This window comes from Rutidosis leptorrhynchoides, chromosome 5 (assembly GCF_046630445.1).
Source record: "Rutidosis leptorrhynchoides isolate AG116_Rl617_1_P2 chromosome 5, CSIRO_AGI_Rlap_v1, whole genome shotgun sequence".
Lineage (NCBI taxonomy): Eukaryota > Viridiplantae > Streptophyta > Magnoliopsida > Asterales > Asteraceae > Rutidosis > Rutidosis leptorrhynchoides.
This window is the reverse complement of record NC_092337.1, coordinates 376,049,023-376,121,111: the sequence shown is the minus strand read 5'-3', so window position 1 is coordinate 376,121,111 and position 72,089 is coordinate 376,049,023. Positions and strand designations below refer to the sequence as shown.

The 72,089-nt window shown below is 33.7% G+C and overlaps 1 protein-coding gene, 1 long non-coding RNA gene and 1 pseudogene across 3 annotated transcripts; 2 read left to right on the top strand and 1 right to left on the bottom strand.

Annotated features, from left to right (window-relative positions):
• Window positions 1-19,756: 19,756 nt before the first annotated feature.
• On the top strand, window positions 19,757-25,581 carry LOC139850460 (microtubule-associated protein 70-1-like). The gene is made up of 11 exons (XM_071840032.1): window positions 19,757-20,306; window positions 20,402-20,487; window positions 21,640-21,705; window positions 22,142-22,312; window positions 22,416-22,586; window positions 22,692-22,847; window positions 22,929-23,075; window positions 23,246-23,317; window positions 23,827-24,333; window positions 24,429-24,616; window positions 25,156-25,581. The coding sequence occupies exons 1-11, from the start codon at window positions 20,048-20,050 to the stop codon at window positions 25,193-25,195; spliced, it is 1,863 nt and encodes a 620-aa protein (XP_071696133.1). The 5' UTR covers window positions 19,757-20,047; the 3' UTR covers window positions 25,196-25,581.
• Window positions 25,582-28,237: 2,656 nt separating this feature from the next.
• Window positions 28,238-29,771, bottom strand: LOC139848237 (uncharacterized). Of its 2 annotated transcripts, XR_011759883.1 has the most exons (4): window positions 28,910-29,771; window positions 28,652-28,708; window positions 28,476-28,545; window positions 28,238-28,394 (listed from the first exon to the last, which is right to left on the bottom strand). It is a non-coding gene; the product is annotated as an uncharacterized lncRNA (long non-coding RNA). The 2 variants fall into 2 exon arrangements; XR_011759882.1 differs by having other exon boundaries at window positions 28,238-28,545.
• A 2,258-nt stretch (window positions 29,772-32,029) lies between these two features.
• Window positions 32,030-38,428, top strand: LOC139847663 (phragmoplastin DRP1C-like; annotated as a pseudogene).
• Window positions 38,429-72,089: the final 33,661 nt, after the last annotated feature.

The window sequence follows — 72,089 nt, the reverse complement described above, 5'->3', positions numbered from 1 at the left end:
CGATTTAATAGTGATTAAAGTTTGACACATTGCTTACAGATCTACGATTACACTTATGATTACAACGAATATAAATAAAAAAAAACCAGCTCTGTGTCAAAATACACTAAGAATGTGTTTGGCACATAAACTTATTGCAGCTTCATTTTTGTAATTTAACGTTGTACAAGTCATGTTTTAAAAAATTACAGTTACCATTGTGACTATATTTTTTTTATTTCATTTTCTTATTATATTATATTATATTATACCTATACTCTAAAAGGCAAAGGCTAAATGAATAGTGCTCGAGGGTATTTTCGACTTTTTACTCTTTTTTCCCCTATATTCTAAAAGGCAAAGGCCAAATGAATAGTACTCGAGGGTATTTTCGACTTTTTTCTCTTTTTTTTCCCTATATTCTAAAATGCAAAGGCCAAATGAATAGTACTCGAGGGTATTTTCGACTTTTTACTCTTTTTTCTCTCCCTATATTCTAAAAGGAAAGGCCAAATGAATAGCACTCGAGGGTATTTTCGACTTTTTACTTTTTTTTTTCTTTTTTTTTTCCAATTCAACCACAATCCACCCCACACTTTATCCAAAAAATCAAATCCACCCCTCAAACAGGGGGGTAAAGTGTCAATTAACCATTCTCATAAAAAATCTTAATCAAACTCCACCCAAATATTCAACGGGCCATATCTTCGCACTCGCAACGAGTTAAATTTTTCCGCCACCATCGTTAAACTCGAAATAATTTTAGGAACACAATGTCACTAGCTATAAGCAAAACGGGCGCTTTTTAAAAAACGCTAAATATTTGGGGTACTTTTCATTCACGTTAATTCCCCGTTAAATTTTTAAAAGTCGACAACTCCATAGCGAAACGCGGAGATACACATATATTGTTAATTTTAAATAACATTTAAATCTTTCACGGGTTATACCTTTTAGTTCGACTCGAGTTGCGTTTCAACAATATCATCGTTAGCCACAAAATTTTTTTTACAAACTAAACACAATAAAATACATTAAAACCGAACCCCCGGCGCGAAGCGAGGGTTCGAACACTAGTTATAACCATGAGGCTTTAGCTTATCTGTACGAAAAAAAATCCTTCAACCAAGAGGGGAGGTTGATAGTTCATGTCTCACTTGAAGATGCTAGGTACTAATATTTGTGGTGGTTGTACATAGTATGTTGTTGACTGTGGAGAGCTTTAAACAAAGAAAACGAAGTTGAGACCCTTGCCAAACGTGAGGGGTCTGCTGCCAAACGCGAGGTCGAAAATCAAGTTGTTCAAAACACAAGAATATGGTTCGAAAGATGGGTCCCGATACGCGATCCAAGGTCGCCAGGCGCTAGATCTTGGACAGAAAGTCGTTCGATTTGTTTCTTTATCTGTGTAACTCCATAAATTGTAACCATAGTCTCATGTAACATTGTGCATGTAATTTATAGTAGAAAATCTCTGGTTTGCGCTCATGGACTAAACCATCCTGCATGTTTAGAGTTGGGATGTAGCCACGTTGAATCTTTGTGTCGTGGATTATTTTTTTGTTTTTTTTTTTGTTTTTGGACAGCTGTTAGGATCACCCAGGGGAATTAATCACCCACGCGTTCATCTCTTACACAGTTATACCCGCCCCAAACCGCATGCCCAGGAGGAAAACGAAGAATCTAGGTTTTGTTTTGCAACACGTATCGAGATCTAGAGACTAGAGACTTAGTTGATCCTGAAAAACTTAGGGGTATGTTTAGGGTATCCGAGGGAGTTGATCACACTAGGATTGTCGTTGGTTCTGGCGGGTTGTTATGCAATCGAACGTGATAATTTTATGATGATGGTGCTTTTTAGCGAGGGTTACGGAGTCAAAAGGTTGAATCGATGGGTCTATTACAAGAGAGATTTTTGGGAGATCTGGGTGTCGGGTCTGAGTTCTTATACATCGCTATCCTGTGCGATGGAATTACCGAGCTATCAAATGAGGATAATATTCATAGTGGGTTCGTTAACAGTTTGATCACCTTGAATTTTGGACTGTAGGTAGCAGGTACATTGATGTGAAAGCTAAGGGGTATAAAATACTATTAAATTTTAGCAGAAAAACACTATTAAATACGATACAATTTTACACAAGATATTTATTTATTTATAGAATGGATATACTTAAACCTTGCTACAACACTTATAGGCAGTGTACCTAATCGTTCAGTAGTGTAGTTTTTAGTAAGTCCGGTTCGTTCCACAGGGAAATCTTTAAGCAAAGCTCAACGCTATATTAGTTTACTTTTATAAAAATACAAATATATATATAAGTAATATTATTATTATAAAGGGGGGTTTTTACCGTTTAATGACCGGTTTGTCGATTTTAAAACTTTAGTCGCAGTTAAAACCTAATGTAAAATATAAAATAAATACAAGACTTAAATTAAAGCGTAAAGTAAATAACGATAATGAAATTGCGAATAAAAATGCGATAAAATAAACTTGCGATAATTAAAAAGTACGATAATTAAAAGTGCGATAAAATAAAATAAATAAAAGTGCGATAATTAGAAGTGCAATTAAATATAAAATAAAGGAAATTAAATATGAAATAAAATAATTATGCTTATTTAAACTTCCGTAATCATGATGTTTGACGTGTTGATTTTAGTTTTATGCCCATGGGTTAATTGTCCTTTGTCCTGGATTATTCAATATGTCCGTCTGGTTTTTGTCCATAACAGTCCATCAGTCATAAATGTAAATTGCAAGTGTCCTTGACAAATTATTATTATACCCGAAGATAAATATTCCAACTAATTGGGGATTCGAATTGTAACAAGGTTTTAATACTTTGTTTAATGAATACACCAGGTTATCGACTGCGTGTAAACCAAGGTTTTACTACTTTGTTAACAATTACACCAATTACCCTTGAATGTAATTTCACCCCTGTTTTAATTATTCTAGTGGCTATTAATCCATTCCCGTGTCCGGTTAAATGAACGATCATTCGTACATATAAATACCCCGCCCATCGTGTCCGATTGAGTGTATATGGTAGTTTATAGGGACGCCCAATTGTAAATCTTTATATTAACATTAACAAACTTTCATTTAGTTAAACAAATATAAAGCCCATTAATAGCCCATAGTCTAGTTTCCACAAGTGTCGTTCTTTTGTCCAAACCCCAATTATGGTACAAAGCCCAATTACCCAATTTTAGTAATTAGCCCAACATCATGATTACTTCGTTTTAAATAAGCATAATAATAACTTAGCTACGAGACATTAATGTAAAAAGGTTGAACATAACTTACAATGATTAAAAATAGCGTAGCGTTACACGGACAGAATTTCGACTTACACCCTTACAACATTCGCTAACATACCCTTATTATTAGAATTATAATTAAAATTAAAATATAAATTATAAATATAAATATATTTACGTATGAAGAGGAAGGAAAAAGATGTGTTGAAATTTGATCAGAATTCGGTTGGCTTTATAGCCAGACTTGATTTTTGGGGCTCCGCGACTCGCGGCAAAATGGCCTTAAAACTCCGCGAGTCGCGGAGAGATATTTACAGCTCACACCCTTGGAGTTTCTTGCTGCCGACGGTTTTTATTATATATATATAATATATATATAATTAATATAATTAATTATATATTATATTATATTTATATACATAGTTAACTTGTAATTTTTAGTCCGTTGCGTCGAGCGTTAAGAGTTGACTCTGGTCCCGGTTCCGGATTTTCTAACGTCCTTGCGTACAATTTAATATCTTGTACTTTGCGTTTTGAATCTTGTACTCTTGTGATTTCGAGACGTTTCTTATCAATAATTGGAACCTTTTTGATTGTCTTTTGTACTTTTGAGCTTTTTGGTCGTTTGCGTCTTCAATTCGTCGAATCTGTCTTTTGTCTTCACCTTTTATTATTTAAACGAATATCACTTGTAAATAGAACAATTGCAACTAAAAGATTGTCTTTCTTGAGGAATAATGCTATGAAATATATGTTCGTTTTTAGCATTATCAAATATTCCCACACTTGAGCGTTGCTTGTCCTCAAGCAATATTGTCTTGAAATACTAGAATCACTTCTTTATTCTTCACACTTTGTACATCAGTGATTTCTATACGGCGGTATAAACAATGGTAGTAACGATATGGTTTACAGTCCCACATGACTATAAAAATTTAGATCCATTAAGGAAATTGGATCTTTATGAAAACATTTGATCTTTTTGAAAATTAAATCTAGTTTTTACCCTAGATAAGCTTTCCGGAATAACCCTTTACCGGTGTTTGCAAAATATTTTTGTGGGTTTGGTGGGTTTCAAATTTGAAAACTTTAGCTCAAAACTTGTGGTTTTGTGTCACCCACTTGCTAACCTTGTATTTGGAAAGCAACACGTCCAGTTTACTTGTCCCGTATATTACCTTTCGGCAAACTACCGTCCGGTTGTCAAGGAAAGCGTTGAACAAGCAACTGTTAAGGCAATGTCCCGTGACATGCTTTTGATTATGGTCTATAACGTGTCGGACGCAATTACTATCCTTGGTAGGAGCAATAGTAAAGCTCACCCTTATAATTTTTCGGTCTGGCACAAGGTCCTGTCTTTGACCATGCTATGCAACCACCGTTCTTACGGTTGACACCCGATTTAGTTCAGGTGACCTAATGAATTCCAGGTGAATTCCTAGGATTTTACGTTCAATGGTAATGAACGCATTGAAAATGGGTTTTCAGAAAACAAATCGGTTTGTATTTTTGATCAAAATATTTTCTCGTTCAAGCTCGAGTTTAGATATCATTGAATTCCATGAGTTTGAATTCTCAATCTTTAAGGTCAATCTCAAGGATTGAGTAATATCAGGCTTAAAAGCTGATTTTTAATCTTTAAGGAGATTATCCTTTCTGGGGATCTGATTCATTAGTCTTATCCAGCTAATTTGCACGGTGCCTCCCCATTGTACGAGATAAATCCTTCTCATGGTTAGGATAAATCTGACCACTTGGCGACCCTGTTTAATGCTGAGGTCCGTGGATTTCCTGCTGATTTTAGTGATGACTTTTCTAGATTTTTCGTCAACCTACAGCTGGTCTGGACGACAACTTCATGACCTAAATCAAGAAGCGCGTGTCTTTTTCGGAAGACTTTACTTCCTTTTAATGATGGAATTGATTCATCGTGTAGATCCATCTCTTCTTTTCTTTCATTGGGTAAAACAGATTAGTTTAGTTCAAAGCAAAAGTATTTTCAGTTATTTGTTACAAATATATGTGGCATATGTTTAAAATAACTTGGTAAATTTTCCCACACTTGGCTTTTTATTTTTTTCTTTTTATCGTCCTCTATTCCATTTTAAATGAATTTTAACATTTTAGTTTGTTTCTCAATTTATGTCCTTTCCGAGGTAACAATAATTTCTGTGTTAAAACCTAGTTTTATCGTTCATAAATATGTATAAACATGATTTTAATTCATTTAATTGAAAATTTTGAAAAATTTTACTAGAATTGGGTAGTCAGTATATAAGACTAGGGCTGTTCTTTTTTATCAGAGAGCACTAGATTCTAATACAACTACTGCTTTACTAGTATTTTTAATGGTAACCAAGTGTATAAAGTAAAAAAATTTTTTAAAATCCGAAAGAATTTAACCCCTTCCCACACTTAAGATCTTGCAATGCCCTCATTTGCAAGAAATCAGTAACAATTTAAATTATTGAGGGTGATTTGTGTGAAAATGATTAAATTTTTACCAAAGTTTCCAAATATATTGGCGTTTGTTTGCTGAATGATAAATGGTGCACATCATTTGTTCATCCCGTCTTGTTGTTATTTCACATATATTTTGCATCTTGTCGTCAAAATTAGTTGCTTTTGCTGAACTTAATGCCAGTCTTTGAAAATGCGTTGTTTTACCCTGTTGTGTACATAAGATAAACTGCAACATATATACATATTTTTTTTGAAGTTTGGTTTATTACCCCACATTCAAAAATTATTAAAATCTAAGAATAAAAGTTAGATAATTATAAAAATGATTACAATATTAACAAAAATATTAAATGTATCAATAATTACAAATTATAAAATAAAAAAAAATAATAATAAAACTAAGGATGATATTGGTACCAATAGGGGTTCCACGCATAACCACAAGTGCTATAGAATGCTTCGGCAGGGTCATACGTAGGATATGGTGGCTGCATCTCTATCGACCAAGGAGGGAAGACGGGTTTCGGTGTAGGAATATAGTTTCTACCTATATGTTGGCAATGCGCTATGATCTGGTTCTGATGAACTTGCCAATCTTCAAATGCTCTCTGTCTAGCATTTTCGTATTCCTGAGAAGCTATAAACCTATGCATTTCTTGCATCTCATTCCCCCCTCCTACATTACCTTGTTCCTGGTTTCTCTCTACCTGTGGATGTCTACCATTGTATCGTACTGCGGCGTTATTTCGCCGCTTCAAAACTTTCGCACCATGGTATACATTTAAACCTATAGTGTCGCGGGGTTCCGGCTCTTCTACTAATAATCCCCCCCGACTTATATCCACACCGAGATATTCACCAATCAAAGTAATAAAAATACCACCTCCTATTATGCTATGTGGACGCATCCCCCGAACCATAGCTGATAAATAATAACCCACACAATATGGTATACTTACAGCGCTGTGTGGGTCTCGAATACACATATGGTAAAACAAATCTTGTTCATTTACCTTTTCTTTGTTTTTACCCCTTTGTGTAATCGAATTAGCTAAAAACCTATGTATCACTCTTAATTCGGCTCTATCTATATCCAAATAAGAGTAGTTTCCCCCTTTGAAACGGTGATGGCTTGTCATTTGACTCCACACACCGTGTGTATCAAAATTCTCATCTATCTTTCTACCGTTTAGTATCAATCCTCTACAATCGGCAGACGCTAACTCCTCAGGCGTATATATACGTAAAGCCTGAGCCATGTCTAGTAAAGACATGTGGCGCATCGAACCGCCTAACAAAAATCTAATAAAAGAACGATCGGTTAAACTAGCTACCCGATCATTCAACTCTATACTACATAACAGCTCTTCACACCATACTTTATATACAGGTCTGCGTATGGTGAATAAACATATCCAGTCATTAAAAGAAGAATTACCATACCTCTGTACCAGTAATTCCCTAATTGGCCCGGCCAATTCTACAGCTTCCAAGGGTCCCCATTCTATGACCCTCGGTACCTCAACAACCTTGGAATGAAGAGTATGCAAACCCCGTTGATATTTTGGATAATCTATCCAAAGTCTGTCAAATCTCAGGTTCGGGTGCAACTGTTCCAAGTGCATATCTGAAAAGGTCATGACTGGATGAGGTACATCCTGCTTGTAGTAGTTATCTACCTCCTGTTGTTCCAAGTTCTCAACAGGAGCATGGCGGGCTTGGGATGAAGATTCACCCCTTTCATTCTGCAAAACATATCAAACACAAATTTTGTGCATCCAAATATGCATTAGTGTTAGCAAAATCATCAATCAAAATAATTACAATGACATTATCAATTTATATCAAACTTAAGCTCATTTTCACATTTTTATCAAATCTATACTTTTTCAAATAAGCATATACGAAAATTTTCGCCAAGTTCGTAAGCATTTAACTCAAATAACATGTCAAAATAATCATTACTAGCAAATAAACAAGTCTCAAATGGCATTATCTTTCAAAAATCAAGTTCATGAATTTTGGACTTGAAAAAGTCCACTTTAATTCTCAAAATCATGTTTAGGCTCAAAGTTTGGATCATTTAACTACCTAGACATGTTACACTACTCAATTTAGCAACAATTCATGACAAAAATCGGCCATAACCTGTTTATATCAAAAAGCCCCAAATTGCTCAAGAACACAAACCCTAGATTATTCAAAATTTGAAGTTTAAGGCTTCTAATCATGTTAAACAGCATCAATCTAGGTTATACAAGCATAATACATAAATAATTTAAGTCTAATTACACTAGAAAGCATCAAAATCAAATTGGGGAAAAATAGCTCAAGAACACTAAAATTCGAATTAAATGGTGTTTAGGTGTAGAAATTTACCGTTTTTCTTGAGTAGTTCTTAGATATCATCCTTCTCAACATGATTTTAGCAAAAAATTTGGTGATTAACGGTTAAAAATTGAGATTTTTGGGGGTGATTTTCGTGGGTTTTCGCAGTATTTTTCGGGTGTTTATGCAGTGTGTTTGTGTGTGGGAGCTGATCAGTTCGTGTGCAGCTCTTATTTTTTTTTCTGTAATCCGGTCTCTCCGCGACTCGCGGAGATTTACCCTCCAAACTCCGCGAGTCGCGGAGTTTGGTTTTTTTTTTTTTTTTTTTTTTTTTTTTTTTTTTTATATCATTAACTTATTAAAACAATTAAGTAATTAATTTTAAAATTTTGTTTCCCTTATTATTTAGGACGAGGTCGTTTCGGATCGATGTCCTAGTCCGTCCTTCGACAAAATTTTAAAATTTGTCTTTTTTGTAGCGATTGTTTTAAAAGCTAAGATTTTTGGGTTTTTTCAATGTTTTTGGCATACTTTAAATTAATAAGATTAAAAATAATGATAATAAAAGTTCTCGTCCCTCCCTCGGGTAAAGCAATTTCGGTTCAAAGACCTAGTCTTCAACTTACGACGAATTTTAAAAATCATATTTTTAACTTAATGAGATAAAGTAAATTTTTGTTTTTAAATTCACACAACTTAAATATAAAATTCAAAATTAAAAATTAAAAATTCACACCAAACTTAAAATTTGAAATGCATAAAATTAAAATTTCATATTTTAAAAATTAAAAATTCAAACCAAACTTAATTTAAAAATTCATATTATAAATTCACACCAAACTTATATTAATTTTTCAAATATTTACAATTTTTAAAAATATTGTTTTTACAAAGTTTACAATATTAATTTAAGATTTAAATATTAATTTTAAAAATAAAATTAAAAATCTTTTTGTCTTTTTATCCCACTTTAATCAATCAAATATTATCAAAAATATGCGCCCCTCTTTTCGGTAAAGTAATTTCGGTTCCAAGACCTAATTTAACTCATGACGAATTTTTGAAATATTATGGGTTGATTGATTAAAGATATTTATACCTTAAGAATAAACGTTAAATTTCGCAGTGATGTAATAAATTTTTGAAGGATATCAATAATTTCGGTCGCCAAACCTAATTTTATTTAATACCAATTTAATACTTTTTAGCGAACAAATTAGCGTTTATTATCAAAAGGTTAAAAATAAAAATAAAAATAAAAACTGTACAGACATACCTGTGAAATAGATTTCTTAGTTATATGATCTATTATATTCATAAGATAGTCGATTTAATTCGTTTTCCATGGCTGCATAGGCGTAACCTCGAGCATTCATTGTCTTTTCTTCTAAACATATGAACGGTCCGTCTCTGCATAAAGTAACAAATTCGGTATTTGAATAAGTTTGATTATTTGAACATTTACCTCCATGGGACCATTTTCCGCATTTGTGACATCGTTCTAGGTGTCGTGCTCTTCTTTTCGCTGCGGATTTTGATTTTCCTTTACCAAATTGTAACTTATTATCTTCGCATCTGGATCCTTTTCTAACTCCGTCCATTCTTTCTCTGATTACTGATACTATTTCACTCGGTAGTATGTCATTATTTCTTTTAGTGATCAAAGCGTGTAGCATTAGACCATGGTTTAGTTCACAGGCAGTCTTCATTTCGTAAAAACCTAAAAAAATAAAAATTCAGAATGGGGGGAGAAGACTAGTTCTTTAGGGTCTGCTAGGGAAAGACCATACGTGTTCCATTTTCGAGAACTACACGAAAACAGACAATCTAACTCTAACAGAAATACATATTATCCTTTAAAGACTTGATTCTCCCCATACTTAGTTAGCTGTGGTGTCGAAATTGTGAGTAACTTCGTTGTCGACTTCCATCGGACCATGTATGTAATGTTTAACTCTGTGACCATTAACTTTAAATTCAATCCCATTTGAATTCATCAATTCTATCGTTCCGTATGGGAAAACTCTTTTGACTATGAATGGTCCAGACCATCTTGATTTCAATTTTCCAGGAAATAGCTTGAATCGTGAATTGAAAAGAAGAACTCTGTCTCCTTCTTTAAATTCTTTTGAACTTCTGATTCTTTTATCATGCCATTTCTTCGTTCTTTCTTTATAGATTAACGAATTTTCGTATGCTTCATGTCTTAATTCTTCTAATTCGTTTAGTTGACTTAATCGTAGACGTCCGGCTTCATGTAAATCAAGATTACATGTCTTCAAAGCCCAAAATGCTTTGTGTTCAATTTCTACTGGAAGATGACATGCTTTTCCATAAACAAGTCTAAAAGGTGTGGTTCCAATTGGAGTTTTGTAGGCTGTTCTAAAAGCCCAGAGTGCATCCTCCAATTTAATGGACCATTCCTTCGGATTTGATCCTACGGTTTTCTCTAGAATACGTTTTAAGGCTCGGTTGGTATTTTCAACTTGTCCACTTGTTTGTGGATGATATGCGGTGGAGATTTTATGAGTTACTCCATATCTTTTAAGAATTTTCTCAAGTTGATTATTACAAAAATGAGTACCCCGATCACTTATTAAAGCTTTCGGTGTTCCAAACCTTGCAAAAAGACGTTTTAAAAAGTTGACTACAACTCGTGCATCGTTAGTTGGGAGAGCTTGTGCTTCCGCCCATTTAGATACATAATCAATGGCTACGAGTATATATAGATTATTATGAGATTTTGGAAATGGACCCATAAAGTCAATACCCCAAATGTCAAATACTTCACATACTTGGATGACATTTTATGGCATTTCATCACGTTGACTTATTTTTCCGGCCCTTTGACATGCATCACAGGATTTGCAAAGAAGGTGTGCGTCTTTGTAAATTGTAGGCCAATAGAATCCAGCTTCATAAACTTTTCTTGCTGTTAGTTGAGGCCCATAATGCCCTCCTGTTGGTCCTGTGTGACAATGGTTTAAAATTTTACTAGCTTCATCTCCAAATACACATCGACGTATTATTCCATCGGGACAACTTTTAAACAGATGTGGATTTTCCCAGAAATAGTGTTTTATATCACTGAAGAATTTCTTTCGTCTTTGGTACGATAATCCTTTTTCAAGGAATCCACAAACTAAGTAGTTTGCATAGTCTGCAAACCATGGGATTTCTTTATAATCTATCTTCAATAGATATTCATCAGGAAAGTTGTCTTGTATGGCCGATTCATTCAGAACTTCTAATTCGGGATTTTCATGACGAGAAAGATGATCAGCGGCGAGATTTTCTGCTCCTTTTTTATCTCGGATTTCAATATCAAACTCTTGTAAGAGTAAGATCCAACGGATTAATCTTGGTTTAGCATCTTGTTTTGAAAATAGGTATCTAAGAGCAGAATGGTCGGTATAGACCACCGTTTTTGCTAGAACTAGATATGATCGAAATTTGTCAAAAGCAAAGACAATAGCAAGGAGTTCTTTTTCAGTAGTTGTATAGTTCGTTTGTGCTCCTTGTAATGTCTTACTAGCATAATATATAGGTTGAAATCGTTTTTCAATCCTTTGTCCTAAAACGGCTCCCATTGCAAAATCACTTGCATCGCACATTAGTTCAAATGGTAGATTCCAATTTGGTGTTATCATGATCGGTGCATTAGTGAGTTTTTCTTTAAGAATATTAAAAGATTTGATACATTCATCTGAAAAGATGAATGGCGCATCCTTTTCTAGGAGTTTATTCATAGGAGTGGCAATTTTAGAAAAATCTTTTATGAAACGTCGGTAAAAACCGGCATGCCCTAGAAAACTCCTAACTCCTCTAACATTTGTGGGATGTGGAAGTTTAGCAATTACATCTACTTTAGCTCTATCCACTTCAATTCCTTCTTTTGAAATTTTATGTCCAAGAACGATGCCTTCTTTAACCATAAAATGGCATTTTTCCCAATTAAGTACTAGATTTGATTTTTCGCATCTAATTAGCATTCGTTCCAGATTAACTAGACATGATTTAAATGTATCCCCGAAGACTGAAAAGTCATCCATGAATACTTCCATGCATTCTTCTATCATGTCGTGAAAAATCGCCATCATACACCTTTGAAAGGTTGCAGGGGCGTTACAAAGTCCAAATGGCATGCGTTTGTAAGCAAAAGTACCATAAGGGCACGTGAATGTGGTTTTTTCTTGATCTTCGGGTGCTATTGGAATTTGAAAATATCCGGAAAATCCATCTAGAAAACAATAGTAACTATTTCCGGCTAATCTTTCCAACATTTGATCTATGAAAGGTAAGGGAAAGTGATCTTTTCTGGTGGCGTCATTTAATTTTCTATAATCAATACATACACGCCATCCTGTTACAGTCCTAGTAGGAATAAGCTCATTTTTCTCATTTGTGATGACAGTCATGCCACCCTTCTTAGGCACGCATTGAACTGGGCTTACCCATGGACTATCAGATATTGGATATATTAAACCTGCATCTAGCAGTTTAATAATCTCTTTCTTAACTACATCTTGCATATTAGGATTTAGTCTTCGTTGGCGTTGCACATACGTTTTATGACCTTCTTCCATAAGGATTTTATGTGTGCAATACGAAGGACTTATTCCTTTAATATCATGAATCTTCCATGCAATAGCTGGTTTATGAGCTTTCAACACAGAAATGAGTTGTGATTTCTCATTTTCAGTAAGAGAAGACGATATTATTACAGGTAATTCAGATTCACCATGTAAATAAGCGTATTCCAAATGGTTTGGAAGTGGCTTTAACTCTAATTTCGGAGGTTCTTCTATCGATGATTTATATCGATATCTGTCTTCTTCTTTTAGCATTTGAATTTCTTCTGTTGTTGGTTCATATCCATTAGCTATAAGTGTAGCTAACATTTCAGCTTCATCAATTGGTTCATTACCTTCTCCTAAAGAACATTCTCCTGTTCCTTGTAATTCTGGAAATTCTTCTAATAATTCTGCATGTGCATCTATAGTTTGAATATAATAACATGTATCATCTGCAGATTGTGGTTGTTGCATTGCTCTATCCACTGAAAAGGTAACACTCTCATCCTCTATACTTAGGGTCAGTTTCTTACCGAACACGTCTATCATTGCTTTAGCCGTGTTTAAGAATGGTCTTCCTAATATGAGAGGAACTTGAGAATCTTCTTCCATGTCCAGAACAACAAAATCTACTGGAAATACTAAAGTACCAACTTTAACTAGCATGTTTTCCATTATCCCTCTAGGATATTTTATTGATCTATCGGCTAGTTGTATGCTTATTCTGGTTGGTTTTAATTCTCCAAGGTCTAGTTTAGCGTATAGTGAATACGGCATTAGATTTATACTAGCACCTAAGTCTGCCAATGCTTCTATTGAACTAAGACTACCCAGAAAACATGGAATTGTGAAACTTCCTGGATCAGATAGTTTTTCTGGTATCTTATTCAACAGCACTGCTGAACAATTAGCATTCATAGTAACAGCCGAGAGTTCTTCCATTTTCTTTCTATTCGTGATTAGATCTTTCAAGAATTTAGCATACCTTGGCATTCCTGAAATCACATCAATGAAAGGAAGATTTACATTTATCTGTTTAAACATATCCAAGAATTTGGATTGCTCGGCTTCAAGTTTTTCCTTCTTCATTTTACTCGGATAAGGAAGTGGTGGTTGGTATGGTTTAACATAAGGTTTATCCTTAACTGTGTTATCTTCATTAACCTTCTCAACTACCGGTTCTTTTTCCTTATCCTGATCAGGTTGTGGTTCTTGTGGAGTAGGAATGGTTTCATCAGAAGTTACAGGTATTTCAGGTGGTTTAAGTGTTGTACCACTTCTTGTGGTAATAGCTTTAGCTGTTTCATTCCGGGGGTTAGCATTTGTATCGCTAGGTAGACTTCCCGGTTTTCTTTCACCTATTAACCTTGCTAGGTTACTTACTTCTTGTTCCAGATTTTGAATAGAAGCTTGTTGATTTCTAAATGCTTGAGCATTTTGTTCATTGGTTTGTTTTTGAGATGTGAAAAACTGCGTTTGAGTTTCAACTAGCTTCGTCATCATATCTTCTAAATTTGGCTTTTTATCATCGGTTTGTTGTGGTGGTTTGTTTTGAAAATTCGGTCTTTGCTGATTATAAGTATTATTGGATACTTGTTGATTGCTAGGACCTTGTTGGTTATTGTATGGAATATTTCGGTTATAATTCTGGTTTTGATTGTAAATCGGTCTTGGCGGTTGATAATTATTCTGATAATTATTTCCAGGCCTTTGGTTTATGTATGAAATATTCTCTCTTTGTTCCATTGTTAATTCAATACTGAGACAATCTTTTGTCAAATGTGGTCCTCCACACTGCTCACAACTAATTCGTATAGCATGAATATCTTTAGTCATCTTTTCCATTCGTCTCTCGAAAGCATCTATCTTTGCTGAAATGGAATCTAAGTCATGGCTAGAATCGGCTCTAGCTGCTTTAGATGATCTAATGATATCTTTTTCTTGGTGCCACTCATGTGAGTGGGAAGCAGTGTTATCAATAATTTTGTAAGCATCAGTTTCGGTTTTCTTCATAATAGAACCACCAGCTGCTATATCTATGTCTTTTCTTGTAGTGATGTCGCATCCTCGGTAAAATATTTGTACTATTTGACAGGTGTCTAAACCATGTTGCGGACATCCTCTTAACAACTTTCCATATCTTGTCCACGCCTCATATAGAGTTTCATTTGGTTTCTGTGTGAACGTAACAATTTCTGCTTGAAGTCTTACGGCTTTAGATGCGGGAAAGAATTGTTTAAGAAATTTGTCAACTAAAACGTCCCATGTATCAATCGCCCCTTCAGGTAACGATTCCAACCAATCTTTGGCTTCTCCCTTTAAAGTCCAGGGAAATAACATGAGATATATCTGTTCATCCTCCACTTCTCGGATTTTAAATAGTGTGCAGATCCTATTAAAGGTACGTAGATGTTCATTTGGATCTTCCTTCGGCGCACCACTAAATTGGCATTGATTAGTCACCATGTGTAGAATTTGTCCTTTGATTTCATAATCTGGCGCATTAATGTCTGGATGAGTAATTGCGTGACCTTGGCCAGTGCGTTTAGCTCTCATTCGGTCTTCCATACTTAAAGGTTCCAGATTCTCCATAATTGAATTTGTTGACTCGGTATCACTAGATGATTCTGATTTAATAGTTCGTTCCTCAACAATCTCTGTTTGAATGATTGGTGGTTCCGGAGGAAAGTTTAATGGTTCAGGATCTACGAACCGTTCCTGAATATTTTCTGGATTCTCAATTGTGAGGTTTGTTTCAAAAACTGGATTATCGGAAATTTGAACTGAAGTACTTGGTCGACTGGATGACGATTCTAAAGAAAAATCAACGGCGGTTATATTTGTTAAACGATGTCTTGATCGAGTTACAGGTGGTGAACGTCTTGCTCGGTGCATTCACTGAATATCCTATTAGTTTTTAAAAGGAAAGAAAAATTATAATAAGTTATCCAATCAATAGACTTTTCTGATTTTGCCCACGTTTCGAATAGCCAAAAGATGCAGCAGAGGGGCAGGATTCGTTTGGTCTCAATATAATTGAGGACTGTTTGGCTCCAATAACCCGGTCCACGTACAAATCCAACTATTACTACGAACCAGAAAATTTTGATGTCTATTAATTTAACCACTCAAAATAAATTTTCGTAATTTTAAGAAATTTAGATAAGAAGTAGAAAAAATTCTAAGTCCTAAAACTAGAATAGCGAGAAATAAGAGAGAAAAAGAGTTCGTCGAAAAAGGTCTAAAAAGAAAAAAAATGATTGAAAAATAAAAGGTGACGGAAAAATAAAAGAAACTTATAAAAACTTAAAAATACTTTACTAACCTAACCTTATTACTACAACTAACTTAAAATTATAATCGCAAATTGAAATTACTAATTGGAATGATAATTGATACATAGTAAAAGGTCTAAAAATATTAAAGCTTACAAGGAAAAACTAAATCCCAAATGAAAATAACTTAAAAAGAAACTAAAACTTAAAAAGGCGTCGCAAAATTCTAAAGCACCTAAATCTTAGTCTAAAGAAAAAGCACTTAAGGAATTCTACGGCAAAGCCTAAAAATCTAGGAGTAAAAATAATTATAGCAAAAACTAATTTTAAAATTAATTATGAGCTAAAAATACAAATATTACGCTACAACGATTAAAAAGGTACAAAATATAAAAATATACAAAAAGTTGTAAAAAGTACAATTTTTTTAAAAATATTATTTTTATATTATTTATTTTATAAAATTACTAATTTTACAATTTAATAAAACTAATTAAACTAAAATATATAAATAAAAAGTAAAAGTAAAAATAAAACTAATAATAATAATAATAATAATTAAGTTTTAATAATAATAATAATAAATTAAAACCCGTAATCAATGCTTGATTAGGGTTTTTGTCCGTGTGTCAGAAACCCTCCGCGAGTCGCGGCAAATAAAGAAGAAATCCCCGCGAGTCGCGGGGATCCAGAATTCAGTTGACAGGTTTTACTTTTTACGCGTTTTTCTTTATTTTATTTTTTTTATGTTTTCTGTTTTTAATTTAAATAAACGATTTTAAAATAAAACTTATATTTTTATAAACTAAAATAGAAATAAAGAAACTTATAAAACTTAAATATTTACAAAATCTTAAAAATACATATATTTTTGTTTTTCTTTTTATATTTTTGAATAATTAAAACGTATTTTTACAAAAGCGAATTTTTAATAAAAGTAACTAAAAATCCTTTTTTTTTTTTTTATATTAGCGTTGCGCTTCCGGCGTTTAAATGTTATTTCCCCGGCAGCGGCGCCAAAAATACTTGATGTGAAAGCTAAGGGGTATAAAATACTATTAAATTTTAGCAGAAAAACACTATTAAATACGATACAATTTTACACAAGATATTTATTTATTTATAGAATGGATATACTTAAACCTTGCTACAACACTTATAGGCAGTGTACCTAATCGTTCAGTAGTGTAGTTTTTAGTAAGTCCGGTTCGTTCCACAGGGAAATCTTTAAGCAAAGCTCAACGCTATATTAGTTTACTTTTATAAAAATACAAATATATATATAAGTAATATTATTATTATAAAGGGGGGTTTTTACCGTTTAATGACCGGTTTGTCGATTTTAAAACTTTAGTCGCAGTTAAAACCTAATGTAAAATATAAAATAAATACAAGACTTAAATTAAAGCGTAAAGTAAATAACGATAATGAAATTGCGAATAAAAATGCGATAAAATAAACTTGCGATAATTAAAAAGTACGATAATTAAAAGTGCGATAAAATAAAATAAATAAAAGTGCGATAATTAGAAGTGCAATTAAATATAAAATAAAGGAAATTAAATATGAAATAAAAGAATTATGCTTATTTAAACTTCCGTAATCATGATGTTTGACGTGTTGATTTTAGTTTTATGCCCATGGGTTAATTGTCCTTTGTCCTGGATTATTCAATATGTCCGTCTGGTTTTTGTCCATAACAGTCCATCAGTCATAAATGTAAATTGCAAGTGTCCTTGACAAATTATTATTATACCCGAAGATAAATATTCCAACTAATTGGGGATTCGAATTGTAACAAGGTTTTAATACTTTGTTTAATGAATACACCAGGTTATCGACTGCGTGTAAACCAAGGTTTTACTACTTTGTTAACAATTACACCAATTACCCTTGAATGTAATTTCACCCCTGTTTTAATTATTCTAGTGGCTATTAATCCATTCCCGTGTCCGGTTAAATGAACGATCATTCGTACATATAAATACCCCGCCCATCGTGTCTGATTGAGTGTATATGGTAGTTTATAGGGACGCCCAATTGTAAATCTTTATATTAACATTAACAAACTTTCATTTAGTTAAACAAATATAAAGCCCATTAATAGCCCATAGTCTAGTTTCCACAAGTGTCGTTCTTTTGTCCAAACCCCAATTATGGTACAAAGCCCAATTACCCAATTTTAGTAATTAGCCCAACATCATGATTACTTCGTTTTAAATAAGCATAATAATAACTTAGCTACGAGACATTAATGTAAAAAGGTTGAACATAACTTACAATGATTAAAAATAGCGTAGCGTTACACGGACAGAATTTCGACTTACACCCTTACAACATTCGCTAACATACCCTTATTATTAGAATTATAATTAAAATTAAAATATAAATTATAAATATAAATATATTTACGTATGAAGAGGAAGGAAAAAGATGTGTTGAAATTTGATCAGAATTCGGTTGGCTTTATAGCCAGACTTGATTTTTGGGGCTCCGCGACTCGCGGCAAAATGGCCTTAAAACTCCGCGAGTCGCGGAGAGATATTTACAGCTCACACCCTTGGAGTTTCTTGCTGCCGACGGTTTTTATTATATATATATAATATATATATAATTAATATAATTAATTATATATTATATTATATTTATATACATAGTTAACTTGTAATTTTTAGTCCGTTGCGTCGAGCGTTAAGAGTTGACTCTGGTCCCGGTTCCGGATTTTCTAACGTCCTTGCGTACAATTTAATATCTTGTACTTTGCGTTTTGAATCTTGTACTCTTGTGATTTCGAGACGTTTCTTATCAATAATTGGAACCTTTTTGATTGTCTTTTGTACTTTTGAGCTTTTTGGTCGTTTGCGTCTTCAATTCGTCGAATCTGTCTTTTGTCTTCACCTTTTATTATTTAAACGAATATCACTTGTAAATAGAACAATTGCAACTAAAAGCTTGTCTTTCTTGAGGAATAATGCTATGAAATATATGTTCGTTTTTAGCATTATCATACATACATCTACATATAGTAAAAATCTGACGATGATCGGACCGTTGGATTTTCAGATATGATTTTTAGAAGTTGCTGCAGTTTTAGGATGAACTTTTCAGGTTTGATGACGCTAGTGCGAGACGGGTTGTCTTGTAAAACTTCGGGCGATACGAGCTGGATTTTCGGGGAGTTGGTTTGTTACGCAGCTTAGGATAATGGTTTCTCTCGGGGACACATCGGTTTGAGGGAGCAACCCCGTTTTTCACCTTGAATTGGTCAAAATATTCGAACTTTCTTACTTTTCGTGGAGGATTAGACCCAGTAACTGGAGGTCAAACGTAACACGTAAACTTAAAACGTAACACGTAAAACTAAACGTAAAACGTAAACATAAAACGGTAAACGTAAACATGCAACGTAAAACCAAACACGTTAAACGTAACACGTAAACGTAAAACGTAACACGCAAACGTAAAACGTAAAAATGATGCGTAAACGTAAAACGTAAACGCAAACGTAAAACGTAAATGTAAAATGTATAACGTAAAACGTAAACGTAACATGTAAACGTAAACATAGATCGTTAACCGTAATAGTAAACGTGAAAAATGACAAACATACAAATTGAAATCGCTCACATAATTTTGAAATCTCATGTTTTTATGGAATTTCAAAATCAAAATCACTTTTAAAAATCTCTAACTATACATAAAATTTGAAATGTGAATCTCCCAAATCTCTTGAAATCTAAGGAAACAAACACACCCTTAATTAATAAACTTGCCATGTGTAAAGAATTATAGGTATGGTCATGTAAGAAAATGTCGAATGTGTAATTTAAATTACATTTTTTAAAATCTAATAGAGAAAGAGAGAGAGACGGACTTAAATCGCACACTTCATATCTCTGAAAATACAATCATGATGATATTCCATTCTAATTACTCCGTATAAATTTTATTTTACTATTAATAAATAAATAATCTATTCCTTTCTTCTCTGTAGTTGACACACTCCGTCTCTCTCTAGTTTCTGATTACTGTAATATATATACATAAATCCGTATCTATACGCATTTCAACTCCAGAGTGTGTACGTTTCCGAAACCCTAGAGTAGTAAATATTCGATTTCTAGCTGATTCATATGCGATTGAGCTCAGATCCGAGTCATGGAAGATGTAATGGATATGCCGGAGATGTTAAACGGAGGGGAATACAGTGGAGGTGGAAATGCACGGCCTCCGATGGCTGAAACGACGCCGTTGACGTATTCTGGATCGTTTAAAGATGGAGGTAGGGTTTCAGGTTTGACTAGTCGTAGGCGGAGTTCAAGGAAACCGAGTTTAGATACTGACGATTTTATGAATATGCTTCATGGCTCGGATCCGGTGAGAGTTGAACTTACTCGGTTGGAAAATGAAGTTAGAGGTGTGTAATGTGATTTGATCTGTGTATTAATTCATTTTTAGCTGTTTTAGTTGATGTGTTTATGTTTTATGCTTATTTGTTTAATGTTTATGCAGATAAGGATCGAGAATTGAACGAAGCACAAGCGGAGATCAAGGCGCTTAAGCTATCTGAACGCCTAAGAGAAAAAGCTGTTGAAGAGGTTATTCTGTTATTATTTATTTTGATTTGATTTGATTTGATTTATTTATTTGTGGTTTCTAAAATTATTGGATGCAATGAAGTGTGATTTAGTTTACTTGATATGCCAGGCAATATGAAATTGAGTTTGACTTTTCATTTTTTAGAGTAAGTATATGTTTATGGGAATTCGAATTGCTTTGTGATTACTTCTTGTGTGAAGCCTATTTTCGTGGAATATTAATATTGTAATCTTGCATTGACATTGTTAATTGTTGACTAGATGTTGTTCTTCGATGTTTGGTATATAGATGTATTTAGTGAGTTACAAATGGAGTATGCTTTTGTTGTTATTCATTAGGTTGTTTAATATTAGTAACAAATAAATTCAATGTGTATAGCATGACTTGTGTATTTTACCGTATCTAATCCAGATTATATTTTCTCATAAATTATTGAAACCTGTTGGTGCTGCCGGTGCATTGCACGTGCGAAGCTAGTAGTAATGTATTTAGTGAGTTAGATATTGAGCATGTTATTGGTGTTTTAAATGTCCTATTTGGTACTAAAATCCTTATTTTGGTATATTGCATTATGTTGGATGCTCCAAATTCTATATGTTATTTTCCTTTTGGGTTCATTGGATGGCATGCACACGATTAAAGAACCCCTCACTTTTACTTTTCCCCTTATCCTATCTTATATGGTGTTGTAGAAGTATATACTCTTTCAACAAGCTGTATGTTGTCTATACACATGTTTATACAAGAAAAGAATTACCAAATAATCCGTATTTCAGCAGTAAAGAATTTTATTTGTCGCCTAAGTAAGATTCTTGTGTTTGCTATCTTGGTGTATCTGCTGTTTATGTATTTCTGGGGCGTCACCCTGCGTTTAGTTTTATTTTGGGTTCTAAATGTCACCTTTGCTATTAAATGCTTTACCAGTGGTTGTGATATACCCTTATTATCAAGTTGTTAGTAATGCTTTCTTGACTAGACTACTAGATATTGCCAAGTATGGTTAATTTTTTTGTTTGTTTGCACAATGCTGTTGCATATTTAAACTTGCTTTACTTTTTTCCCATCCCTTTTCTTTCATCTCATGTGAATTATATATATGATTTGATTTATGTCTGACAAAATCTTGCTGTTAACTTTCTCTGTAACCTCAGCTAACGGAAGAATTGTCAAAGGTGGATGAGAAGCTGAAGTTGACCGAGTCTCTTTTAGATACCAAAGTATATACTTAAGCTCTTATTATTATTATTATTATTATTATTATTATTATTATTATTATTATTATTATTATTATTATTATTATTATTATTATTATTATTATTATTATTATTATTATTATTATTATTATTATTATTATTATTATTATTATTATTATTATTATTATTATTATTATTATTATTATTATTATTATTATTATTATTATTATTATTATTATTATTATTATTATTATTATTATTATTATTATTATTATTATTATTATTATTATTATTATTATTATTATTATTATTATTATTATTATTATTATTATTATTATTATTATTATTATTATTATTATTATTATTATTATTATTATTATTATTTTTACTTTTTTTTAATCTTCTCACATTGTGGCTCAGTTATGAATTATGATAGATTAATTACTTTTTGGCCATTTAGACTCTTGAAATCAAGAAGATCAATGATGAAAAGAAAGCATCTATGGCGGCCCAGTTTGCTGCAGAAGCCACTCTCAGAAGAGTTCATGCTGCTCAAAAGGATGATGATATGCCTCCAATTGAGGCGATCCTTGCACCATTAGAAGCTGAGTTGAAGCTTGCTCGACAAGAGGTATGGTTACTAAACTTACTTTGCAATGATAGTTAATGACTGAGTTAATGCTTTTATACAAAAAGGGTTAGACATTTATAGTTTTACCTTTTCTGACTTTCAGATTGCTAAGCTACAAGATGACAACAAGGCATTAGATCGACTGACCAAATCAAAAGAGGCTGCTTTACTTGAAGCTGAGAGAACTGTGCAGGTTGCCTTGGCGAAGGCTTCAATGGTGGATGATCTTCAGAATAAGAACCAAGAGTTGATGAAACAGATAGAAATATGTCAGGTATTTGGTTTTTACAACTTGTTTATTTCCATCATTAAGGCCTCTAATTGTTTATCCTTATGTTTCCAACATGTATACTCACATGTTTCCTGTCAATTTGTACAGGAAGAAAATAAAATATTGGATAAAATGCATCGTCAAAAAGTGGCTGAAGTTGAAAAGCTTACACAAACTGTGCGTGAGCTCGAAGAGGCCGTTCTTGCTGGTGGTGCAGCTGCTAACGCTGTGAGGGACTACCAGCGCAAAGTTCAAGAGATGAATGTAAATTCCCGTTAACTCTACATCTAGTTAAATTAGTTATTGTCAACAACTATAATTAGGTTTCTGATCTTAACTACATAGGAAGAACGAAAAACTCTGGATCGAGAACTAGCTCGTGCAAAGGTTACAGCAAATAGAGTAGCAACAGTAGTAGCTAATGAATGGAAAGATGCTAATGACAAAGTGATGCCAGTAAAACAATGGCTTGAAGAAAGAAGATTCTTACAGGTATATATATTTTTTCTTTTTATGGCAAGTAGTTATTCTTGCAGGTATATGCTCTACTTATATTTATGATAAGTATTAGCCTCTAGTATTTCCATTAAAACACACATGTAGTTTTAGTTATCAAGTGCCCATTTTTAAGCATAACCATATTCCAATCTTTATAATTATAGGGAGAGATGCAACAACTGCGGGACAAGTTAGCTATAACCGAGCGTGCTGCCAAGACTGAAGCCCAACTGAAAGTAATATGCTTTTAATTTTTTGCTCCTGAAACATATTCTTGTATAGAGGTGGAATATTGGGCGGGTCAGGAGGACTAGGACACTGGGTGACGTGTCAAAATGGTTTGACGTCGTAGCGTGCAATTTTTAGTATGGTTAAATATAGTCCAGGTCGGACGGGTTGGCCCACAGACATTCTTTTGTCCATTTTACAAATAATATAAACTCTAATTAGATTAGATTAGAAGTTCTAATAAGTATTATTATCATAATCACAATAATAATGTTATGCGGGAATAAAACAACTTTTGGAGGTTATATGTTTATAAAAATAGACTTTGGAAAACATCCACTTGTTCAACGCCATTTGGCCTGTTACCCTTTCGGCTAATTTTGTTTAATTTTCACCCATTGGGTATGTTCTACAATTGAAATCAACCCATTTATAATAAATGGGCTGAAGAAACGGCCACCTCTAATCTTTCATTTTCTGATGACACTATATATTTTTCCAACCTCAACGTACATAGGAAAAATTTCAACTGCGACTCAGAGTACTGGAAGACACTTTAAGATCACCAAATTCTCTTGCTCGTAGCTCAGCAGATGGAAAGGGCATGAGTAATGGTCCTTCGCGTCGCCAGTCATTAGGTGGAGCTGATAACTTCTCCAAAATCACTTCAAATGGATTTTTACCCAAAAGGTCACCATCTTTTCAAATAAGATCATCTGGGTCAAGTTCAATTCTGAGGCATGCAAAGGGTACATCAAAGTCCTTTGATGGTGGTACACGTGCACTTGACAGGAGTAAGCTTATGTCAAGTGGAAGTGGCAGTCCTACTTTTAACCTTACCCAATCACGTGAGGGACCCGATGAAATTACGATTGATGAAAAACCGAGTGGTTTGTTGGGAACTGAAACCGAGGATACGGTTCCGGGACTGTTGTATGATTTGCTTCAAAAGGAAGTGGTTGCTTTGAGGAAAGCTGGTCATGAAAAGGATCAAAGCATAAAAGACAAGGATGATGCAATTGAGGTACATTTTAATTCTATTATGTCATCCTTTTTATTTAATCTTATTGAAATGAGTTGGTTATTATCGTTTTCTGAATTGTAATATTTTGCTTTTAGATGTTGGCTAAGAAAGTGGATACCTTAACTAAGGCTATGGAGGTTGAGGCCAAAAAGATGAGACGTGAGGTGGCTGCAATGGAGAAGGAGGTAGCTGCAATGCGTGTCAACAAAGAACAGGATAATAGGGCTAAACGCTTTGCGAACCCGAAAGGTTCTGTGAATAGCTCTCAGCAACTTCCAACCAGGTATGTTCTACATTTCAAATATTATATTAATCTTTCTATTTTACATTATGTATACATATTTAATTAATGTATGCGAATATCCAATGTCATGAAGTGGAATAAGGCAGTTGACATTCCATCTAATGCTTCGCCTAGTTAGACTCATAATAAATGTTCTTTGAATATTCTAATCTAATTACATATAACGTTTCTTTACTCTTGACTTTATATATTAATTCATTACCATTGGTTTTCTAAATGACTGATTTCATATAGTCTTTGATTCAGTTGCTAATAAATTATTAGAAATTTAGAATGATTACTTTTCTGTTAAATTCTTTAGCTTAACCAATTTGGCATGTCAGAAATTAAACATAACCTAAATTGTGCCATTTACAGGCTAATTGGTCGAAATTCTTACCTTTAGTTAACACCTATGGGAGTAACTACTGCAAAATCATTGGATGATTCATTTAGTTAATGTTATACCATACATACATTACTTTCCTCCCTTTTACCTGATAAGGCAAGTATCTGACAGTATATCTATGTTTATGCAGGAATGTGGTACGGGGCGGGATGACAAAGACCAGCCAATAACGTGTAAAAGAAAAATGTGAGTTGGGTCCTGTATTCTAAAAGTAGCATACTGATACTTGACGTCATTGGGTGTGGTAGCTTAAGATGGAAAACAAGAGCCGGAGAAAAGGGTATGGCATTGTGTTGGTATTCTTTCTGATTATTTGGTAGAGAACGAGCGAGTTGATGGACACTGAAGCCAAGCTAACCGTTGTGTGGTTGTATAGGTAGCTTTGTTGACGTTTTCTTGTGCTATTTATAGTTTGTAGTGTGATTGTTGGTTGTTTGTTGATATTCTTGTAATCAGTTGGAGTTGAGTAGTGTTTTTGTAAGATTTATAACACAGTTTTCTGATTAGCAATAGTTGTGGTCCTTGCGAAATGAGATACTCCGTATTAGATTGCTTAATGGATGTTTGTTTTTGTAAGGTAAGAGTATCAAATTATCATTTAGGTTGATTGACTTGTGCATAGGGATGTCAATTAACATCCGATATGATGGATATTCATCCGATTCGCTTAAAACGGATATGGATGGTTGATTGACGTGTGCATAAGGATGGCAATTAACATCCGATCCGATGGATATCCATCTGATCCGATTTACTTAAAACGGATATGAATGATCTAAATTGACGGATATAGATGTGGATGATCCATCCGATTCAAGGATGAACCCGATTTTAGTCGAAATGCTTAAACATTTAATCTATCTTATCTAATAAATGGAGTCGGTGATGAGGTAATAATCTGACTTGTCACACTTAAGGCAAATAAATCATAATTACAATAAATAAAATAATAAATGATGGTCATAATTCCTATTAAAGAATATATTAATTGTATTAACAAAATAATGTCATTAAACAACCAACGAAAATTGATTCAACGGCATCCCTTTCACCTTGTGTGTTAGGGCTGGGGTTTAGGTCATGGGTTCGAGTCTAATGTCATTCAACATTAATTTAAGTTAAAAAAATGTCATTTACACAGCTCTTTTACCTAATTGATTTATTTTTATTCTTTGACACTAAACCTTGTACTCCGTATTTTTTTTTAGATTTCTACGCAAGTGACTTTTGAATTACTGAAACTAATTTATAACCCGCGCATTCGCGGGTATTTTTTCATAATCTTTTATCATAATATTGGGAAGAAGTATAACAAAATTTGTATTGTACCAATAGTGTATTTAATGTCCTCTTATTTTGTGTAGCTGAATATTTTTGACAAGTTAATATATTCAAAAAAGGGATATGCTAATATGTGCCATAGGGGCATAGGTTAATATCCTTAATGAAGTTCAAACTTTCCTTGTAGAGAAAATATTACATTAAATATATATTTATTTTTAGTAATTTTTAAGTTTATTAAATACTTTTAAATTTATTTATGGGAATATTTAACTTTATTAATGGTTATTATCATGTGCACAAGTTAAAAAAATCCTTCAAAAAAAGTTAATATATTACAGAAAACTTGCAAACAGGGAAATGGAATGTTTATAGAAACTATAACAAAGTACTGAAATGTAGCAAACAACCTAAACAATTTGCACCATAAATAAGTAAAGGAAATCCTAAAACAGCAAAAATAAAAGTAATTATAAACTGATATTTAAGGCCCCGCTATCCTAAAACAGCAAAAATAAAAGTAATTATAAACTGATATTTAAGGCCCCGCTAGTTTAGTGACCAGTGAAATCACGAATGTGTGAAAAAAAATTATATAAAATGACAGTATGTAATCTATCAATAAAAGTTACATTATACCACAATCAATATGGTAGTCATAGTACCAATATGTAATGAGTAATTGAGTACTAACATTAATAAGCAACTAATAACTCTTTAAATGATTCCCAAATCAGCCCAAGGAACTACATGACTATATGGCACAAAATAAGCTGCGAGTTGGGTATGATAAAATTCATCTGATTTGGGATGATTAGCTGCACAACAGAAAGAACCACAAGAATTAGAATTCTAAAAACCATACAATTCTAATCAAAATAGGCTAATTTTTAGCATCATCCTACCAAGCCATGTAGAGGTGTAAACATGCACGATGTTACCTTATATGTAGAACTAAGGCCTAATTTTATGTGAAGTAGCTACTTAAAATGCCTAAGATTCTAATGTCATGTGACCAATAGTTAGTATTGAAAAGCAATAAGCCAGTAATAATTCAATAAGTTATTAGACAAAGAATCAAAAAACCTTTTTCTCATCATATATGTCTTATTTTTATTTTCTTTTATATTATATAGAACTCTCCTCTGCTCAAAGGACAAAAACCAAAATTCAAAAATTGAACTGTGTAATTGGCAGTAGAAATAAACCACTAGTTTGTACTTTAGAGGGGGCTGCCTATATAGTTAAAGTTTTGCAACATATATCTTTATTAACAGAAATGACCCACTCGAAAGTAAATAGGTCAAAATTGTCTCCTTTAGTTAAGAGCGCAAATAAGTTAAAATTACATATCCTACAAAAAAAAAAAAGTATAAAAAATGAGCTAATACCCTGGACTCATGCGTTAGAAAAATATAACCTTATATCATTCTTTCTGGACTAAACATATTTGAGCTCACAAATGGGAAGGCCTCTTCATCTTTGTGATCTATATCAGTCAATCAGCAAGAGATAAAACAAAAGAAGAAGAAAAAAAGAATATAGGGAAAAGATAATGGTAAGTATCCTTACAAAGTCACAATGAAAGACTCTCTTGTACAATATTCCCAATTCAAATATTCCCAATTCAGACTTCTATACTAATGCTCTTCTTAATTAAGGGCTAATATCTTTCTGAGTTGTGGGTTTATAGCTTTTCATCAAGAAAACAGAAGTGTCTATGACTTAAATAAAAATAGAAATGAATATAGCATCATATAAAGCATAAAGCATAGTGATTATCACAAAACTACATTTAAAAGCAGAAAAAGCGACAAAATAAAAATTACTATAAAGTAATAACAAAGACATTGATAGGCATTTAAACTTGTGTTAAACAAAATGATATATGATTATATGATAAAAACGATATTTATAAAGGTTTCCTACAATTGAAATAAAAACAGAATGCATTTACCTTTCAAACAACTATATAAAGGTTACCTACAATTGGACGAAAAATAAAATGTAATATGCTAAAACATTCCGCTCACCAAATTAGCATACATATCTTTAGCATGGAGTCTAACTCTGTATAAATCCTATAACCTGCACTATTTCACCATGTAAATCATAAGACCACTTGAAAAAAAATGGCAATTTTTTAGTTTCCAAACCAAAGTTTATTACCTGTCAAATTCAGTTGAAAACTACATACCTTTCATTTCTCATCCATTATGTTATTCAACATGCATTGTCCCTGTTCATATTCAAAGCATGTCACCAAATCACGTCACATTATATATTAAAATCCTAAAAAACAAAACTTAAATAAAAGATGGAAAAGAGAAATGACAATTCAACACCTGCAAAACAATGGTCGATGAATATAAAAAGTCAGAAGAGTTGCCATGGCCTAGCCTCTGAAAGTTAATAGCGTTAATAATCAATCAAAACAAAAGATTATACCTATAGAAAGCAATAATACAAGTATTATCAAATGACCTATGAATCAAAACAATTATACATAGGACTATATAAGATTAATAAATCTTTGTTACAATATATGATCTTTCCGCATTTGCCCTAATTAATCCTACAGATGAGATAGCAATTATAATTACCTTTAAAACTAACTTTAGTTCCTCAGAGTCTACAAGTATCATCTCATGACATGAAACATCCCTCGGATTGTTAAAGTAAGTTACTGGCCACGTGATGTCGTGATAAACACCTTAACCCGAATCCTGACACTTTCTGCAGCGTTCATAGTCAAACGATTCAGACGAGCAAACACGTCTTGATTGCTAGCCATGTTCAAAGAAACGTCAGAGAAACAACTGAAGAGTAATATGGAATTACAGAGGTGTAAAGTGAATTGAATAATGCTGAGAGGAAGGTTATTTATAGGTGTTGAACGGAACAGTTTTTTCACACGCACAACTGCTAAATCGTGGAGTGCCAATTGGATCACACGAAGAAAACCGCCAATGACTTATTTGTTGACTGGGTTATACAGTTAATATGATATGATGCAGTTACTGAAAAAAAATGTGCCATAATGAATTAGAAAACGTGGCTTGTAAATCAATTACAAAAAAGGTTATCAAACTACTCCGTATTAAGTAAAGTTATTTACCAAAAAGGGAAAAAAATAATAAATCCAATTTAAATAGTTGCCTACAACCTGAGGTACTTAAATTAGCTTCAGAGTGTAAACATAATTAATTCCATTACCTGCAAACCATATCATAGAAATCTTCTTAGCTGAATGGCTAATACTCGGATTGTTTTCAATGTTTAACAATCGAAACTGTACCGTTATACTGAATCAACTTTATACTTGCCTTGTTTTAAGGGTTTAACAATCGATTGGAAATCATAAACGACTGCAATCGATTCGAAAACAACATGACTGAACTTCATGGATTGAGATTCAGCTACATGTGTAAATTTTGACATTGAAACGTAATCGATTGAAACGTAATCGTTGCCCTAATTTAGCGTCGAAATAATATAAATATAAATAATTTGTAAAAAAGCGTAATAAAATGTAAGGTACCGGGCTGGACTTTTTATGAAGTGGGTTATAGGTTTGTACAGGATGGGCGGGCTATTGGGCTGAATGCATTGGGCTGAACGATAATAACGTAATTATGGATATATATAATTAAGGTTATTAGTGTAATTAAGTAGTGTAATAACTGCTGTTAATTTTCCTAAATGATGTCATTATCAATTTAAAGGGCTGAGATTGAAAGTTGAATTCCTCATCTAATGGCTAGAATTTTTACATGTAGGATTTTTCAAATGTGTATAGCATCATAATTTTTTTCTAATTATAGATTAGAGAGATTGCATCAGAACATGATTATGATATCCATGCCACCCTCTATTAATAACTTCAAAACTTCTCCTTCGTCTTTCAAACAACGTTAACAATCTTCATCTTCTTCTCACGGAGTTTAATTTTTTTCTTTTTTAACAAGGTAACTCAAATTCGATTATAACTCCTAACGACTGCTTTCTCTCTTTCCGTTATTTTTATGATGTATTGGTTCGGATTTTGATTTAATGATTTATTAGAGTTCGTGTGTTTGTTTGGTATGAAAATGATACATGTTTAACCGTGTTTCACTATCATGTATAAATGACGAATATGTGGATTCAGTAGTTCCGGTAGAAGCAACTACGTATGTACTAGCATGTGTATTTGATGATTAAGTTTTGTACTTATCTTAGCTTATTTTTATTATGACTAATCATTATAGAATTATAGATACGATATGAAGGTGCATGTAAGATGTTTAATAAAATGTTAGAAGAGAAACGTAACAAAGAAAGTGATGGTGGTTGTGTATATATGGATCTTTTCACTATATATACCCCTAGTTAGAGGTGGTGAGCGTGAGAGAAAAGAGAAAGAAAGAAAAGAAAGTGTGTGTTAGATGTAAAAAGACGAAGTTACGCTCTTGTGCATAACACATGACTTAACATTACCTTTTAACAGACGTCAATTGAGGAGCTTTATCGTCACCTGTTTAGGCATGTTCCTTGTGAATTGAAAATTCATTATATATTATAAAATGCAATTGTCTAGTTTCTTTTTACAGTGCCGGTTTTAAATCTAATGTTCTGTCTGTTAATTTGTTCCGTCAATCGATTAGCATATAAGTACTGGACTACCGTTGTGCATTTTAAAAATTATAGGAACTATAGTTATAATTTAAAAAAGAAAAGGACTGAAAATATAACTTTGAGTAAACTAGAGTGACTAATGTTATAATTAACTCGATTGAAAACTTAAAACGTGAGGTGCAGTGGTAGGGATGACAATGGATCGGATATGGAGCCAGTGATGCCGTATCCACATCCATATCCATTTAGTTTTTGTTCTTCCATATCCATATTCATATCCGTTTAGTTTCAGGTCATCCATCCATATCCATATCCAGTGGATTAAGCGGGTTAATAGATATCCAATGGATATTAAAAAAGTGTTATGATATTTTCTAATATGCGAATAAAATAAAAATGTAGTATAGCTGAAATAAATATACTGGCATATTTAAAATTTATCCATAAAAATGTGTAACCTTTGTCGAAGATATAACAAAATTTGTTAAATTTTAGTATAAAACATGGATTATGAAAAATTAAATATGAAAATTGTAAGTTTATTTTATTAGATATGCGTGTTTTATTGTAATATATTATAGTTATTTCATTATAAGGTTAAAAGTAAAATATAAATCTAACGTTAAATGAACTTGTAATAGTAAATATGTAAGCTTATATCTATATTTATGTATTTTTGTATGTATTTCAGGTGGTAATGGATATATACATGTATGAAACTTTTCATCCATGTCCATATTCATATCCATTTAGGTTCATTTATATCCGTATCTATATCTATTTAGGTTCGTCCACAGTATCCACAGTATCAGGTCTATATTTACTGTGGATAGGGTGGGTATCCACAGTATCAGGTCTATACTGACGCTGACGGCAACACTGGATAAATACCTTTTAACCACCTTCATACCTCTCTTAACCGTTTTTTTTTGTTCAAATCTCTCGATCTCCCCCAAATCTACATCTCATCCCAAACCCTAAAATCTAAATTTTTACTAATTCATCCTCCACGTGATACAATCTGCTTCAAATCAACCTACATTGTTGTAACACATAATCGAATCACCAAACTATCAACCAAAAAAATCAGATCATAATCGGAACTAATGGCGACAATGGAGAGCTTGATCGGACTTGTTAACAGGATACAAATGGCGTGCACTGTATTAGGAGATCACGGCGGCGAAGGAATGTCTCTTTGGGAAGCTCTTCCTACCGTCGCCGTTGTCGGTGGTCAGGTAATCGATTCTGCTACTTTTTTTATTTTATTTTTCAATTTTTTAACTACTTAATATTGACATTTTTATTATACTTCAGAGTTCAGGAAAATCATCGGTGCTTGAAAGCGTGGTTGGTAGAGATTTCCTACCTCGTGGATCTGGTGTGTAAAGTTACGTTTAGATAAGATCAATCTCTGTAGGAAGTATATATATTGTGTGTATGCAATTCATAGAACCAGACTCAGGATGTTAATTTATAACTGAGAAGAAGCATGTTAGTATAATTTATGCAGTTAGAAATGAATTTTTGAAATGTCTGTATTATTAGAACTGGTGAAATAGGAAATACATATGCATATATGCTTCATGTTTCCTAATTTTGTATATATTTTGGTCAACTGTAAGGTATTGTTACGAGGAGGCCGTTGGTATTGCAGCTGCATAAGATAGAGAGGGGAACTGAGTATGCTGAATTTCTTCATGCTCCAAGGAAGAAGTTCACGGATTTTGGTATGTAATGCTCGATTCTCGTCTCTCATTTTGCAAAGTTTCTTTGAAGTAATCTGTAAAAGTTTTGTACTAGAGATTGTTGATGTTTGTTCAGAATAAGTGATTTTTGATGGGATTTATATGTCTGCACCTAGCAGCATGAGCAATTTGTGTGATGCTAAGAATACGCTTGTAATACAGTGGAAATGAAATACACCGAGAAGGCAAAGGGAGAGGATTCAACGATGTAAACAAAAAATCTAAAGATAGGAGTATAAACACGAGTTAGAATCAAAAGATTATTGACTTAGTATAAGCTTGGCTGGATCCTTCTATGCTTTTTGCAAATTGTTATATAGTTTCATGCCACAAAGCCCTATAATCATCTTGGTGCCACTATCTGTATTAAGTTTCTATAGAAAAATACTCTAAATGGACAAATGTGATGAACTTGTGCAGATGTAAATAGTTTCAATTACATATGACCTGTTCATGAGTGCATCTTTTATTTGACGTGATATATGGTGTGATATTAGTGTACGTGATACCTGTATGTGAACCGCATCAATATGTTAGTGCAGGAATGAAACTGCTTGAAAAAATGACTTTTCATACTCTTTTCGCAAATTGAACCACATTGCCCTAGTTCAGAAGATTGTGCAGGAGGCAAGCCTTCTTTAAAACGTGTACTTCGGTTCTAATTTACTAATCGAAACACGAAGATAACATTGGCTTATCTTGGCTACGCTTTAACAATCTTTACACAGTTAAAATTATTATTTCATTTGTCCTACCGCATCATGAACTTCATTTCTCCCTTGACCTTTCACATTTTGAAACTATATCAAGTTCTTATTATCTTAGTGAATGGCTACACTGTCATCGCTACTTAGTGTTTTCACCGACTTCAAGTAATTTGAAGTTACAAGACAGCTTGAATGATGAAATAGTTGACATTGAGATCTTGTAATTCAGGAGATTTCCCCAGCCCATAAAGAACTGTAGATACATATAGCTCTCAAAAGATAAAGAGAAAAATGGTGGATAAACAGTCATTTATCATTTATTTGGATCAAACTATCACTCTTACTAAATATTAATATAGAATTGAGTTTCTATGTTTTGTTACCAGTCCCTTAGAGGCATGTCTTCTATTGGTCTCTGAAATGTAGTAACAGTAGTACTATTTAAATTACCATTATCTGCCCGAGTGCAAACAAATAGTATAGGAAGAATAAACTAATAAACAATATACGTTAGACTTATTTCTCAACTTGAATGTGATATGACCAGCGCTATCATTTATGATCAAATATTATTGTCTAATACTCTGCTGAAAAAATGAGAAAAGTACTTTGATGCCACATGATTTTCAAGAAAAAACTGTTAGATCATCTTCGTTATTGGATGATATGTTAATATTGCATCATTTCGAAAATATCAGTTAATATTACATGTTATTTGTTTATTTAATCAGAATTTTGTAGGAAGAAGATTGTCCAAAGTTGTAGGGTCTATTCAATTAAAAACTAAAAGAATTGTCACTAGTTTCCCCACGGAAAGCATTCTTTTTCTTTTTGTCCTGTAAATGCTTAGCCCCAATATATATCTCCTTGGATGATTGATCATATGTTAAGATCACCAGCTTTTTAATATATATATATATATATATATATATATATATATATATATATATTTTTTTTTTTTTTTTTGCAGCTGCTGTGCGCAAGGAGATTGAAGATGAAACAGAGCGTATCACTGGGAGGTCAAAGGCAATCTCAAACCGTCCAATTCATCTTAGCATTTATTCTCCAAATGGTATTGTTACGTTCTGTGGAAACTGCCAGCTGTTTCACGATCATATCTATTTTAGGCATACAATTTTTTGGTAATCTTGACAAATATTTTGTTTTGAATATATCAATGCTGAGTGCTTAAGAATTTTGTTTTACAGTTGTGAACCTGACTCTTATAGATCTTCCTGGATTAACAAAAGTTGCTGTAGGTGAGTTTTTACTATTATTTAGGTATATCATTAATTTCCAGCCTGAATTGTGGTACTAATATTACGGTAACTGATGCAAATATATGTAATGACTTTTTTTGCTTTGCAGAGGGACAACCAGAATCAATTGTTGAAGATATTGAAAATATGGTCCGTTCTTATGTTGAGAAGGTAAGGGAAACACATGTACCATATTATATTATACCATCCAAATGTTGTAGCTTAGATGATAGTTTTGGTAAAGATTTTGACTTTAACGTATTGGTATTGTTTGTGACATACAATAATTAGCATGTGTTATGCTTCCATGTTACCTTTTGGCATGCAACCAATAATTTAACAGAACTTGTCTGGAGTGTATTTATAATTTTATGTCAGGGACTTATTTCCACTCGTTTCATCTAATACTTTTTGAGTTCTTGTAGCCAAATTGCATTATTTTAGCAATTTCTCCTGCTAATCAAGACATTGCCACGTCTGATGCTATAAAGCTTGCTAGAGAAGTTGATCCTTCAGGTATCTTATGGTTGTATATTCATCTTTCTCATGAGTCATGCCATAAAAGGTCACCATTGTCATGATTCTTCCTTTTAAGATCATTGGCCCTTATGTGCATACACACAACTTGAACTTGGTTATCGTCTACTTCTACTTTGTCACTCTCATACCTTGATTAAATGTTACTAAATTCTTCTCGTTCTTCTTAAAATTGTAGGTGACCGCACATTTGGAGTGGTAACTAAACTTGATCTCATGGATAAGGGAACAAACTGTCTAGATGTATGGGTTTTATCATCTCATGTGTTTCTATATTAATTACTCACTGTTCTTTGCTTCTAACACCTATTGGCACTTTTTTATACATACTTGATTACATAGAGTTAAGATTGTTTGGCGGTGGTATTATTTATAAAATTTGTTTATTTATTTATCTTAAAATGATAGGTTCTTGAGGGAAGATCCTACAAGCTTCAGCATCCATGGGTTGGCATTGTAAATCGTTCGCAAGCTGATATTAACAAGAATGTTGACATGATGGCTGCTCGACGAAAGGAACAGGAATATTTTGAATCTAGCCCTGAATATGGACACCTGGCACCTAAAATGGGTTCAGTATATCTTGCAAAGCTTTTATCTAAGGTACATTTGTCCCAGTATCTACTCCAAAATACTCCAAAATACTATCTGCTTGCAATTTTTTTAATTACATGGTTTAACAATTTCTCGTTTACCCCATCAGCATTTGGAGAGTGTCATCAGGCAAAAGATACCGAGCATAGTTGCTTTGATTAATAAGAATATCGATGATATTAATGCTGAGTTGGACCGTATTGGTAGGCCAATTGGAGCAGATGGAGCGGTAAATAACTTCATACAAGTATCATAAATTATTTATATACCACTTTATTACACAAATAGTCCCCATGCTTTGTTAAAAATTGCAAGTTTCTTCCCTAAACTTTTTTTTTATTACGTGGATAATAGTCTTGTGGTTCGCAAATCTTGCACGGATAATCCCTGTAAATTACCCTCACATGTCTGGCACATGACTAGATTCAACGGAAATATTTAACGCCCGTTAGACACAGGGACTATCTGTTCAAGATTTGCAAACCACAAGACTATCCGTGCAAGAAAAATATTTCTTAGGGACGAAACTTGCAAATTATTGAAAAACCACATGGACTATCCGTGTAATTAAGTCTTTATCTACTGTAAATTATGAAAAAATTTCTTGTATACTTATGAACAGGCACAACTATATACAATATTGGAATTGTGTCGTGCATTTGATCGTGTGTTCAAAGAGCACCTTGATGGAGGGTAATTTACTTGCATTTAATATACTTGTTAACTTAATGCACTTTTTCATCCACCACATTTGCACTACAAATGAGATACATGATAAGCTGATGTCACTTTTCAGGCGACCAGGTGGCGATCGAATATACGGTGTCTTCGATCATCAGCTACCAGCTGCGTTAAAAAAGCTTCCTTTGGACCGTCACCTGTCCACCAGTAACGTCAGAAAAGTTATCTCAGAGGCTGATGGTTATCAACCCCATTTGGTTGCTCCTGAGCAAGGATATAGAAGACTAATCGATGGATCTCTTGGATTTTTCAAGGGCCCCGCTGAAGCAACTGTTGATGCGGTAATCATTCTTAGTATTTGGTGTAACCGCAGTTTAATCCCTTGTATTCTGCTATACAAGTAAATTTCAGTATGTATATATAATAATATATATATTAATTAGATTAAATGTCTCTTATTTCTCCCCTCAGGTACACTTCATTTTGAAGGAACTTGTGAGGAAATCGATTGCAGAGACAGTGGTAAGTCCTTCAATTCTTTGTTAATATGGGTATATTATTGTCTAAAAACCAAAGACATGATTTAAACCTCAAAAACCATACATTTTAGATGCTCTGTTCTTGGAATGAATTTGTTAATGCTTGATGGCTGCTGCAGGAACTGAAGCGTTTCCCGTCACTCCAAGCTGACATAGCAGCAGCTTCAAATGAATCACTGGAAAAGTTTCGTGATGAAAGCCGGAAAACAGTTAACCGCCTAGTGGAAATGGAATCAACTTATCTAACAGTCGAATTCTTTCGTAAGATTCATGATTCGGACAAGAACCCCAGAGATGATAAGCAGTCAAACAGATCAGGCCCTAATACAGCAGATCGATATGAAGATAACCACTTCAGGAGGATCGGTACACATTACCTTTTGATCTATTTTTTATGTTGCTGATACTAAAAAGTGGCATGATGTGGGTCGGCGAGGGTTCGGGTTCGGGTTGACCTGCAAACCCTTCTTTGTCCATTTTTAAAAACTTCATAGAAGTTATATTTCGTAACAATATAGTAATATAAAATAAAATTATGATATAAATGTTAGAAACTGACTTACTTGGGAGGTTGTATGCATCAAACATAGACTCTTGTGCAAGTTTGAGCCATCTTACATAAATCAATGCTTTTATAAGTGAGTGGGCCGAATTTGCTCCCTTTTTTGATGCCTGTTCAACTAATAGTTAAAATTCACACTTACGGAAACAAATTGCGTTCTGTTCATGTTGGCCTTGGTCTATTCTGAAGCACTTCAAGTGGCTTAATTAGCTAATGGTCATTAAAAGTCGAAAGCTAATTATTAATTATCAAAGTTGACCTAGTTTCTGAATGTAGTAAGTGATTCTGACCAGGTTCAAACGTCTCTGCTTACATTGGTATGGTATGTGATACACTGAAGAATACGATACCTAAGGCTGTTGTCTATTGTCAAGTACGAGAAGCAAGGAGATCATTACTCAATCTTTTCTATGCTCAAATTGGAAGAAGAGAGGTGTGTGCTACTTCTTTCTTTTGATGTTTGTCATAAAACTTGAATGATTTAAATAGGGTTTAATTAATCATGAAAACATGAAGTAGTCTTTTTTTATCTACATAAACCATTGTCAAGTTATAGAAAAACAATACAAAAGCTGATAAAAGATGATCCAACCAAAGAACTAAATTGAATAAAAGAAGATAAAAGGAAAAACATTGTCTTCATTCCCAATAGACCTGACCGGATGTTTATCATATTTAACACTCTGTTTCATGCAGAAAGAACAACTTGGTAGAATGTTAGACGAAGATCCTTCACTCATGGAAAAGAGAGAAACGTTAGCCAAGAGACTTCAGCTGTACAAGTCAGCCAGAGACGAGATCGATGCAGTTGCATGGAAGTGACCAGCACATTGAAAACAAGGTGGATAACAAATATCATCTACAAAGTGGTACTATATGTTCGAGGTTTAACAAGTTCCTTGTACTCTAATCATATAAATTTTTGTACTAGTAATTTTACCCGAAGCATGCGATGCCTGTGTAATGAAAAAGATTAAACTTGACGAGTAATATACTTAAAGAGATGTACTGTTTTGTTTCTGTTTTCAGTATCATATTACACTACCTGTGTTCACCTTGTTCTGGGTATTGCTTATAGTCCAGCTTATTCAATAGTTTATTATATTCAGTGAATTACTATAATTTATGAAGAAGAAAAAAAATTGTAAATTCTGACTAAATAGCCTGGCTCCTGAAAGCCAGAATTGGCAAATAGCCATATCTTGGACAAGGTATGATAAATGATAATGTCCTTCCACATTAAATGTTGCTGCTTTTGGAGATGACAAAAATCGCATTATGAGTAATGACCTAAAATGTATGTGGCTCGAAACGGATAAAGTTTAGCACTCGAACATAACAGGTGTCCACTATGGGTCAATAAGGACAACCTACCATGCAGTTAGGCGTAAGGTACTGTTTGTATATGATAATGTTGAGGGTTAAAAAAAAGCTTAAAAGAATTGGTGTCTGCCTTGGATGCCATGCAATTCTGTTAGCATTATGGATTTCCTATAGTAAATAGTAAATGTTGTGATTAAGAGGGGATCGACTGGATGTTGGTAGTTGGTACACACAAATTTGAGAGAAAATACCTCTATTACTCACAAGAATAGATTACACGAGTATTACAAAACTTAAATAAAAAAACTCTCAAACTAACACACTAGGAATTCTCACCACTCTCTAGGGATGTATTCACTCTTGGTTAAGATTACACACATCTCATACACACTAACTAGGTTGTGATTACTCTGTTCTGAATGCATACAATGAAGGTTTCCACCTCTATTTATAGGAAAAATTTGAAGAGGTGGAAAAGTGTGAACGCTAGATGGTGTGAACGCAGAAAAGGGTGGCTAGCCGTAATCGTTTCCAATTTGAATACTTTTATATGAGTTGTCAAACAAGTAGCTAGCCGTAATTGTTTCCAACTTTGCTTCTTCAACCGGCTTCTTTGAATATCTAGAAAAATCTAGATTACGGCTAGAATGGAAACATCTAGATGACGACATCTAGAAGATACGGCTGTAAATCATCAATTCTCCCCCTCCAGACGTATCCATAGAAAACATTCCGGTTATGTCTCTGCATAACTCTAACTTCTCTCGAGTCACCACCTTTGTTAACATATCCGCAGGATTCTCCTTTGTATGGATCTTCACTAGTCTCAACAGTTGTCGATCAATTACCTCGCGTATTCAATGATAGCGAATATCAATATGTTTTGTACGGGAATGGTACATGGAGTTCTTGCTCAAATCTAGAGCACTCTGACTGTCACAATGTACCTTGTATTCCTTTTGCTTGATTCCAAATTCTTGTAGATAACGCTTTAACCACAACATTTCTTATCCAGCTTCTGCGGCAGCAATATACTCTGCTTCAGTTGTGGATAATGCAACACACTTCTGTAGTCTTGACTGCCATAAAACAGCTCCCCCTGCAAAAATGTAAATGAATCCTGAAGTAGATTTTCTACTATCAGGATCTCCAGCCATATCTGCATCTGTATAGCCTTCCAAGATTGGATCAGCTCCCCCGTAACAAAAACATATCTTCGTTGTACCTTTAAGATATCTGAGAATCCATTTTACCGCATTCCAATGCTCTTTCCCGGGGTTAGAGAGAAAACGACTCACTGTTCCCACTGCGTGAGCAATATCGGGTCTCGTACACACCATTGCATACATCAAACTTCCAACCGCTGAAGAATATGGTACTGACGACATCTCCCCGATCTCTTCCTTGAATGAGGGACAAGAACTCTTGCTTAACTTGAAATGGTTGGCTAATGGAATGCTAACAGGTTTGGCATTGTTCATATTGAATCGTGAAAGGACTCGTTCAATATACTTCTCCTGAGACAGCCATAACCTTCTATTCTTCCTATCTTGGGTAATCTGCATTCTCAAAATTTGTTGAGCCTGTCCTAAGTCTTTCATGTCAAAAGACTTAGAGAGTTCCTTCTTCAGCTGGTTGATGTTCGTTGCATCTTTCCCTACGATCAAAATATCGTCTACATATAGTAGAAGAGCAACGAAATTTCCTTCAGAAAACTTCTGAATATAGACACACTCATCCGCTGCAGTTTTCTTGTACCCTTGACTCACCATGCACGAGTCAAACTTCTTGTACCAATGCCTAGGTGCCTGCTTTAAACCATACAAACTTTTCTTCAGCTTGCATACGAGATTATCTCCTGAAACCTCAAAACCTTCTAGTTGCTCCATGTAAATTTCTTCATGTAAATCTCCATGAAGAAAAGCCGTCTTTACATCCATCTGTTCAAGCTCCAAGTTCATACTTGCGACCAAACCAAGTATAACTCTAATTGAAGTCATCTTGACTACTGGTGAAAATATCTCGTCAAAATCAATCCCTTTCTTCTGTTGGAATCCTTTGACTACAAGTCGTGCTTTGTATTTCACCACTTTTCCACTGCCATCCTTTTTCAGCTTGAACACCCATTTATTTTTCAGTGCTTTCTTCCCTTGTGGAAGTTCTACGATCTCATAAGTCTGATTTTTCTGCAGAGAATCCATCTCATCCTGCATTGCGAGCAACCATTTTTCTTTGTCCTTATGAGATATTGCTTCATGAAAACTCTCTGGTTCTCCATCTTCAGTAAGAAGAAGGTACTCGGATTCCGGATATCTACTCGATGGAATCCGACCTCGTTCAGATCTTCGAACTTCTGGAATATACTGAGGAGATCCACCATCATCTTCGCCTTGTGATGGTCCTGGAATGTCTGGCAGATGGGGTTGTGGCTCCCCCTGCTCAGCACCGTCATTTTCCTCATTATCTTCTACTTCCGGTATTTCATCTTGTACTGCATGTTCATTTCTCATAAATGATTCTGTTGTTACCTCTGGCACCTGAGTGACAACATTTGATTTCTGAGATATTGTGGGCTTTTCAATATCTTCTATTGTCTGGCTTTCATGGAACACCACGTCCCTACTTCTGATCACCTTTTTCTCCTTTGGATCCCATAATCTGTATCCAAATTCTTCATCTCCATAGCCTATGAATATGCATGGAGTAGTCTTTACATCCAGCTTCTGCCTGAGCTCCTTGGATACATGTGCGTACGCCAAACATCCAAATACTCTTAAGTGAGAGTATGATGGATCCTTTCCAGACCAAAGTTTCTCCGGAACTTCAAAATTCAGTGGTACTGATGGAGATCGGTTGATCAAGTAACATGCGGCTCTGACTGCTTTTCCCCAGAATGACTTTGGCAGCTTAGCCATACTGAGCATGCTCCGAACACGTTCCATGATTGTTCGGTTCATTCTTTCTGCTATACCATTGTGTTGAGGGGTACGTGAAACTGTCTTCTCATGTCGGATGCCATATGATCTGCAATAGGTATCGAACTGCCTGGAAGAGTATTCACCGTGTAACAACCCTGATTTTTCCGTTATTTTCGTTAACCTTCCGTTAGTTTATTTAACGGCGATTATTTAACTTTTATGCGTTTACGTGTATTAAATGCGTACTTGATTTTCGGAGGGTTTTAATAATTGATATGGGTTGATATTAATTCAAATAAATATTTCGGATAATGAAATACGACAAAAACGATACGATTTTGATAAAAGCTTTTTGAGCAACGAAACGTTCGGGTTTATTTTAATAATTAATTTTATTAATTATTAACTTTTTAAAATATTTAATTTATTGGGTTTTTAATAAATTAGACAATTGGTTGCGTTTAACGATCGGGTTAGCGTTCCGGGCCTTCGGTACTACTAAACGGCACTTAAAACGGACCACGATTACACGGGATTGAAAAACGAGAGCCCGGGAACCCCATGAGGGCCCCATTCGGCCGACCCCTCCCTATACCCCCCTTATATTTTAATTTTTGATAATTTTAGGGACTTATGTGCTAATTTGTAAAACTAGGGTTTAATATAAATTAATTTGTGAGGATTAAATGAAATGTCCCGTTCTTATTGATTAAAAACGTTCCATATTAATTGATTTCGTTGCGAGGTTTTGACCTCTATATGAGACGTTTTTCAAAGACTGCATTCATTTTAAAACAAACCATAACCTTTATTTCATCAATAAAGGTTTAAAAAGCTTTACGTAGATTATCAAATAATGATAATCTAAAATATCCTGTTTACACATGACCATTACATAATGGTTTACAATACAAATATGTTACAACAAAATAAGTTTCTTGAATGCAGTTTTTACACAATATCATACAAGCATGTACTCCAAATCTCGTCCTTATTTAAGTATGCGACAGCGGAAGCTCTTAATAATCACCTGAGAATAAACATGCTTAAAACGTCAACAAAAATGTTGGTGAGTTATAGGTTTAACCTATATATATCAAATCATAATAATAGACCACAAGATTTCATATTTCAATACACATCCCATACATAGAGATAAAAATCATTCATATGGTGAACACCTGGTAACCGACATTAACAAGATGCATATATAAGAATATCCCCATCATTCCGGGACACCCTTCGGATATGATATAAATTTCGAAGTACTAAAGCATCCGGTACTTTGGATGGGGTTTGTTAGGCCCAATAGATCTATCTTTAGGATTCGCGTCAATTAGGGTGTCTGTTCCCTAATTCTTAGATTACCAGACTTAATAAAAAGGGGCATATTCGATTTCGATAATTCAACCATAGAATGTAGTTTCACGTACTTGTGTCTATTTTGTAAATCATTTATAAAACCTGCATGTATTCTCATCCCAAAAATATTAGATTTTAAAAGTGGGACTATAACTCACTTTCACAGATTTTTACTTCGTCGGGAAGTAAGACTTGGCCACTGGTTGATTCACGAACCTATAACAATATATACATATATATCAAAGTATGTTCAAAATATATTTACAACACTTTTAATATATTTTGATGTTTTAAGTTTATTAAGTCAGCTGTCCTCGTTAGTAACCTACAACTAGTTGTCCACAGTTAGATGTACAGAAATAAATCGATAAATATTATCTTGAATCAATCCACGACCCAGTGTATACGTATCTCAGTATTGATCACAACTCAAACTATATATATTTTGGAATCAACCTCAACCCTGTATAGCTAACTCCAACATTCACATATAGAGTGTCTATGGTTGTTCCGAAATATATATAGATGTGTCGACATGATAGGTCGAAACATTGTATACGTGTCTATGGTATCTCAAGATTACATAATATACAATACAAGTTGATTAAGTTATGGTTGGAATAGATTTGTTACCAATTTTCACGTAGCTAAAATGAGAAAAATTATCCAATCTTGTTTTACCCATAACTTCTTCATTTTAAATCCGTTTTGAGTGAATCAAATTGATATGGTTTCATATTGAACTCTATTTTATGAATCTAAATAGAAAAAGTATAGGTTTATAGTCGTAAAAATAAGTTACAAGTCGTTTTTGTAAAGGTAGTCATTTCAGTCGAAAGAACGACGTCTAGATGACCATTTTAGAAAACATACTTCCACTTTGAGTTTAACCATAATTTTTGGATATAGTTTCATGTTCATAATAAAAATCATTTTCTCAGAATAACAACTTTTAAATCAAAGTTTATCATAGTTTTTAATTAACTAACCCAAAACAGCCCGCGGTGTTACTACGACGGCGTAAATCCGGTTTTACGGTGTTTTTCGTGTTTCCAGGTTTTAAATCATTAAGTTATCATATCATATAGATATAGAACATGTGTTTAGTTGATTTTAAAAGTCAAGTTAGAAGGATTAACTTTTATTTGCGAACAAGTTTAGAATTAACTAAACTATGTTCTAGTGATTACAAGTTTAAACCTTCGAATAAGATAGCTTTATATGTATGAATCGAATGATGTTATGAACATCATTACTACCTTAAGTTCCTTGGATAAACCTACTGGAAAAGAGAAAAATGGATCTAGCTTCAACGGATCCTTGGATGGCTCGAAGTTCTTGAAGCAGGATCATGACACGAAAACAAGTTCAAGTAAGATCATCACTTGAAATAAGATTGTTATAGTTATAGAAATTGAACCAAAGTTTGAATATGATTATTACCTTGTATTAGAATGATAACCTACTGTAAAAAACAAAGATTTCTTGAGGTTGGATGATCACCTTACAAGATTGGAAGTGAGCTAGCAAACTTGAAAGTATTCTTGATTTTATGTAACTAGAACTTGTAGAATTTATGAAGAACACTTAGAACTTGAAGATAGAACTTGAGAGAGATCAATTAGATGAAGAAAATTGAAGAATGAAAGTGTTTTTAGGTGTTTTTGGTCGTTGGTGTATGGATTAGATATAAAGGATATGTAATTTTGTTTTCATGTAAATAAGTCATGAATAATTACTCATATTTTTGTAATTTTATGAGATATTTCATGCTAGTTGCCAAATGATGGTTCCCACATGTGTTAGGTGACTCACATGGGCTGCTAAGAGCTGATCATTGGAGTGTATATACCAATAGTACATACATCTAAAAGCTGTGTATTGTACGAGTACGAATACGGGTGCATACGAGTAGAATTGTTGATGAAACTGAACGAGGATGTAATTGTAAGCATTTTTGTTAAGTAGAAGTATTTTGATAAGTGTATTGAAGTCTTTCAAAAGTGTATAAATACATATTAAAACACTACATGTATATACATTTTAACTGAGTCGTTAAGTCATCGTTAGTCGTTACATGTAAGTGTTGTTTTGAAACCTTTAGGTTAACGATCTTGTTAAATGTTGTTAACCCAATGTTTATAATATCAAATGAGATTTTAAATTATTATATTATCATGATATTATCATGTATGAATATCTCTTAATATGATATATATACATTAAATGTCTTTACAACGATAATCGTTACATATATGATTAAGTTTTTCAAATGCTAATTATTATGTTATAATCAGATTCCTTGCGATAAACTATTGAGTTTAGACTTTGGATTCGCTTGATTTCGTTTCCGTATGATTAAGTTATGTCGATTTGAATTATCGTTGTGTTTTTGTTGCTTGATCAGAAATCTGGTATTGATAGAAAATGAATTGGCATGTGAGACTTATACCACTGAAAATCTCTCTATATATTAAAGTAAACACCAATTGAGTGACAAATACCCTTAAAAATAAATCCTAGCCATCCAATCTTTTAACTACCTCTAATCCTAGCCATCCATTTCTAATTACTCTCTTAATCACGTGACAATCCTTAGTTTAGGAGCTAAACAGACAAAATTAACCCTCACTACTAATAAACACACGGTAGTAACACAAAAATTAGGGGTTTTCTCCAACCAATCATTTGCAGTCGGGCACAATTCTTCATCCTCCCATACATTTAAGGCCACCGTTACACATCTTCACCATCTCAATCAAACCCTCTCATTCTCAATCGACCCTCTCCATAATCACTATCGAATCGTCTATTAAGTCGAGTGACTCTTATGTCTTTTGTGAATGTTATCATGGAAATCGAAGATCGTTCAACGGATTAAGAAGCAGATCATCATCTAACTTTTGTCTGCAAAACTCCATGGATGGCGACAGCAAAAACAGAAGCAATTGAAAATTCAAAAGGTAAACTAATGAAAGTAAACAGGATCAGATGCAATCACGATTACGTTCTAGGGTTCTACAATCACGATGCAATTTAAGTAGTTTTGATTCAAGGATTCTACAATCAACCGACGAAAGCAATTCGTTGGTGTGTGTTTATGTTGAATTACTACAAACTGTAAGTGTATATTGCGTGAATTTAATTTATTAATTCGATAGAGATTAATACATTTAAGAATTTTAGTGTTTCTATTGACCTGTATAGAAACCCTAATTGCACTGACCTTATTTTAGGGATAGCGATCAAAGGGTGTTTTTTTCATTCGACTTCCTTTAGTAGTGATTGTTGTTCAACTTGGAGATCGGAATATGTCAGACCAACATTGGCTCAATCCAATCCTCAAAGAAAGGTATCCTTCTTTGCATAACTAATATAAACTGTATATTCTATTATTTTTTACAAAATGATATCGGGTATTTATGTATGGTTAATAATAACAACATACAAAGGTTAGTTAATGGGGTGTTTAGATGTGCTTTTATACAAAGATTGGTTCTGGTATTCATTTGTTCTTTTACACCTGATTACAGGAAGAGCTCATGTTCGGAAGTTAATACCAGACCTAACAAAATAGGTAGATCAGTTTAACAGGTTGAAACAAGTTAAGGTTAGTTCAAGTTAGTATTTAGTACAGTTAAGTTGCCCCAACACTTTATTATCCATTTCTTTTGTATTTTAATATTAGCATTATATAAAACTCCATTTTTAAATTTAGAATTATAGTTACCTATCAACTAAAAGAAGTTTTGTGAAGATAACATATTGATTGAGCAACTAACCCGTAATTTCAATTTGATGTTTTAGATTGTTAGATGAGTCATTACAGAGTGAATCAACTCCCATTTCAAAATTGTGAAGTGATGAGAGAACACAATAAGATCATATTACAACATGTGATCATGATGGGGGTGATTCCCATCGTTTGCTTCAGTTTTTTAGTACAAAGTTTTCAGTTGGTAAGTGTTTGATTTGATTCTCTTTAAAATTTTTGCGGTTTTTCCTTTTCATGATGTTAGACGTAACTCTTTCACTGCTGCAATGTGCTACTGCTTTTATTTCGGTTTTGTTTATCATAAATATCGGACTTTTGGAAATGTTTGGGCTATGACAACCCATACCAGCTACCACCAGATTCCAGTTCTCTTGGTGATCCCTCTTCTTATTCACGGTTGTTTGTAGGTCCCTCAATGTCTACAACTTATGATTTCAATATTATGCGTCTGTTTAGTAATTTGTGTTGATAAAATTTTTATTAATATATTTATTTAAGTTGCTCTGACCTAACAGTCACCAGCTGAATATGCAATATGTTTTTTGTTTTATTTTATGCTAATTCTGCAAGTCTAATACAACATACTCGACAGCCATCTGCAGAAAATCGTATATCCTTACCACATTCCGTCATGTATTATTTGCGTTATATGTTTTGATAATAATTTTGTTTTGTATTCCTTTTTCAAGTTTCTTATGCTAATTCTGGAAGTCTAACTGTATTTATTCATGTATTATTTGCTTTATTTGCAAAAAATCTTATATCCTTACTACATTCTATCATGTATTATTTGCAAAAAACATGTAAACAGAGTAACATGCTATATATGTAGATGTTAACTACTTATGCAAATATTAGCCTTATCCATGTATTATACAAACTATGTGAGTAGGTGTTAACTACATATGCAAATATTAGCTCCCTTTGAGCTATCTTCCATTGCAGTTAAGAAAATGAAAAAAAAGATCTGTACATGGGTTTACGTATTCACTAACTTGCAATTTTTGTTAAGTAGTAGAAATAGAAGCTGCTACGTTTGCATATATTTAATTGTAGGAAGCTGATATGCTGAATCTTTCATTTCCTTGTGAGTTGTTTGATGCTATCAAGAAAGGGAAGGTAAATTAATTAATTTTACTTATTACTTATAACATATATAATGATAATGATATTATATTGAGTTATGATATAATATGATGTACAGTCGTTGTTCCTATTAATCTTGATAAGTCAAGTTTATACCTTGCGTTATACTTGAAGGATGTTTGTTCGTGGAAGTGGCGATTCATCAAGCCCCTGACCTGAGGTTGTGAGAACAGAAATGTAAATGCTTGGAGGTGTTCGTAGGGTTTTGAAACCTCATAAGATCTTTATTTCACTGTTCTTTTTATCAGGTAAGTAGATGGAAAAACTCTTTAAACATTTGTAATTTGCATTGCAATGATCTAATGAGTCTCATGTCCTTCTATAACCACTTTTCAGGCTTCCTCTGTATAATGCTCCTAAATCTACTTGGTCAATCGAGTATACTACATTTGGCGATGGATTCACTATTTCTTCTATATCTTGAGGAAGGTTATCTCACTGAACCTGTTGTAAATCTTTATATATGTTACCGGTGGAAAAATGGATAAGTTGGACGGGTTATCTTAATGATTGTATATCCTTACTTTTATGTTTGGTGTTAAAATTAAGGGATTTGATTTAGTAGTTCGACATGGTCTAATCACTTTTGAAACTTCACAGCCTGATTTTTATTGTTGTTTTTGCAGGTACTTATTTGGAGGAAGGATAATAGGAAGCTCAAACAGAAGTAGCGTAAGCATATGCATACATATATGTATAAGATGGAACTGTTTTGTCAGGTCCAATCGGTTAGCTCTTCTAAAAAAATATGGGATCACAGAATATCATTTAATTTCTTTAGGTTGGGTAACATTTAAATATAGATGTGACAATATCAACCCATAAGAATAGGTCAAGTTGGGTTGTGCTATAATATCAACTGCTACTGTTCATGGAATCATGGCCATGTACGATCTATATTAATAATAATCTTAGCAGCTAGCACGTGCTGGGCAAAAAATATGAAGGTAAACAAATGAAATTATTAAACTTTACATGTATTTTGCTATATATTCTTTCCACTTTACAGTAATTATTGTTGCTCATTTTTTATTTGTTTATGTTTTCTGATATCACGAGTCATTTGACAATATGAGTTTCAGTTGCGTATGTATGTATGTATGGAAAACACATATGCCAGAATTAATGGGTTAGTATAATGGGTAAAGTTGTTATAATATTTTTTTTATTATTTTATAAAAGGCATTGGAAAAGTTGTTATATAGTAGTGAGGATATATATCAATGGGTCAGTGTAATGTGTAATGGGTCAGAATTAATGGGTCAGTGTAATGGGTAAAGTTGTTATAAAGTTTTTTTTTTTATTACTTTTAAAAGGCATTGGTAATGGGTCGGAATTAATGGGTCAGTGTAATGGATCATTTACTTCATAGTTCATATTAATGTTCATGCATACCGGCCATCATTAAGTCAAAATTGTAAGTTAATCTGTGTAGGAAATTTTTTCGGATGTGCCAATTGCAAACAGAGAAATTGTGTACAATATGTCTACTCAACGCAAGTTGAAAAATGTCCAAGTCATCCACAAGGTACAATCTTTGATAGATCTTTCTTTGCATTTTAGATGTGACGAAATGGGTAGGTTTTCCCCCGGGTCAATATGGGTAAAGTTGTTATATAGTAGTGAGGATATATATTAATGGATTAGTGTAATGGGTCAGAATTAATGGGTCAGTGTAATGGGTAAAGTTGTTATAAAGTTTTTTCTTTTTAATTTTTAAAAGGCATTGGTAATGATAATGAGTTATAATTAATGGGTCAGTGTAATGGGAAAAGTTGTTTTAAAGTTTTTTATTATTTATTTTTTTATTTTTAAAATGCATTGATAATGGGTCAGAATTAATACGTCAGTGTAATGGGTAAAGTTGTTATAATTTTTTTTTAATTCTTAAAAGGCATTGGTAATGGGTCAGAATTAATGGGTCAGTGTAATGGGCCGTGTACTACATAGTTCATATTAATGTTCATACATACTGGCCCTCATTTAGTCAAAATTTTAAGTTAATCAATGTAGGAAATTTTTTCGGATGTGCCAATTGCGGACAGAGAAATTGTGTACAAAATGTTTACTCAACGTAAGTTGAAAAACGTCCAAGTCATCCACAAAGTACAATCTTTGACTAAATCTCTTTTTTAATTTTAAATGTGATGAAATGGGTGGATTTTCCCACGGGTCAATATGGGTGAATCTGTAGAAGGCATTAGGTTGACCTGAAACAGTTTCTAACATTTTAAAAAAAAAAAAATTCATACAGAATTAGTGTGTCAAATAATGTAAGGAAATATGTAATATTTCAATGTACCTATCTACCTTCCTTCCTTCCTTCCTTCCTTTATTAATGATTTTAGGAGGTTTTATGCATTAAAAATACACATTCGACGATTTGTCTTTTTTTCTTTTTACTTTACGCACTCATTAAATTTTGCCGAGACAACAAAGAGGGCATCTTAGTTGTGATATTGGTGATTTTTCATTCGGGAAATATGACCGCCTCTAAGTATGCGTATGTTTCTTTTTATTAAATTAATTTGATTTATACATCAAAATTATATTTCAGGCCATGAACCTATATTAGACATGTTATATGCCCTTAAACAACTTATTCTCTGATCAAAACTAAAATTATAAAAATGGGTATTTGTAATTTATAAAATCTCAAATATCATATTATTTAAAAAGGTAGGTTACATATATGCAGATGTAGTGTTTGTAATCGGTTATGCGTCTGACTATGTATGATTTTGGGACAGAATTAAAGTGGGCTATACATAACATAAACATTGCCCAAAACATTTTGAACATGTTGGGGCTTGAATAATTAAGCAGAGATCGAACTGTGACTTTGGTAGAAACCTAATGTAGTTTAAGGGCCAAATAAAGGTACGTGACTTTGGTAAAAAAAAAAAAAACTAATATCTATCTGTTAGTTTTTAAAATGAAATGTTCAATTTTAGAGATTACACAAATGGTGTTTTTTTATGTTTATATTGTCTGTTATATATGTAGCGCTTAATACGTATTTGGTTATTACATATAAATATAAACTTATAATCAGACCTAAGTTGTGTTTGTGTAGTATACAAGTCACATTAGATTGGGAATTATACCGGTGAATACGAGTGCCAAATGATGGGTAAAACATATTGAACTCTATCCACTCACTTCCTGGCCATGTATGTATACCGATTATGTGCTTTGTATTTGTATTGTTATGGATAATCTTTTGTTTGGAAGTAATATGGCACGACTATGTGATTTTAAATATGGGTCGAGGGATACGATTTGAAATGATCGGTGACGAGTGTAAAGATGGCAAAATGGGCGGGTTGGGTAACAACTGAAAATATGTCAGGCTGGAAAAACATTACCCAAATAGATCTGTTCACAAATATGTCACAATTGTATGTCGATTTTTTTCATATTCCTGTGAAATTTATTAAGTAGTGTTATACAAACAAATGTTTTTTGTGAAACAACATATAGTTATATTGTGATAATTGTGGTTTGAAATAGCAGTGAAACGGGTCACATGTAACTTAAAAGATTGTATGTAGAGATGCATACATGAGATGAAGATAGAATCCTTCTTCAAGAGGCATTCATTTTATTAAGACCTACATCAAAGCCACATAATCAAAAATCAAAATCGTTTTTGTTAAATAAATGTTTGGGATAAGTACATATTTTTTCACGGTATGATGAGGTGGCAACATGGAAATTGTCGCTTTGTAGCATTATCTAAAATGTCAACGTAAACTATCGATCACTGATATGTATTGTTCATATCTCAGCTACACGTTTTAATATTTATTTTTATCAACCAACAATGTGGGCGTTGGAATGCTCTACTGATCGTGTATTTATTGAATCGTCATCCGGTATTTCATGTGTTCAAGTGTTAAATTTGGACAAGTCAAACTGTAAATGCTGAAATGCTCTACTATTCAACATATAATGATTCTGACAAGTCAACACAGATTAATCCTTCAAAAAAACCAGTGAATTCGCGGGTCTTCGACTAACATGTCAAAGGAAATTATCACTACTGAAACAATACTCAATAAATGTGGTATAATTGTGCAACCACACATTATCACTACTAACACGCAATACTCGTGCTACAATAAACGTGGCCTGATTGTGCAACCACACGAGGCAAACGCCTCAAACTAACTTTTCTATTTGTTTTTATGTTGTATTTCGATAATTACATTTGCTTCTAGAGATTTTTTTATAATAAATATGTTTATGGTTTTCATTATCAATGCTTTTTATATGTCTACAATAAATGTTTAAGTATTTTATACTATGTTCAACTTTTAAAGTTTGTTACAGACATATATGGTTGGTTTTTAAATTTTAAGTACATACATTGGATACAGAACACCTAACATAACTACTTACATTAAATATAATAATCATAAACATTATTTCTTTACAAATACTCATATAGCCCCGTGAATTCGCGGGTCCTCCACTAGTATAATTTAAAAACACTCAAGATAGACTAGGATATCATGTCGTTTGCTTATGTATAGCCCGAGATATGCTAGAATTAGTGTAAAAGTAGTTTTATACAGCACTTGCATGAAAATAACCTTGTATGATAAAATGTGTTAACTTCTGTGATTAAATATTTGCATATTTGAAAATTATACAAAAATTACTTCATCTTTCATGTGGATATCATAGGCTAATTGTATCTAGATCTTCAGATAATCGTATGCGAATGTGACTAACTAAATGGGAATCGAATCTGTAAATTGAACACGATTTTGTACTTTGTGAATTTTGTATATTGTTTGAGCATGTATGCTTCTGGAAAATGAAACTTAACATGATATGTGACTTATTATTAGTTTATGTCAATCTCTGAAATCTTATGCATTGGGCACAATGCATTGGGCACAATAGAGCTATACTTTATGTGAATTCTGATTTGAGCTGAAAACTGAATGATCAACTTGCACGAATAAACTGTACCAATTGGCTAAACAAAAGTTGCTAGATTTTTGATATGTGTTACTTTGATTTGTCCTTGAACTATGGCCACTGGTCTTGTATCAATTTCATGTTCCTAACTCCGGTTATAGCCAAAATAAAATCAGTGCGCGGTCAGAAACTGACTTGGCAAACCCCAAATGTATCCCTTCTGATTCCTGACTTTTACTTGTCGTATGAGTCCCTGGCCGGACTTTTTGGAATTAATTTTAAGTATATTTATGATCTGGAGTTTGTTATATTTACTTGAATTTTGTACTATGAGATTATGTGCTAAGTATGCTACGTGATCATAAATTTTGTGCATGACGATAAACTGAAATTGTGAAAATGATCATTCATGACCTAAAACGTATTTTTTGACTTAGGTTTGACATGTTGACTAATATTTGACATGAACCTACTGATGTTGACTTTAGTTGGCTACTTTGACCAAGTTTGACTTTCGGTTTGACTTCAGTTGACTTTGTTTGACTTGCATGATATAGTTGACTTTTACTTTGAAACGCGTCGAGTCGAGCAATAAGACAACGTACACTATAAAACCATACTTATATAAGATACATATATTTACCAACCTACATACGTATACTTAGGTTACATTACTCGGGTCTAAACCGTACAAGTCATTTGTCTTTCATTCCGAGCTTATTCAAAGGTGAGTCTACAGTCCCGCTTTTTACATGTTTTCAGGGATGAGAATACACGCTGTTATATTTACATTTTCAATTACTTTTATATTGACATGAGTACTACACATATGCATAATGAGTTTGTTCAAAAAGCCTCTAGCTTGAATACTTTTAATACCATCGGTGTAAGCACAATTTAGATGGACGGATCCGTTAGGTTGACAACCTCACCCACTATAAAAGCAGTGGTGCATTTACTTTGAACATTAAATACATTTGAACAAGTATATAATATTTTACGAGGTAAGGTCGGGTGTAGTAGTTTCTATACTCGGGTCATTGCTAGTATTCAGGTGCTCGGTTTATGCAAGCGATAGAATCTCGTGGTCAAGGAAATTAAACTATTTTTCCGATAACTGTTTTTCAGATACTGTTACATTACTTTAAACCTGTAGATTCACCAATATTATTTGTTGACCTGTTTTTACGTGTTATTATTCTCAGGTCCTTAAGAGGTATGCTTCCGCTGTGTTTGCTGCATGACTGGTCGTGGAGTCAGCATTTGATTTTAAAGAACATTATTTACTTTCGCATTTAAAACTTTTATACTGTTTAAATATTGTTGGCTTGTGGTTACGATCACAACAGTGTTTCTATTTTGGGATTTTTGACTTTTGTTTTTGAAAGTTAATTTTTAAATAAAATTAAATGCGATTGCTTTAAACGTCTCATATAGAGGGCGTTACTGTTAACTCTGGGACCGGAATTTGTAGTGACACGAACTTTTCCATGTTTATATATATTAATTGAGATTGATATTTACATGACTAAATATTTCCAACGTGTTAAGCAATCAAACTTGTTAAGACTTGATTAAATGAAATAAGTTTCATATAGACAATTGATCACCCATGTTGACCGGCGATTCACGAACGTTACAAAATTGTAAAAACTACATGTTGTGGTATATATAGACATATATATATGGTTGACATAAGATTATGATGAGTAAGTATCGCACTAAGTATATTAACAATGTGTGATATACATAAGAAATGAGATTACTTAGTTAAGAAACTCGAAATGATATATATAACGATTATCGTTATGATAACGTCTACTAAATACATATGTATCATATTAAGATATTGATACACTATATTTAACATGATAAAATTATATTTAAACATATCATTAAGTGTGTTAACAATGAACTACATATGTAAAAACAAGACTACTAACCCATGAATTACGAAACGAGACTTATATGTAACGATTATCGTTGTAACGATATTTTAATGTATATATCATATTAAGAGATATTCATACATCATAATATCATGATAATATAATAATTTAACATCTCATTTGATATAATAAACATTAGGTTAACAACATTAATTGAGATCGTTAACTTAAAGGTTTCAAAACAACACTTACATGTAACGACTAACGTAGACGTAACGACTCCATTAGAATGTATATACATGTTGTGTTTTGATATGTATTCATACAATTTTGAAAGACTTCAAGACACTTATCAAAATACTTATACTTAACAAAAATGCTTACAATTACATCCTCGTTCAGTTTCATCAACAATTCTACTCGTATGCACCCGTATTCGTACTCGTACAATACAAAGCTTTTAGATGTATGTACTATTGGTATATACACTCCAATGATCAGCTCTTAGCAGCCCATGTGAGTCACCTAACACATGTAGGAACCATCATTTGACAACTAGCATGAAATATCTCATAAAATTACAAAAATATGAGTAGTCATTCATGACTTATTTACATGAAAACAAAATTTCATATCCTTTATATCTAATCCATATACCAACGACCAAAAACATGTACAAACACTTTCATTCTTCAATTTTCTTCATCTAATTTATCTCTCTCAAGTTCCATCTTCAAGTTCTAAGTGTTCTTCATAAATTCCATAAGTATAGTTTCATAAAAATCAAGAATACTTTCAAGTTTGCAAGTCTACTTCCAAGCTTTCTAATCTATTCCAAGTAATCATCTAAGATCAAGGAACCTTTGTTATTTATAGTAGGTTATCTTTCTAATTCAAGGTAATATTCATATTCAAACTTTGATTCAATTTCTACAACTATAACAATCTTATTTCGAGTGAAAATCTTACTTGAACTGTTTTCGTGTCATGATTCTGTTTCAAGAACTTTCAAGCCATCCAAGGATCCTTTGAAGCTAGATCCATTTTTCTCATTTCCAGTAGTTTTATCCAGAAAACTTGAGGTAGTAATGATGTTCATAACATCATTCGATTCATACATATAAAGCTATCTTATTCGAAGGTTTAAACTTGTAATCACTAGAACATAGTTTAGTTAATTCTAAACTTGTTCGCAAACAAAAGTTAATCCTTCTAACTTGACTTTTAAAATCAACTAAACACATGTTCTATATCTATATGATATGCTAACTTAATGATTTAAAACCTGAAAACACGATGAACACCATAAAATCGGATATACGCCGTCGTAGTGAAACCGGGGGGCTGTTTTGGTTTGGATAATTAAAAACTATGATAAACTTTGATTTAAAAGTTGTTCTTCTTGGAAAATGATTTTTCATATGAACATGAAACTATATCCAAAAATCTTGGTTAAACTCAAAGTGAAAGTATGTTTTTTAAAATGGTCATCAAGATGTCGTTCTTTCGACGGAAATGACTACCTCTTTAGTAATTGACATGTAACTTAAATTTCAGACTATAAACCTATACTTTTTATGTTTGGATTCTTAAATTAGATTTCAGTATGAAACCATAGCAATTTGATTCACTCAAAACGGATTTAAAATGAAGAAGTTATGGGTAAAACAAGATTGGATATTTTTGATCTTTTTAGCTACGGGAAATGTTTAACAAATCTATACAAATCATATCCTAGCTAACTTATATTGTATTATACATGTATTCTAATATATTATGTAATCTTGGGATACCATAGACACGTATGCAAATGTTTTGACATATCATATCGACCCATGTATATATATTATTTGGAACAACCATAGACACTCTATATGCAGTATTGGCGGAGTTAACTATACAGGGTTGAGGTTGATTCCAAAAATATATATATACTTTGAGTTGTGATCTAGCCTGAGACGTGTACACACTGGGTCGTGGATTGATTCTAGATAATATATATCGATTTATTTCTGTACATCTAACTGTGGACAATTAGTTGTAGGTTACTAACGAGGACAGCTGACTTAATACACTCAAATCTTTAAAACATAATAAAAATGGTTGTAATTATATTTTAATCATACTTTGATATATATGTACATATTTGTATAGGTTCGTGAATTGATCCGTGGCCAATTCTTATTTCCGAGGAAGGAAATATCTGTGAAAGTGAGTTGTAGTCCCACTTTTAAAATCTAATATTTTTGGGATGAGAATACATGCAGGTTTTATAAATAATTTACAAAATAGACACAAGTACGTGAAACTACATTCTATGGTTGAATTATCAAAATCGAATATGCCCCTTTTTATTAAGTCTGGTAATCTAAGAATTAGGGAACAGACACCCTAATTGACGCGAATCCTAAAGATAGATCTATTGGGCCTAACAAACCCCATCCAAAGTACCGGATGCTTTAGTACTTCGAAATTTATATCATATCCGAAGGGTGTCCCGGAATGATGGGGATATTCTTATATATGCATCTTGTTAATGTCGGTTACCAGGTGTTCACCATATGAATGATTTTTATCTCTATGTATGGGATGTGTATTGAAATATGAAATCTTGTGGTCTATTGTTACGATTTGATATATATAGGTTAAACCTATAACTCACCAACATTTTTGTTGACGTTTAAAACATGTTTATTCTCAGGTGAATACTAAGAGCTTCCGCTGTTGCATACTAAAATAAGGACAAGATTTGGAGTCCATGTTTGTATGATATTGTGTAAAAACTGCATTCAAGATACATATGTCGATGTAATATATTTCTATTGTAAACCATTATGTAATGGTCATGTGTAAACAGTATATTTTAGATTATCATTATTTGATAATCTACGTAATGCTTTTAAAACCTTTATTGATAAAATAAAGGTTATGGTTGTTTTAAAAATGAATGCAGTCTTTGAAAAACGTCTCATATAGAGGTCAAAACCTCGCAACGAAATCAATTAATATGGAACGTTTATAATCAATATGAATGGGACATTTCAAATGGTATCCGAGCGTTGGTCTTAGAGAACCAGAAAATTTGCATTAGTGTGTCTTATCGAGTTTATTAGGATGCATTAGTGAGTCTGGACTTCGACCGTGTTTTCTTTAAAAATGATTGCTTAACATTTTTGTTGGAAACTATATATTATTAACATGTAAATATTATGTGATATATTAATCTCTTAACATGTTTGATATTGTGTGATAGATGTCTACCTCTAGCACAAATTCCATTGACTCACCTAATAATAACGAAGAGTCGAATATATATTGGCAAGATTCACAAGTTCCCGAAGAACCGGAAGAAGAGGAAACGGAAACGGAACCGGAAGAAGAGGAACCGGAAGAAGAAGAGGTTCCGAAGGGGGGAATAGTAGGAACCACAGAAAACCGGTCAAATAAAAGAAAATCCTCAACCAGTGGACCAAAATTAATAATGGTCAATGGTGTTTCCGCTAAGGAAGCAAAATATTGGGAAAATTACCAATTTTCCGATGAATCGGATCCTGATGAGGATTCCGATGATGTTATAGAAATTACCCCGACCCAATTTAATGAGGCAAAAGATAATAATAAGGGAAAAGGCATCAAAATAGAGAAATCTAATTCCGACCCCGATGAACTTTATATGTACCGTCAACACCCGTATTTTCAATATCGTGACAATAACCCCAGAACCTCTAAACCACCAGGTTTTTTTAAACCAATGTGGAAAACGACGACTCGTATTAGAGGAACATCATATATCCCTAGAAGATTAGGAAAAAGAACCAAGTCCGAAGAAGAAGAAACCAGTGATTCAGATTAAAGGGGTGTGAGCATGTTGTGTAATAAATGTATTGTAGTGTGCTTGCACTTTTATGTTCTATGTAAAAATTGCTTGTATTGTTTGTTATTACGAATCTAATCCTTGTCTATTTTACAGTATAAAAACAAAATGGACGTTAAGGGTAGACAACCGAATATTTTAGAAGACCTACCAGAGGATATGATTGAGGAAATCTTGTCTAGAGTCGGTCAGAATTCATCAGCACATTTAGTTATGGCAAAATTAACTTGTCAAACATTTGAAAGACTTTCCAGAAATGCCTTAGTTTATAAAAGGCTTTCCTTTGATAGGTGGGGTATATCACATTAGGGAGACTTTAAGTTACGCCGTGTTTTCTTTAAAGCGTTAAATGCGGGGAACCCAAATGCAATTTTACGCTACGGGTTAAGAACCTATTTTGACTCAACATATCCCAACATAAGATTTCGTGAATTAGAAAGATCTTCTAACATGCAACATAAAGAAGCATGTTATGCTTACGGGTTAGTGATGTTCGCTTCTTACCAAAGTGAGAAAAAGAAAATCGGATTGCAGCTTTTAAATAAAACTTTCCCACAAGTGACGAATTCAGTAGTTGGGGTGAGAAACAAGGTTTATAGATTATTACGGGGCTGTTGGACATTACGAAACCCTCGTCCTTTTGACGACATTACAACATGCTGCCTAGCCAATGGTCATAACGGTTATTTTTCACAAGACCAAGGATGGGAAGTCGTCTTGGTAAAACCAGAATGCATGACTTGTTTCTGGACTTATGAATTACGTGTCTTTATTTTCTTTGCTGAACAACTTGCGTATTAACTAGATTTATCTTCAAAACTGTCCTGTATCATAGTGTACTATATTTCATGTTATATGTAATATAGCGAAGTTGTAAGTTTGAAGAATATTTGTATGTGATATATTATTATAATTGTAGGTAGTACCCGAATGTAAACTTATAAAACGCTAATATGAAGAAAAAGCTTTTATAAATGAGTTCATATTATGCTACGAGATACTATTGACTACTCTTAATATTCTGTATGATTAAATTGTTTCATTTGACTATTTTGAAGGAAATGGCACCGACTACTCGACACACCTTGAATATGAGCGAAGAGAAATTTCGTGCCTTTCTTGCTTCAAACATAGCCGCAGTACAGGCCGCGCTACATACCAACAATAACTCTGAATCTAGCAATACAGCTAACGGCGCAAGAAATCGTGTAGGATGCTCCTACAAGGAATTCACTGCCTGCAAACCTTCAGAATTTGATGGGACCGAAGGACCAATCGGATTGAAACGGTGGACCGAGAAAGTTGAATCGGTGTTTGCCATAAGTAAGTTTGCTGAAGGAGACAAAGTGAAGTACGCTACGCATACCTTCACAGGTATTGCATTAACATGGTGGAATACCTATCTAGAGCAAGTGGGACAAGATGCTGTTTACGCGCTACCGTGGTCAGCTGTCATAACCCGTCCTTAACCATAAGAACGAGTTAGATAACGTATGATTTCATTGCGAGGTATTGACCTCTATATGCGACATTTTTAAAAGAACAACTGCATTTATTTTACATTACAAACCATAACTCTTATTTTAATACAAGCTTTAGACAATAAAAAGATGATTATCGTTTAGCGATAATCTTAGACTTACAAACTTTACATGTGATGATAACAATACGATTTCTAGCATATTTTACATTACAAATCCTCCGATATGCAGTTTTATTTTTGACACAAATATGCATACTCAAGATCTTGTTTAAATTCAACATGTTGCAGCGGAAGCTTCTAATTATCACCTGAGAATAGACATGTTTAAAACGTCAACATAAAGTTGGTGAGATATAGGTTTAATGCCGGCAGCAATATATATATAGACCACAAGATTTCATATATAAACGTTTTAATATAAATATTCTAAGTGGTTGAGCACTTGGTAACCATACTTAACATTTAATCACGTCGCATATTCCCTTTATTATGAAATCTTACTACACCGTACCAAGTGTAGTTACGAAACGAAGTACTGTGCAACCGTTGAATACTGGTCATCCAGTCCGGTTGGGGTTGTCAGGCCCGATAGATCTATCAACAGGATTCGCGTTTACAATACCGCTGTAAATAACAGTTACCAAGCTACAGGGAAGTATGCCAGTGGTACAACTCAACGTAGAATATATTTTTCAGTTACTTGTGTCCATAACGTAAAACATAAAATACATGTATTCTCATCCCGAAATATTTAGAGTTTAAAAGTGGGACTATATACTCACTTTCGTCTTGAAGATATGTAATTTTGACTTGGTCTCCGATTGATATCACGAACCTATCCATATATAATATATCAATACCTTTTCTTTTTAAACAAACGTCACATATATATACTTATAATACTTTTAATACTTTTAATAATTCCTTAGTCCGTAGTTAGCAGTCCGATGTTAGTAATTCAATTTTAATGGTTCATTTTTAGGTGTTTAATAAACCCCCAATGAAATAAATAAAAACCCCCATCGTATATGTATTGGTCGAGATTAATCTTGACCCACGGTATCGGTGTTGTCAAATGACGTGTTGCGTACATAAAGTACCGGTGTTGTCAAATGACGTGTTGCGTACAATCATGGGATCTTATGATTAATCTTCTCGTATTGTTTACGGGTGATCCTGAACCATATAAAATTAAATTATGAGTACATATATATAAAATATCATGTTATTTTAGAAAGATGTGATTTATTTAATTTTTTTCCAATTAATCACGTAGCTAAATTAGTCTTGGATATCCGATTTCGTTTTGGTCATAGTTTCTTCGTTACAACTCCGTTTTCGTTGGTTCAACTTGCCACTTCCTTGTATCGAGTCCCTCTTTAAGAATATGAACTGTAAATACCTTAGTTTGTATTCGAAATCACAGGTCATAGGTCAAACTTTGGTGAAACTTATGAAGTTAATCATTTTCCATCATGTAAACAACCTTAAATGATTATTTTTCTAAAAATACTTATACTTTGAGTTAAATCATAAAATTTTTATGCGTTAACATATTCATAGTAAAAATCATTTTTTCCAGAAAATAAACCTCCAATTCAAAGTTTAAGATGGTTTTTAATTATCCAACCCAAAACAGCCCCCGGTTACACTCCGACGTCGTAAAAACAGTTTTTAAGGTGTTCTTTGAAAAACCAAGTTAAACCTTGTTAAATTAGCATATATTTAAGATATATTACAGGTATTGAAGTATTTTAAAAGTTAAGTTAGAAGGATCTATTTAGTTTGCAAACAAGTTTGAAAACATTCAAACTATGTTCTTGTTGTTAAAATTTTATACCACAAAATAAGATAGCTATATATATATGAATCGAATAAGGTTATGAACATAGTTACTACCTCAAGTTCCTTGGACAAGGTTGCTGTAAAAGAGGAGTAAGAACCTAGAACCAAAAGGGTGATGGAATTGGATGAAAGATTGGAAGTAAGTTTGTGTTCTTGGAAGAATTCTTGAAGTGTTTTTGTAAGGGTTTTCTTATGGTGTTTAAAGCTTGTTTCTATGGCTAGATCTTCAAGGTTTCTTGCTGAATGATTATGGAGTTCTTAGAACTTGTAATTAGGTGAATTAGAGAGTGGTTTAAGAGTAAGAATGGTGAGCTAAAAATGGTTTGGTGTTGGTCCTTAAAAACGTGACAAAGGGGGGAGCAAGGACAAAATTTTAAGCTTGTAATCTTGTGTATTTGTCAAACAATCATACAAAAGCAATTATCTCTACCTTAGGGCAGTAACAAGGGCTAGTTAGGTGGTGATTTGATGTGTATATACCAATAGTAAATACGTATAGAAGTTAGGTATGATACGAGTACATATACTCTAGATATACGTATAGAAATCTTGTGAAAAATAGAATGAGGATTCAAATATAGCTATCTTTTGTGAATACACTTATATGATTCTATGTATTTAAGTCCTTAAAAGTGATTAAATACATTACATATACGATATATGTATAAACATTATAGGTTATAAGTATTTATGTCAAATAACGTTACGTATGGTTATCGTTTTGAAAACTTAAGTTAGTAGTTTCATAATATACTTATAACTTATTGTTATTAATACAAAATGAGATATTAAAACATTCATTAATCATGTTAAATATGTATATATACATATATATACACAAACGTATAATTATCATATATTGTATAGTTCGTGATATCATCGGTCAAACTAGACGGTCAAACGTTGTGTAAAACTCTTTTCGAAAACATAAATCTCAACAATTTGGATTGCTTATCATGTTGGTAAGGTTTAATTTATATAAATATTAATCTTATAAGTATAGAACGATCGAAAAAGTGCGGGTCATTACAGTACCTACCCGTTAAATAAATTTCGTCCCGAAATTTTAAAATTGTACCTATTTTGCGTCATCGGAAAACAAGTGTGGATATTTTTGTTTCATTTGATCCTCTCGTTCCCAAGTAAACTCGGGACCCCTTCGAGCATTCCAACGAACCTTAACGATCGGTATGTTGCTCTGCTTGAGCCGTTTAACTTCACGATCCATGATTTCGATTGGTTCTTCGATGAATTGTAGTTTCTCGTCGACATGGATTTCTTCAGGAGGAATGGTGAGGTCTTCCTTTGCAAGACACTTCTTAAGGTTTGAGACGTGAAATGTATTATGTACTCCGGCGAGTTGTTGTGGTAACTCGAGTCGATAAGCTACCGGTCCAATGCGTTCGATAATCTTGAACGGGCCTACATATCTTGGGTTCAGTTTACCCCTTTTTCCGAAGCGTATTACACCTTTCCACGGTGACACCTTTAACATAACCATGTCACCGATTTGAAACTCTAATGGTTTCCTTCGAACATCGGCGTAGCTCTTTTGGCGACTACGGGCTGTTTTCAATCTCTCCTTGATTTGTACTATCTTCTCAGTCGTTTCGTGTATGATCTCGGGACCAGTTAATTGTCGATCTCCTACTTCATTCCAACAAATAGGAGATCTACACTTCCTTCCGTACAATGCTTCGAATGGCGCAGCTTTAATGCTCGCATGATAACTATTATTATACGAGAATTCTGCTAATGGTAGATATTTATCCCATCCGTTTCCAAAATCGATCACACATGCCCTGAGCATGTCTTCAAGAGTCTGAATCGTTCTTTCACTCTGCCCGTCGGTTTGCGGATGATACGCGGTACTCATATCCAAACGAGTTCCTAGGGCCTCCTGTAGTGATTGCCAGAACTTTGATGTAAATCTACTATCACGATCGGATATAATGGAAATAGGTATTCCATGCCTTGAAACAACTTCCTTTATATACAATCGTAATAGTTTCTCCATTCTATCCGTTTCCTTTATAGGCAAGAAATGTGCAGACTTGGTGAGACGATCAACAATCACCCAAATAGTGTCGTATCCCCAGGCAGTCTTTGGTAACTTCGTGATGAAATCCATGGTAATACCATCCCATTTCCATTCTGGGATTTCTGGTTGTTGAAGTAACCCTGACGGCTTCTGGTGTTCAGCTTTGACTTTGGAACAAGTTAAACATTCCCCAACATATGTTGCAACGTCTGTCTTTAAATTAGGCCACCAATAATGTGTCTTAAGATCTTGGTACATCTTTCCAACTCCAGGTTGTATCGAGTATCTTGTCTTATGTGCCTCATTCAATATCAACTTCCTTAATCCACCCAACTTCGGTACCCAAATACGGTTTGCAAAATATCGAATTCCATCTTCCCGTATAACGAGTTGCTTCTCATACTTCTTCATTATTTCATTTCCTATATTTTCTTTAGTAAGTGCTTCTCGTTGAACTTCTTTGATTTGTGAGTTGAGATTCATGCGAATTTTTATGTTCATCGCTCGTACTCGAATTGGTTCTCGTTCCTTTCTGCTTAGAGCGTCGGCCACCATGTTCGCTTTCCCGGGATGATAACGAATTTCACAATCATAGTCATTTATTAACTCAACCCACCTACGTTGCCTCATGTTCAGCTGTTTTTGATCGAAAATATGTTGAAGGCTTTTATGATCAGTAAACACAGTGCATTTAACCCCATACAAGTAGTGTCTCCATATCTTCAATGCAAACACGACTGCTCCCAGTTCTAGATCATGCGTCGTATAATTCCGCTCGTGAATCTTTAATTGTCGGGATGCGTATGCAATAACTTTCTTCCGTTGCATAAGAACGCAACCAAAACCTTGTCGCGAAGCGTCACAATATATTTCAAAATCACCGTTCCCTTCTGGTAACGATAAAATAGGCGCCGTAGTCAACTTCTTTTTCAGTAATTGAAATGCACTCTCCTGCTCAGAAGTCCATTCATATTTCTTCCCTTTTTGCGTTAACGCTGTCAACGGCTTAACTATTCGGGAAAAATCTTGAATAAACCTTCTGTAATAACCGGCTAAACCCAAAAATTGGCGTATCTGCATTGGTGTCTTAGGAGTCTCCCATTTTTCAATGGCTTCAATTTTTGCTGGATCAACCTGAATTCCTTTGCTACTAACAACGTGGCCAAGAAATTACACTTCTTTCAACCAGAAAGCACATTTAGAAAATTTAGCATATAGCTGTTCTTTTCTCAACAACTCTAATATCAACCTTAAATGCTGTTCATGCTCTGGCTCACTCTTGGAATAGATTAGAATATCATCAATGAAAACGATAACAAACTTATCTAAATATGGACTACAAACTCGATTCATGAGGTCCATGAATACAGCTGGCGCATTCGTCAATCCAAACGGCATGACCAAAAATTCGTAATGACCATAACGTGTCCGAAAAGCAGTTTTCGGAATGTCCTCTTCTTTGACACGTAATTGATGATAACCCGATCTTAGGTCGATTTTCGAATAAACACATGATCCTTGCAGTTGATCAAATAAGTCATCAATTCTCGGTAGTGGATACCGATTCTTGATAGTTAACTTATTTAATTCACGATAATCTATACACATCCTAAAAGATCCATCTTTCTTCTTAACAAACAAAATTGGAGCTCCCCACGGTGAAGTGCTTGGTCGTATGAATCCACGGTCTAGTAATTCTTTTAACTGACTTTGAAGTTCTTTAAATTCGGACGGTGCAAGTCTATATGGAGCACGAGCCACTGGTGCAGCTCCTGGTACTAAATCTATTTGAAATTCTACAGATCTAAATGGAGGTAATCCCGGCAACTCTTCCGGAAATACTTCAGGAAAATCTCTTGCCACAGGCACGTCATTGATGCACTTCTCTTTTTCTTTATTTTCGACTTTATTAACATGTGCTAAGATAGCATAGCACCCTTTCTTCAAGCACTTTTGAGCTTTCAAATAACTAATGAGTTTTAGCTTTGAGTTACCCTTCTCTCCATAAATCATTACTGGCGTTTTATTCTTACGAGGAATGCGAATTGCCTTCTTGGCGCACACAACTTCAGCTCCTATTTTGGACATCCAGTCCATGCCGACTATTACATCAAAACTTCCTAATTCTACGGGTATCAAATCAATCTTAAATGTTTCTCCGGCTAAATTTATTTTACAATCACGGCAAATTTTATCGGCTTTAATTAGTTTACCATTAGCTAACTCAATCATGTACTTAGCATCTAGAGGTAATGATGAACAATTCAATTTAGCGTGAAAGTCTCTACACACGTAACTTCTATCAGCACCAGTATCAAATATAATAGATGCGGATAAGTTATTAATGGTAAACGTACCCGTAACAAGCTCCGGGTCTTCACATGCCTCTCTAGCATTAATAACAAATGCTCTTCCTCGTGCAGGTCCGATATTCTTCTCTGGATTCGGGCACTGGCTCTTATAATGACCCTGTTTCCCACATCCATAACAAGTAACAGTAGCCAAAGCATTTCTATTTGCATTAGTGGCAGGAGTCTTGGTACCATTTGTATTTGTAACGAGAGCCCTACAATCTTCAGCAAGATGACCCTTTCGATTACATTTGTTGCATACCACATTACAGTAACCAGAGTGATGTTTGTGGCATCGGTTGCATAAAGGATTTTGTCCTTTATAACCAAAGCTTAAACCACTACCCGCACCTTGCGTGATTTCTTGTTTCTTAAAAGATTGTTGTTGGTTACCTCGATCATAATTTCCATTCCACTTTCTTTTGTTACCTGATACCTTCACATCAGTATTGGATACTTTCTTATCCATGATGACCTGATCCATTAGCTCGTTTGCCATGGTTATAGCTTCATGAATTGTCTTAGGTTTCGATGCTGTAACATTTGCCTTGACCTTTTTGGGCAAACCATCTTTGTACATTTCAATCTTTCGTTCTTCGGTTGGAACCAATTCAGGACATAGCAAAACTAATTCCATGAATCGCTGATTGTAGTTGGTGATTTCAGTACCAACAACCTTCAGGCTTCGTAATTCATCTTCCAACTTCCTAACCTCGTTCCTTGGACAATACTCGTTGATTAACATTGTTTTGAATTCTTCCCAAGGAGTATCATAAGCTACATCTCCTCCTACAGCCTTCACATAATTTTTCCACCACGTGAGTGCACTATCCTGTAAAGTGCACGATGCATACTTGGTCATGTCCTTTTCAACACAACCACTTATTTTAAACACAGTCTCCATCTTTTCTATCCACCGGGTTAAACCGATCGGTCCTTCTGTTCCACTGAATGATGAGGGCTTGCAAGCTTGAAAAGTTTTGTAAGTGCACCCCACACGAGGATTTGGGTTAACTGCAGCACCTCTTGCAGCCTCGACCCATAACATTATGTCGTTCACTCGCTGATTGATGAGTTCCTGGATTTCTTGTTCCGTCATTCGGTTCAATCGCGCCATATTCTTCTATAAGAATGAAAAGAAAATAATTATTCACATGAAATATTATAGATGTAGTGTATATTTACAGTACATTATAGCTTATTAATAATATGAACCAGGTATTATTATAAAAGCCTTTTCTTCTTATTAGCGTTTTATAATTATATCTAGGGTAGTACCTACCCGTTAATGTCCATACTTAATAGCTTAGTACAGAATCAATTACTACCATCTAAATAATACTTAACCATGGAAAATTATTGCATTTCACACTTCACTATTTTACATATGCTTATCTTACATCGAACATTAAACAAACCACACTAATAATATTATACAAAACATTATATGATCCCATGGTTTAATACGGCAGCGCATCGTTTGGTCTATTTTCTAGGACGTTTAGGTTCAAAGAATCGCTTAACGCTTATCCTGGCTGTCTGCCTATATTTTGGCTGTGGGACTAAGAACTGGATGCCGGGATAGAACGAATAGGAATAGCGGGAATAGGGGTGGTAGTGTCTAGTGGAGTTGGTGCCACATCATCCTTACTAAACTCGGGATTTGAATTTCCTAATTCATTAGCCTTTCGTTTCTTTCCTAGTTCGAACTCGTCTTTTGTAATTTCCTGTATTTCTTCCTCGGGTTCACTTTCCTCCTCGGGTTCACTTTCCTCCTCGGGTTCACTTTCCTCCTCGGGTTCACTTTCCGGGTTCTCTATAGTCGGTTCATCCGGAATTTGTGAGTCTTCCCCAAAGATATTATTTTCGTCATCGGATAGGTTAATGACTGGAACACCATCTGAAGATTCTGGTTCGGAGTCGCTGAACGTGATGACAAGTTTTGAGCCCGACATCTATCACACAACAACTAACCCATTAGTACTACATAATATTTACATATAAATTTTAACCAACAATGATAAGCAATGGTTTTTAAATCAGACCCGGTCAAAGTCCAGACTTACTAATGTATCCTAACGACTTATCAGTTAGACACACTAATGCAAACCTGGTTCGCTAAGACCACCGCTCTGATACCACATGTCATAACCCGTCCTTAACCATAAGAACGAGTTAGATAACGTATGATTTCATTGCGAGGTATTGATGTGACGCCCCGTACTAAATCATCATGTACGGACCATCATCAACAGGATCATTACAAGGTTAAGTACTATATGCGTTTTCAAAACAGAGTTTGCATTCATTAATAAAAGTGACGTCATAACATACGTCAATTGTTTTACAAATCAAAGTATGCTTCACTAAGTAGAAGCATTAAATAAGTGTACGTGACCATAATGGTCGTTACATAACATAAATTCATAAGTAAAAAGTTTGAATGCAACATAAGTAGTCATGCGATAACAACTCTAGGCAGCGGGTTCTACAGCACGACTAGTAAGATAGCGGAAGCGACTTCAAGCACCTGAGAAAATACATGCTTAAAAAGGTCAACACAAAGGTTGGTGAGCTATAGTTTAAGTATAACAGTAATGTAAGTAGGCCACGAGATTTCAGTGCTACAACGAGCGTTTCAAAAGTATGTAAAAGTATATGCTTAACCGTGGGCACCCGGTAACTAACTTAACGTTTAATATACCCCCTTAAAGTGCACTTGGCAAGTGCGTATAACCTCGAAGTATTAAACACTCGTTAAATGCTAGCGCTACTAGCCCGAGTGGGGATGTCAAACCCTATGGATCCATATCTAAGATTCGCGTTCACGGTTCAAAAACCAAAGATTAAACGTTACCGAGCTAAAGGGAATGTTTCTGCCGTTATATAACCCACACATATATAAAGTTTAAGTACTCGTGCCTAGTATGTAAAACATAAAATCCGCATGCATTCTCAGTTCCCAAAATAAGTTAAAGTAAAAAGGGAATGCTATAACTCACAATGATTAGTAGTAATGGTAAGGTAGTAGTCGGAAAGTGGTGTGCAAGTAACGGTCCAAACGTCCTCAACCTAAGTCAAATAGCACTAAGTCAATAAGTCGTCTCAAAAGGTTTACAAGTACATAATTAAGGTCATAAGGGTCATCATCAATCATCATTAAACAAAAGGTAACAAGTAAGACTCGTTTATGAAAGTCGTTTAAAACAAAGGCTGACTTCGGTCAGTCACCACGGCCTCTACCCTTACTGAATTAAGGTGAGACCAGTGGTCATGGCTCCGTCTATGAGTCCTTTAAGTGTGGTAAAATTTACAGAAGCAAACTCATCTTGGTTTGACCGTGGCGACGGTCTAAGTGCGAGTAGGTCAGAAATTTCTGCACAACGTTAAAGGACATGGTAACGATCGGAGGGCCATAAATCCTAAACCGTAACTCGGATTAAGACGAGTCCTATATGAAAAGTTATCTACTCGAAAAGTTCTATCTAAAAATCAAGGTTAGGACAGCCCAGGTCTACTGGTCTGTTCCAGAAGCAGTAGGTCAGAAACTTTTGGACAGAATGCAGTGGGTTTTCAAGGGTTCCGGTGATCTTGGTGTTGGATGCTCATCATGGTTCTCATCCTTGATGCGTCTAGCTTCAAGTGCACAACTCATGGATGTGTATACATCATCTTAACCAAGATTTGTCCATCATAACCTTAGTGCAAGTCTAAGACATGAATTTGATGAACCAAGGTTACATCAAGTCCTAGATCTACACACACATGAACAATGAAAGTAATTCTAACTAAGTTTTGACACTAGCAACACAAGTGTGAGTCTAAGACATGTAGATCAACTCACTTAAGAGTTGTATAATGTTTGATGAACCAAGGTTTCGTCAAAGTCTTAGATCTAGCACACACATGAACTTTTAAAACAATAATAAGTTACAAACTTGAATTGAACTTAAGTAAGCAAGATCTTTAGCTTGTAGAACATAGTTCTTAATTAGATCTTGAAGATTCAAGACTCAAAAGTTTAGATCTATAGTTCTTAAGTCAAATCAACACAAGTTAGAGAGTTTAAAGTGTTGTTCTTGAACTAACAAGTTAGGTCCAAGAAATATAAGATCAAGATTAACTAGTAATCATGACCAAGGTTACATGTAAGTTTATGAACAAGTTCATGAACACTAAGAAAGATCACAACCAAGTGTTGGATCCATGATACTTGCACCAAAGTGTAAGCTCTTGTTGGTTTCATGTCCTTGTTCAAATGTGTAGTAAGCAACTAACAATAAGAAATAAAGAAAATGAATGATAAGCCTAAACCAACCATGAAGGTGGTATTCTAGTAACATACAACAAACAAGAACACAAGTAACAATTATAAAGATTATAAACTTTAAATCTTTTGAAACAAAATATGTAGAACATAACTAGATAGATTATGTTCTTGGATGTTCTTGATAAATACAAGATATAAGTGAAGAATCAAACTAAAGAGTTGATTCTTGAAACATGTAAAGAAAGACAAGTAAGTAAGTAAGTAAACAACTTAGTAATCTACAAGTAATTAAACTACAACAAGATTAAGTAACAAACAACAAAAGATGATGATGATTTTGATGATGAAGGCCACGGTTTTCACAAGGAAAAAGAAGAAGAAAAACTTCAAGTTAACTTACAAGAACAAGAGAGAATTTGAGAGAGAATGAAGCAAGTTTTGTGTGTGTGTTTTAGTGAGGGATAACAAGTGAACTAGTAATGCAAAATATGAAGTGTGGACTCCTTTGAAGCCCCAAAACCCCACGGCCTGCAGCAGCAAAAGGAGGGGGGAGAGAGTTGTTCTAAGGTTATTAGCATGGTAAAGCTCCTAAAGTTGGATAATAAGGTGGTGTTCATGGGGATTATGGCAACTAGATTCCATTTCCAAGCTAACCATCTAGTTTAAGTTCAAGTATCATACTTACATGTAAACATGGGCTAGATTAATCCATAATATAAGTAGGGTGGGCTTACACTAGTCCATTAACACTTAAAAGGCCCAAGTTGCAAGTAGTTAGCAAGTAATCCAATAAAAGTCCATCTTAAGCCCAAGTAACTAACTAAAAGCCTTAGTTAATTAAAATGATTAATAAAATTAATCATGAATGTAAATAATATCTTAAAATATTATTCGTGCAAGTTCCGGGTGTCACAAAGACGTTTCGGGCATTTAAAGTTCAAGTACGGGCAATCAAAGCAACATGCAAATGTAATAACATACATTCGATTAATCAAGCGTATTAATAATAATAATTATTAATAAATAACGTTGGAAAAACCAGGGTCGTTACAATTGACCTCTATATGAGACATTTTTAAAAGAACAACTGCATTTATTTTACATTACAAACCATAACTCTTATTTTAATACAAGCTTTAGACAATAAAAAGATGATTATTGTTTAGCGATAATCTTAGACTTACAAACTTTACATGTGATGATAACAATACGATTTCTAGCATATTTTACATTACAAATCCTCCGATATGCAGTTTTATTTTTGACACAAATATGCATACTCAAGATCTTGTTTAAATTCAACATGTTGCAGCGGAAGCTTCTAATTATC

Excerpts from the sequence above, each read along its gene's own strand:
- LOC139850460 (XM_071840032.1), top strand. The coding sequence starts at position 20,048 with ATGGAAGATGTAATGGATATGCCGGAGATGTTAAACGGAGGGGAATAC. Across the intron at positions 23,076-23,245 it reads AAGAAAGAAGATTCTTACAG|GGAGAGATGCAACAACTGCG; the intron begins GTATATATATTT and ends TTATAATTATAG. Across the intron at positions 24,334-24,428 it reads ACAAGGATGATGCAATTGAG|ATGTTGGCTAAGAAAGTGGA; the intron begins GTACATTTTAAT and ends TTTTGCTTTTAG.